Genomic DNA, 72,089 nt, shown 5'->3' with positions numbered 1-72,089 from the left:
GACGATGACCGGCAGTATGGGGACCATCTTGAGAATACGTGGAAAGCCAGAAGATCCAAGATGCCGTCCTGCAATAGCAGCTGGCGTTGAAGGAACTCCTATAGAACTTGAGACTCAACTTGTAAAGACCAGGCTCCCTCTGCGAGGCCAGTGGTTTAACAAATGGAGAGATCTATGCCAAGGAGTTGGTGGTGATGACACCGGAGGGAATAAAGTGGAGAATAAGGTGACCCCCCCTCTAAGGACCCCTATAAAGGTGGACTCTCTCTTCCTTATGCCCCCGGAAGAATCTATTGCCCCTTGTATGTGAACTGGCGATCCAGCTGTTCCTATGGACATTGCTACTGGGCTGACCCAAATTGAACTGATGCATTTGCACTTATTAATTAGCTTTTTAATGTAATTTATTCGATCCTATCCATATTTTTGTATTTTTGTATTTTATAGCTTATTAGCATATCTATATTTAGTATTTTACATTTTATAATTAACTTTTAACTAATTTATGGGTTTTTTTAATGATGGATGATTGGAGTGGGTGGTGTAAGTTTTATGATATGAATGAGTGGGCTGGGTGGGATGATATGGATGGGAATAATACAGATAGTATGAATGTGGAATTTAGCCTACCTGGTGGTAGAGAGACCAGAGGGATATCTATCTCCGGGGTGACAGAGGGCCAGAACATTCCGGTCATGCTGGGGGGATGTAGATATGGCAGGAGGCACGGGGCGAGCCGTTCTGCAGGAAAAAGAGATCGCTGCCTAAAAGCGATCCCTTGTTACAGCCCCGTGAGCTCAACCCGGGATCCTGGTGATGAGTGCAATCCAGGCCCTGGGCTCAAGCTGCTGCTGCTCAATGACAGATCAGTCGTAAACAAAGGTATCCTCATCTGGGATCTGATCCTGGATGAGGAGACCGATCTGGCATGTGTGACTGAAACCTGTCTGGGCCCAGAGGGAGGAGTTCCTCTCTCGGAAATATGCCCAGCTGGTTTTCAGATATGGCATCAGCCTCGACCCCAGGGAAGGGGGGGAGGCTATTGTAGCCAGGGAGAACCTTCGCCTGCGTAGACTCGCTGCCCCTGAGATTGCAGGTTGTGAGTCACTCTTTGTGAAGTTGGACTTAGGGGTTCAGGTGGGCTTGTTACTCACATACCAGCTTCCCAGCTGCGTGTTAACAGCCCTGCTTGTGCTGCTCGAGGAGGTGGCCGGGTTGGCGGTGGAGATCCCAGGACTAATCATCCTGGGGGACTTCAACCTGACTCTAGGATTTTAATGGATTTAAAATTTTCAATGGATTTAATGGATTTAAGCCCCTTTTGAAAACCCGTGAAATAGCGAATCCGTGAAAGATGAACCATGAAGTAGCGAGGGATTACTGTAGTTTAATTAAAGATTATGTTTTCTTCTGTAACCTTTATTGGATATATCCATGGTTAGCCTACCGGGGGTCGAAAAGCTTAATAAATTGTGTATCGGTTGGTGTCGCACATTAGCAGTTGTAACACATATTTTGAACAACAGGCAGCCACAGCAGAGGGCTGAGAGAGCCACATATGGCTCCAGAGCCACGGGTTGCTGACCCCTAGTGTAGAGACAGAATCACACTTAGTAGATTTGCCTCCTCTGTTCAAAAGTGTTCAAGATGTCTTCTTTTGCCAGATTGGTGTGCGGAAATACAAAGAGTACCAAGAAAAACAGATGGAGCAAATGAAGGCTAAGTGTCAGGAGGAGCTGGCGGAATTGAATGATAGCATAACAGATGTAAGTCAATCCTGTCATCAACTTCTCTTTTGGTCTGCTAGTATCTATTCTGTGACTGATGGATGCTTTTTCTCCTTTCTGTATCTTAGTTGGAAGTAGAATTGGCATACATGGTAGAGGGAAACAAGCAAATGGAAAGAAGAATCAAACAAATAGAAGAAACTGTTTCTTTTTTCTATTTTTAAGTCATGAATCATCCATAACAACAAAGGCTAGCCGGATTTGCGTATGCGTCGAGAGAGATAGACGCCTCTACAGGGAACTCCCTAATGTGAATTAGAAAAGTGAAAGTTAACCCCTGACAACCCTCTCTGGTTTGGTGAAAAGTGGATTGAGAGGAAGAGAATCAAACGGAGTTTTTGAAAACGTGTTTGGATCATTTCAAAAAGAGAAGCAAGCTACTGTTTTAAACGTGAGTAGGGGGAAAAAAATAGAGAACAAAGGAAAAATGGCGACTACTCCGGATTTGGGGGGGGAAATGGATTCACTTCTAATGGCATTTGCAAATATGGGGCAACAGCTCAAAGAAATGCAAACAGCTATAGCTGCCGTGAGTGCAGGAGTTACAGACTTAAAAGAGCAATCGAAATCACAAGATGTGAGAATTGTGAAACTGGAGGAGGGGAAAGTTCGCCATGAGTCATGCATAAATAATTTAGAAGACTGAGAAAGGAGATCTAATCTGTGCTTAAGAGGCTTTAAGCAAGATTTTGCTGAGAGTAAACGTCTTATCTAAGCGATCCATCAATGGCTTTGTGAAAATAAAATCAAAAGTGACCTAAATGAATTTGAGAGCGCGCACTGGGTATTTGGCCCTCGGAATCCAGGCAATCAACTGGGGTTTGATTTGGATTTAAATCTGCAGGCACTGTCAGGGAAGGAGAAAACTACAGCAGAAGGAGGAAGAGAAAACGAAGACCTGATTCGAGACCTGTTTACAGCTCAGCCAATTCGCACAGCAGATCAAGAAAAAGATGAAAAAATTGCAGCCTTACAAAAGGAGCTGGCATTACTCCAGGAAAAAGGGGGGGGGAATCCAGAACTACGGGTCAAAAGAGAAAATAAGAATTGAACTGTTAACATGGTATTATTGTTCTCAACTCACTTGCTTCTTTGCGTATTCTATTCTAACTAACAAGAGATAAAGAGGGAAGGAGGGGGGATTTCCTTTACTGTCTTTAAAAGGGAATTGTGGGGGGGTTCCCCAGTGGAATTCAAATCCAGGGGTGCCTCTTGGATAAAGGAAAATTTCATTGCCTCCCCCTCGGGGGGGCGCAGGGGAAGGTGCACTAGGGTGGGGGTTCAAGATAATTAACAAAGACTTTGCCACTAGGCTCTGTTTTGCAGAAGGGGGAAACACATTCAAAAGTATGTATAATTGGTGAAAGGATTTTAATGTCATTAAATGTGAATGGAATGACGTTGCAGAAAAAAACGTTATAGAATTGTGAAATTGGCCAGGGATAATAGAGTTGATTTTTTGTTTTTATCAGAAACTCATAAAGGAAGGAAAAGATCAGATAAATTAGTTAACAATAGTGACTGGAAAAGGATTTATGAATCTAGAGGGAACACAAAAAGTAGAGGTGTTGCAATTCTAATAAACCAAAGGGTCCCATTCGAATTAATTCATATTAAAAGTGATAAAGATGGTAGAATGTTATTCATTAAGGGGAAAATAAATAATAAGGTAATAACCTTAGCATACAAAGCATACCAGATGGGTATGCGGAAATACAAAGAGTACCAAGAAAAACAGATGGAGCAGATGAAGGCTAAGTGTCAGGCGGAGCTGGCGGAATTGAATGATAGGATAACAGACGTAGGTCAATCCTGTCATCAACTTCTCTTTTGGTCTGCTTGTATCTATTCTATGACTCATGGATGCTTTTTCTCCTTTCTGTATCTTAGTTGGAAGTAGAATTGGCATATATGGTAGAAGAAAACAAGCAAATGAAAAGAAGAATCAAACAAATAGAAGAAAATGTTTCTATTTTTTTCTTAAATCATAAATCATCCACAACAACAGAGGCTAGCCTATCTACATCGGCTTCACCATCATCGTCATCATCGACAAAAGTGTCATCTACATTTGTAATTTGGCCACATGGAAAAGAAAAACTGGACAATTTCCTCACACATCTCAATAGCCTACACCCCAAAATACAATTCACTATGGAAACAGACACCTTCCTGGATGTCCTAATCTATAAAAAACCCAATGGCACCCTAGGACACACCATCTACCAAAAGAAAACACACACCAATCGTTATTTAAATGCACACTCCCACCACCACCCTGCACAGATCACCTCAGTAGCCAAAACCCTAATCACCAGAACCAAATGCCTAGCTGACCATGACCACTTAAAAACTGAATTGAACAAAATCAAAGATGCATTAATTTCTAATGGATTCGAAAGAAAAACAATTACAAACCTAATCAAAAAAGAGACATCCCCCAAAAATCAAGACAAAGATCAGGATAATGGTATCACCCTCCTCCCTTATATTAAAGGCACCACAGACAAAATTAATAAATTAATAAATTCTCCACAAACATAATATCAAAACTTCATTTGTCACTAACCAGAAAATATCCAACATCATAAGAAACCCAAAAGACAAAATCTAACTCGAAAACCAAGGAATCTATGAAATACCATGCAAAACATGTGCAGCCACATACATTAGACAAACTAATCGAAGAATAAACGCACGCATTGCAGAACATAAAAATGCAGTCAAAAAAGAAGAAAAAACTTCCTCCCTTTTCCAGCACATTAAAAAAACAGGACATGAAATTGTCTTTGAAAATATTAAATTACTTTCCAAAACAGAACACGTATATAAAAGAATAATCATGGAAGCCATAAAGATAGAAAAACACTCCCTCTGTATGAATAAACATGATGACACGTCCCACCTACCAGAAATTTGGAAACCAGCCCTAAACACAAAAACATATCATAATCATCACCATGTCAATCCCTCAACTAAATGTGATTCCACCAACCAATCAAATCATTAAAACATAGCCACCCAATCTATTTGCTACATTCAAACCAAATCTCCACCCCGACCACTATTTATAAAGAGCAAATGGCAGTTGCAAACAAACTATATTTACAGCAGCATGAAGCTTACAACTTCAGCCTGATGATGGTGAATGTGATTTCACCGAAACGTCGCATAGACATACAAAATATTACACGGGGCAAAACCCGAACTCAGAACAATCTACATACATGTACCCATTAAAATCTACAAAAACACACACACACACACATATATGTGTGTGTGTGTGCGTGTGTGTGTGTCACATGTTTTTTTTTGCTGAATTTGAAAATTATATGTATGTATGTATGTATATGTCACATGGTTTTTTTGCTGAATTTGAAAATTAAGGGAGACTAGGATAGATCTATTTCGGCCTTATTTTGGCCTCATCAGCAAGCCATACCCACTGGGACTTGAACCTGCAACCTTTGCCTTGTAAGGCAGAGAATTATCCTCTAGGCTACAGTATCCAATCCCTTCAGTATACCATATATACTAGAGCAGTGTTTTTCAACCAGTGTGCCGTGGCACACTAGTGTGCCGCGAGACAAGGTCAGGTGTGCCGCGAAGAAGGAAGCTCAGGTTCCGGTCTCGCAACTTTTTGCTGAGAGAGTGAGAGTGAGAAAGAGAGAAAGAGAGAGAAAGAAAGCAAGAGAGAGAGAAAGAGAGAGAGAGAGAGAGAAAGAAAGCAAGAGAGAAAGAAAAGAGAGAAAGAGAGAGAAAGCAAGAGTGAGAGATAAAGAAGGCAAGAGAGAGAGAGAGAAAGAAAGAAAGAGAGAGAAAGAGAGAAAAGGAGAGGAAGGGAGAGAGAGAAATGAGCAAAAAGGGGAGGAAAAAAGAAATGAGAAAATGATCGAGACAGAGAATAAGAGGAAAGAGAGAGAAACAAAAGAGAGAGCGGTGACTCTTGATTTAAAGCATATGATAAAAAGCACCCAAAGAATAAGAGAGAAAAAACCCCAGCCCTCACCTGTTTTTGGAAATGGTTCAAGAGTGTGTATACACACACACACACACACACACACAAGGGTGGGGAGGAGACAGGGATGGGAAAAGAGAGGAGAGTGTCTTAGGGTGTCATTTTGTGTCATTTTGGTTGGTGGTGTGCCCCAGGATTTTGTAAATGTAAAAAATGTGCCGCGGCTCAAAAAAGGTTGAAAATCACTGTACTAGAGTATAAGTCGACCTGATTATAACCCGAGGCACCTATTTTTGCCACAAAACCTGGGAAAACTTATTGACTCGAATATAAGTCCAGGGTGGAAAATACAGTGGCTACTGGTAACTTATAAAAATGGAACATTCTTCTATTGTAGCTTCTTAAAATTGTTTTTGTAGGAGAATAAAAAAATATCTAGTTTAATGAAAAAAAGGACCAGGGGAGACATGATAGCATTCTTCCAATATCTCAGAGTTTGCCACAAAGAAGAACGAGTCAACCTATTCTCCAAAGCACCTGAGGTCAGAACAAGAAGCAATGGGTGGAAACTAAACAAGGAGAGAAGCAACTTAGAACTAAGGAGAGAATTCCTGACAGTTGGAACAATGAATCTGTGGAACAGCCTGCCACCAGAAGTTGTGAATGCTCCAACACTGGAAGTTTTTAAGAAGATGTTGGATACCCATTTGTCTGAAGTAGTGTAGGATTTCCTGCCTAGGCAAGGGGTTAAACTAGAAGACCTCCAAGGTCCCTTCCAACCCTGTTGTTATTATATTATGTAACTTTTTTCCTTCCAAAATGTTTTTTATTTCTTGCATCTTTTTTCCTCCCCTTCCAAAATCTTTCTTTTTTTAAAATTCCAAAAACCTCTTAAAATATCTTTAGGAATGTTATCTTAATCTTAAAACCTGTTATCTTAATCTTCATTACAATATCATTATAATTTTCTTAATAATTGGGATTTCATATATTCTTTCAAAACAATTGCTTAAATCAAACGTCTATATGATAAATATTCAGATTTTCCATTTAAAACGTATTTCATAAGTTAAAATCATTATTACTATCTCAATAGATCAGTAAATAACAATTGTAAAATCTTTCTTCTTAGTTATATTTATCTTGCATAAGGAGTAACCATACTCTTAAAAAAAGGTAAATCTATTCATATTAATTATGTAGAACAAATGATTAATGACAAAATTCATACTATTATATTATCCTAACCTTTGTATTGTTTTAAACAAGTCAGCATTAACAATCCTCTTGGGTAGGATAAGTATAGTTGGAAGAAAAAGTTTAATTACACAGAGTTATCCCCACTTTAAGCAACAATTTCTTACAAAATAACCTATCCTGTTAATCAAATTCAAATGGGTAACTTACATTTTACTTGTACATTTTATTTACTTGTAAAACATTGTTGCTGGCTTGATCAGAAGAGAAAGCCATGGTTCCTTCCTTCTGAAAGTCTCTTCAACCCTCCCGCCCCTTCCCCCAGTGCTTCCTGTAGAGGAGGAGCTGTGATTGGTACAGCCTGCTGCCAATCAGATAGCTCTTTCAGTGCCTCCTTTCTGTGTAGAGAAGGAGCTGTGATTGATTCAGCCTGCTGCCAATCAGGCAGCTGAGGGGTAGCAAGAGCAGAAAGAAAAAAAACCCTCCTGTTGCCAGCCATGAAGTTTCTTTCCTCCCTGCCTTTCACATCAGAACTGTGGAGCTTTGGGACAGTTTTCAGGTCAGTGAAAGTCAGTGACTCTAGTATAAGTCGAGGTTGGATTTTTCAGCACATTTTTGTGCTGAAAATATCGACTTATACTTGAGTATATGTGGCATATATATGTATGTGTGCGTGTGTGTCACATGTTTTTTGCTGAATATAGTTGTCGGCTATGAATAAATTAACGGCTTTGAAATGGACCTGGGTTGGGCCTAGAGGCAAAAAGGAGCTGTGACGGTCTTTCAATACACCAGGGTGATCCGATATTAAAACACACACACACACACGCATATATATATATATATATATATATATATATATATATATATATGTGTGTGTGTGTGTTTTCGTAAATTTTCACGGGTATATGTATGTAGATTGTTCTGAGTTCGGGTTTTGCCCTGTGTAATATTTTGCATGTCTATGCGACGTTTCGGCGAAATCACATTCACCATCATCAGGCTGAAGTTCCAATCTTTGTGTTGTTGTAAATGGAATGTTAGCAACTGTCATTTCTTCCTAGTATATAGTGTGGGGGTGGAGATTTGTTTTGAATGTAGCAAATAGATTGGGTGATTATGTTTCAGTGATCTGATTGGTTGGTGTAATCATAATTATTAGAAGGAATGACATGGAGATTTTTATGAAGTGTTTTGTTTAAGGCTGATTTCCAAATATAAAATTCTAAAATCATAATTATTAGAAGGATTGACATGCTGATTATTATGAAGTGTTTTTTTTGTTTAAGGCTGGTTTCCAAATTTCTGGTAGGCGGGACGTGTCATCTCTTTTATTTATGCAAAGGGGTCTCCTCTCAATTTCTATAGCTTCTAGAGAAATTCTTCTATATAAATTCTCTGTTTTGTGGAGTAATTTAGTTTTTTCAAAGTCAATTTCGTGCCCTGTTTTTTTAATGTGCTGGACAAGGGAGGAGGTCTTTTCTTCTTTTTTGACTGCATTCACATGTTCTGCTATGCGTTGGCTCACTCTTCTGTTAGTTTGTCCAATGTATGTGGCTGCACATGTTTTGCAAGGGATTTCATAGATTCCTTGGTATTCCAATTGGATTTTATCTTTGGGGCTCCTTAGGATATTAGATATTTTTTGGTTAGTGCAAAATGAAGTTTTGATGTTATGTTTGTGCAGAATTTTACTAATTTTATCCGTGGTGCCTTTGATGTAAGGAAGGATGGTGGTGCCATTGTCCTGTTTTTGATCTTGTTTTTTGGGGGGTGTCTCTTTTTTGATTAGGTTTGTTATTGTTTTCTCTTTGAATCCATTAGAAATTAATACATCTTTGAGTTTGTTCAATTCAGTTTTTAAGTGCTCATGGTCAGCTAAGCGTTTGGTTCTGGTGATGAGAGTTTTGGCCACTGAGGTGATTTGTGCGGGGTGGTGGTGTGAGTGTGCATTTAGATAACGGTTGGTATGGGTTTTCTTTTGGTAGATAGTATGTCCTAGGCTGCCATTGGGTTTTTTATAGACCAGTACATCTAGAAAGGGAAGTTGATCATTGATTTTTGTTTCCATGGTAAACTGTATTTTGGGGTGTAGGCTGTTGAGATGTGTGAGGAAATTGTCTAGTTTTTCTTTACCATGTGGCCAAATTACAAAGGTATCATCAACATATCTCAGCCAAAGTTTGGGTTTGTATTTGGCTTGCTCTAATGCATTATTTTCGAAATATTCCATATAGAGGTTGGCTATGACAGGTGATAGAGGTGATCCCATGGGGGCTCCCTCTATCTGTTTATATCTTTGTTCATTATAGATGAAGTATGTATTGGTCAGGCAGTGGTTGGTAAGGTCTAGGATATATTTGGGGGGTTTGTGTTTGTCCTGGATAGCTGTCAAGGCTTCTTTAATAGGTATTTGTGTGAACAGGGACACGACATCAAAACTTACAAGTAGGTCATCGGGTTGTAGGTTTTGTTTTTTAATTATTTGTATAAAGTGGAATGAATTTTGAACATATGAGGTAATAGTTTCTGTATATGGTTGAAGGTATTTGGCTAAAAATTTGGCAAGGTTTTGTAGAGGGGAGCCTATAGAACTGACTATTGGCCTGAGAGGTATTCCTTCCTTGTGTATTTTTGGAAGGCCATAGAGTTTTGGACATATGGAAGATTTTTCTCTGGGGATGATTTTTTGCTGGATTTCTTCGCTGATGGGAGAGGCCTTGATTTTAGATTTGGTGGTTTTTTCTAGGTAGGTGGTAGGATCTGTGCTTAGGAGTTTGTAGGCCAGGTTTTGTAGTAGAGTTGTCATTTTTTCTTTGTAGTCTGCTGTGTTCATCACTATAGTGGAGTTTCCTTTATCGGCTGGGAGGATTATTATTTCCTGGTTTTTCTTCAGATTGATAAGTGCATCTCTTTCTTCCTGTTGTATGTTGCTTTTAGGAGGTTTACTAGAGCAGAGAATATTAGTGACTTTAAGTCTGATTTTGTTAGCAGTATCTGGGTTGATTTTATTTAAAGTTGTTTCAATTCCACATATGATGTTTTCAGTTGGTATGCATTTTGGAGTTATTGCAAAATTAAATCCTTTTGAAAGAATATTGGTTTCTGTAGTGGTGAGTATCCTGTCTGATATGTTATGTACTGTTTTGGTCATAAGTTGTGACCACTACTCAGGATATCACGCCTAATCTACAACCATTAACTAATCAGCATACTTCAGCTACATCAATGACCCCAGATGTTACCCCACTGACTCACCAGGAAGTTTCTACACAACAGGCAATTGCTGAGCCATCAAACCACACCCAGCCACCAGTATTTATAGAAGGAAGGCAGCTCAGGTCTCGCAGTGTTCGCCTTAGAAGAAAGAAAGAAACACCAGCTTGAAGATGACGAGTGAGACCTTGTCGAAACGTCGCCAGAAATTTCCAAATCCTACACGGGAAGAAACCTGAATATACCAAGACTGTCATATATATATATATATACACACATATATGTAGATTGTTCTGAGTTTGGGTTGGCTTGGCATGTGTGATTAATTTTTATGATAAGGGTTTTAATCTGTTTTTTTTAAATATTGGATTTGTACATTGTGTATTGTGTTGTGAGCCACCCCAGGTTTTCGGAGAGGGGTGGCATACAAATCTAATAAATTATCATTATTATCATTATCATCATTGTCATTATCAATTTGGGGCTAATTACTGGCCAGCTGCCGTACGAGACAGAACAGATGGGACAAGAAACAATGGATGAAAACTAATAAACGAGAGGACCAGCTTAGAACTCAGGAGAAATTTATTGATAGAGCAATAACCAGTGGAATGGCTTGTCTTCACAAGTTGTGAGTATTTCATCAGTGGAGGTTTTTAAGAAGTGATTGGACACACCAGTCAACATATCGAGCTGCCCAAAGTCCTCGGAGAGGGGGTGGCAAAAAAACCCAATTAATAAATAAATATCACCCTCCAGCAATCTGGGTCCTCATTTTACCAACCTTGGAAGGATGGAAAGCTGAGTCAACCTTGAACAAGTCAGGATCAAACTCTAGGTTGAGGGCTGAGTTAGCCTGCAATACTGCATTCAAACCTCTGTGACACCATGGATATTCAAATTCTGAATATTCCAGTTTTCTTAAGATTCTGTGAGCCAAAAGTCACCATCATTAGACTTCCATCTGCAGCTTTATACTTTTAGTTTCCTTATAATTTTAGTCCCATTTTCACCCACCTGCACACAGACAATGAAGTCAGTGAAGCATTCACAAGGCGGTTGAGAAGAACCAGTCAATAAAACCCTTAAAGAGATGTAATGGTGCAAGGCTACACCTAAAAGATTAGTGGAGGTCAAATAGTATTGGGTAGAACTGAGCTAATTTTATTAGTCCAGCCCTCTAAAACCATCCCAATTTCTCATGCGGCTTTATGGCAAATTTAATTGCCCACCCCTGATCTACTATATAGTGTACGTATACACACCCACGCACAGCTCTTCTAAAATTATACACATTCAACCTCATTTATTGCGATAGGAAAACATAACAAAGGCTACCATCAGTAACACACTATGCCGCCAGGGACTCAAGATTCTGGAGTGCCAGACGTGTCCCTCTGCTTAAGCCAGTACATGTCTAGGCCCATCTGAAGTTTGCAAGAGAGCATTTGGATGTTCCAGAAGAGTATTGGGAGAATGCCATATGGTCAGATGAAACCAAAGTAGAACTGTTTGGTTGAAACACAACTCGTCGTGTTTGGAGGAGAAAGAATGCTGAGTTACATCCAAAGAACACCGTTTTGGGGCTGTTTCTCTGCAAAGGGATCAGAACGACTGATCCATGTACATGAAATAATGAATGGGGCCATATATCGTGAGATTTTGAGTGCAAACCTCCTTCCATCAGCAAGGACACTGAAGCTGAAACGTGGCTGAGTCTTTCAGCATGACAATGATCCCAAGCACACCGCCAGGGCAACAAAGGAGTGGCTTTGTAAGAAGCATGTCAAGGTCCTGGAGTGGCCTAGCCAGTCTCCAGATCTCAACCCTATAGAAAACCTTTGGAAGGAGTTGAAAGTCTGTGTTGTCCAGTGATAAGCCCAAAACACCACTGCTCTAGAGGAGATTTGCATGGAGGAATTGGCCAACATACCAGCAACAGTGTGTGGCAACCTTGTGAAGACATTTGACCTCTGTCATTGCCAACAAAGAATATATAAGAAAGTATTGAGATGAACTTTTGTTATTGACGAAATACTTATTTTCCACCACAATTTGAATTTGGAAATAAATTTGTTAAAAATCAGACAATGTGGTTTTCTGGATGTGTTTTCTCATGTTGTCTCTCAGGGTTGAGGTCTACTTATGATGTCAATTACAGGGCTCTCTCATCTTTTTCAGTGGGAGAACTTGCACAACTGGTGTCTGACTAAATACTTATTTTCCCCACTGTAGATAAAGCACTGAGTAGCATTAAATCAGCTAATCAGTTTACTTTGCTTTTCCCTCATGAGGTCACCCTCATAATCCTCATGACAGGTGCATGAGGTCAGAAAGGGGAAGTAAACCTTTGCGTGGGCTGAGTGAAAGGGATTCACCTGAGATTTTTTTCACTGCTTGGGTGCTTTATGTAGTTAATGGTTGGTCAAGTTGTGTTTTCTTATTTAATATTATTGATGCTGGTTAGGTTTGCTCTCTTTTATAAAATTTATTTGTTTAGTTACTTATTTGTTTACTTCATATATATATATATATATATATATATATATATATATATATATATACACACACACACACACATTTGTTTAATAGTTTAACAGTAGTTTAGTTTAGGTAAGGTTTATTTTATTTACATCATGGCTTTTTACATCTTTTATCTAGGAAAAGCCATATTTGCGGTAAGAGATCTTCAGTTTTATTTGTTTACTTGTTAGCTTGCATGCCTGACTCTAGGATTTTAATGGATTTAAAATTCTCAATGGATTTAATGGATTTAAGCCCCCTTTGAAAACCCGTGAAATAGCGAATCCGTGAAAGATGAACCATGAAGTAGCGAGGGATTACTGTAGTTTAAATTAAATATTCTGTTTTCTTCTGTAACCTTTATTGGATTTATCCATGGTTAGCCTACCAGGGGTCGAAAAGCTTAATAAATTGTGCATCGGTGGGTGTCGCACATCAGCAGTTGTGACACATATTTTGAGCAACAGGGAGCTACAGCAGAGGGCTGAGAGAGCCACTTATGGCTCCAGAGCAACGGTTTGCTGACCCCTGGTCTAGAGACAGAATCACACTTAGTAGATTTGCCTCCTCTGTTCAAAAGTGTTCAAAATGTCTTCTTTTGCCAGATGGGTATGCGGAAATACAAAGAGTACCAAGAAAAACAGATGGAGCAGATGAAGGCTGAGTTTCAGGAGGAGCTGGCGGAATTGAATGATAGCATAACAGACGTAAGTCAATCCTGTCATAAACTTCTCTTTTGGTCTGCTTGTACCTATTCAGTGACTGATGGATGCTTTTTCTCCTTTCTGTATCTTAGTTGGAAGTAGAATTGCCATATATGGTAGAAGAAAACAAGCAAATGAAAAGAAGAATCAAACAAATAGAAGAAACTCTTTCTATTTTTTATTTTTAAATAATAAATCGTTCATAGCAACAGAGGATAGCCTATCTACATCGGCTTCCCCATCACCGTCGTCATCGACAAAAGTGTCATCTACATTTGTAATTTGGCCACATGGAAAAGAAAAACTGGACAATTTCCTCACACATCTCAATAGCCTACACCCCAAAATACAATTCACTATGGAAACAGACGCAATGATCAACTTCCCTTCCTAGATGTCATAATCTATAAAAAACCCAATGGCACCCTAGGACACACCATCTACCAAAAACACACACACACCAATCGTTATTTAACTGCACACTCCCACCACCACCCTGCACAGATCACCTCAGTAGCCAAAACCCTCATCACCAGAACCAAACGCCTAGCTGACCATGACCACTTAAAAACCGAATTGAACAAACTCAAAGATGTATTAATTTCTAATGGATTCGAAAGAAAAACAATTACAAACCTAATCAAAAAAGAGTCATCCCCCAAAAATCAAGACAAAGATCAGGATAATGGTATCACCCTCCTCCCTTATATTAAAGGCACCACAGACAAAATTAGTAAAATTCTCCACAAACATAATATCAAAACTTCATTTGTCACGAAACCAGAAAATATCCTAAGAAACCCAAAAGACAAAATCCAACTCGAAAACCAAGGACAAACTAATTGAAGAATAAACGCACGCATTGCAGAACATAAAAATGCAGTCAAAAAAGAAGGAAAAACTTCCTCCCTTTTCCAGCACATTAAAAAAACAGGACATGAAATTGACTTCGAAAAAACTAAATTACTTTCCAAAACAGAACACGTATATAAAAGAATAATCATGGAAGCCATAGAGATAGAAAAACACCCCCTCTGTATGAATAAACATGATGACACGTCCCACCTACCAGAAATTTGGAAACCAGCCCTAAACACAAAAACATATCATAATCATCACCATGTCAATCCCTCAACTTAATGTGATTCCACCAACCAATCAAATCATTAAAACATAGCCACCCAATCTATTTGCTACATTCAAACCAAATCTCCACCCCCACCACTATTTATAAGGAGCAAATGGCAGTTGCAAACAAACTATATTTACAGCAGCACGAAGCTTACAACTTCAGCCTGAAGATGGTGAATGTGATTTCACCGAAACGTCGCATAGACATGCAAAATATTACACAAGGCAAAACCCGAACTCAGAACAATCTACATACATATACCCGTGAAAATCTACAAAAACATGTATGTGTGTATGTATGTATGTATGTATGTATATGTCACATGTTTTTTTTGCTGAATTTGAAAATTAAGGGAGACTAGGATAGATCTATTTCGGCCTTATTTTGGCCTCATCAGCTACCATACCCACTGGGACTTGAACCTGCAACCTTTGCCTTGTAAGGCAGAGAATTATCCTCTAGGCTACAGTATCCAATCCCTTCAGTATACCATATATACTAGAGTATAAGTCGACCCGATTATAAGACGAGGCACCTACTTTTGCCATAAAAACTGGGAAAACGTATTGACTCAAATATAAGTCCAGGGTGGAAAATACAGTGGCTACTGGTAACTTATAAAAATGGAACATTCTTCTATTGTAGCTTCTTAAAATTGTTTTTGTAGGAGAATAAAAAAAACATATGAAGAACGGTTGCAGGAACTGGGTATGTCTAGTTTAATGAAAAAAAGGACCAGGGGAGACATGATAGCATTCTTCCAATATCTCAGAGTTTGCCACAAAGGAGAAAGAGTCAACCTATTCTCCAAAGCACCTGAGGGCAGAACAAAAAGCAATGGGTGGAAACTAAACAAGGAGAGAAGCAACTTAGAACTAAGGAGAAAATTCCTGACAGTTGGAACAATGAATCTGTGGAACAGCCTGCCACCAAAAGTTGTGAATGCTCCAACACTGGAAGTTTTTAAGAAGATGTTGGATACCCATTTGTCTGAAGTAGTGTAGGGTTTCCTGCCTAGGCAAGGGGTTGGACTAGAAGACCTCTAAGGTCCCTTCCAACCCTGTTGTTATTATTATATTATGTAACTTTTTTCCTTCCAAAATGTTTTTTATTTCTTGCATCTTTCTTCCTCCCCTTCCAAAATCTTTCTTTCTTTTTTTTATTCCAAAAACCTCTTAAAATATCTTTAGGAATGTTATCTTAATCTTAAATCCTGTTATCTTAATCTTCATTACAATATCATTATAATTGTCTTAATAATTGGGATTTCATATATTCTTTCAAAACAATTGCTTAAATCAAACTTCCATATGATAAATATTCAGATTTTCCATTTAAAACGTATTTCATAAGTTAAAATCATTATTACTATCTCAATAGATCAGTAAATAACAATTGGGGATTACTCAATCATTAATTGTAAAATCTTTCTTCTACATGATATTTATCTTGCATAAGGAGTAACCATACTCTTAAAAAAAGGTAAATCTATTCATATTAATTATGTAGAACAAATGATTAATGACAAAATTCATACTATTATATTATCCTAACCTTTGTATTGTTTTAAACAAGTCAGCATTAACAATCCTCTTGGATATAAGTATAGTTGGAAGAAAAAGTTTAATTACACAGAGTTATCCCCACTTTAAGCAACATTTTCTTACAAAATAACCTATCCTGTTAATCAAATTTAAATTGGTAACTTACATTTTACTTGTACATTTTATTTACTTGTAAAATATTGTTGCTGGCTTCATCAGAAGAGAAAACCATGGTAACTGCCTTCTGAAAGTCTCTTCAACCCTCCCGCCCCTTCCCTCAGTGTTTCCTGTAGAGGAGGAGCTGTGATTGGTACAGCCTGCTGCCAATCAGATAGCTCTCTCAGTGCCTCTTTTCTGTGTAGGGAAGGAGCTGTGATTGGTTCAGCCTGCTGCCAATCAGGCAGCTGAGGGGTAGCAAGAGCAGAAAGCAAAAAAACCCTCCTGTTGCCAGCCATGAGGTTTCTTTCCTCCCTGCCTTTCACATCAGAACTGTGGAGCTTTGGGACAGTTTTCAGGTCAGTGAAAGTCAGTGAGTCTAGTATAAGTCGAGGTTGGATTTTTCAGCACATTTTTTGTGCTGAAAATATCGACTTATACTCGAATATATACGGTATTTATATATGTGTGTGTGTGTGTGTGTGTGTGTGTGTGTGTCACATGTTTTTTGCTGGCTATGAATAAATTAAGTGCCTTGAAATGGCCCTGGGTTGGGCCTAGAGGCAAAAAGGAGCTGTGACGGTCCTTCAATACACCAGGGTGATCCGACATAAAAACCCCCAAAAAACATTTTATATTTATATATATATTTGCAGCAGCACGAAGCTTACAACTTCAGCCTGATGATGGTGAATGTGATTTCACCGAAACGTCGGATAGACATGCAAAATATTACATGGGGCAAAACCCGAACTCAGAACAATCTACATATATATGTGTGTGTGTGTGTGTGTGTGTGTGTGTTTTGTTTTGTTTTATGTCAGATCACCCTGGTGTATTGAAGGACCGTCACAGCTCCTATTTGCCTTTTTATATACGTGGCATGGGTAAATTTACAACAAAACATTTCATACAAGGATTTGCAGAACTCAGATCTCTTCTAAGCTTTCTACTCCAGGATTTAATAATGAAATAGTGGGACAAGATGAAAGGACACAAGGAAATCAATGTTCATCTGTATATTCAAGACATATTAGACAAGGTCTCTCCTTCTTGTAAAATGGAGGAATTGTTTTTCTTTCAGGTATAATCTTCTGAGCACCAAACAAACTTGTTGACATTCTATTCTATGCGTCAATAGCAAAGTCCAACATTCTTCCAATGTTATCAGCAAAATTACACTGTCCGCTTGGAACAAAACCTTCCCACTGAACATCTGTGGAGTTCTGGGAAAGAAAGAATTATTTAAAGTAGGTCATGGCACCAATAATTCAAAATGATTTTTCATGCATATTTCCAACAGGCTAACTAAATACAGTATTCTAAACTAAATGGTGTAGTATTTTATTGTTTAATAAAATACCAGTGTAGCAGAATACTTTTTAAAAGCATGTACAGTTTTTAAAACCATGTACACTTTTTACAAACTTCAAACTTGACAGCTTCGAGACTTGTGGACTTCCAACTCCCAGAATTCCTCCTTTGGTCATGCTAGCTCAGGAATGGGAGTTGAAATCCACAAGCCTTAAATTTGTCAACTTTGAAGACCCCTGCACTAATTACCCCTAACCACCGTTCCCCGTAAGCTGCGCCCATGAGCAGGCGCGCACCCCCAAATATCCCCGCGCGCACCCTTTTCCATGGGTGCGCGCTCCCCATCCCTCTGCCAGCCCGTGGGGGGGAGGCGGGGAGGCGCCGGCAGTAAAAGGAAAGGGAGCCGCGGCCGCCTCTGCCTCCCCACTGAGCCTCCGGCCCCCTCGCACCCCTGGCCTCTCGGCCCTGTCCCCCGCCCGCCCGATCTGCCCCCCCCCTCCTCCTCCGCCTCCTGCGCTCCCAGCCAGGGGGCTGCAAGAGAGAGTTTTCTCCGCGTGCTTCGGGACTGCCTGCCCCACCCCTCTCGCAGCCCCTTCACTGGGAGCGTTTTCCTCCCGAGCTTTCAGCGAGGGGGCTGCAGTAGAGGCAGGGCAGGCATTCCCGAAGAACTCGGAGAAAGCGCTCTCGCAGCCTCCTCGCTGAAAGAAAGAGAGGGAGAAGGAGAGAGAAATCATTTTATGCATGGTTTGTCTCAGATGTATGAATGTTTTTATATTAAGGGTTTTAAACTGTTTTTTAACTATTGGATTTGTACTGTGTTTCATTGTTGTGAGCTGCCCTGAGTCTCTGGAGAGGGGCGGCATACAAATCTAATAAATAATAATAAGAAATAATAATAATAAGAAACACTGATTGACCATCAATTTCACATGCTGTTGTGCAAATGGAATAGTTGTGCAAATGAAATATTCAAAGAGAATATTTCATTCATTCAGATCTTGGATATGTTATTTGAGTGTTCCCTTTATTTTTTTGAGCGGTATATTTGTTTGAGCTTATACTTGATGAAGAAAAGTGAATGGTAATTACCATAGATTATATTGATTATTGTAAGAAAAGTCAAAATTATGTCCATAAGCCAGTTTGTTGCAGCACAGCCCAATTTGCTCATCTTAGTGATTTTGTCTGCAGCAGCGAAGATGGTCTGTCAAGTATCCTATTCCAAACTGTTTACATTTTATAGGTCAAAAAAAGAGGTAGCTCTTTCAATGAGTCAACAGTGAGACCACATTTGGAATACTGTGTTCAGTTCTGGAGACCTCACCTACAAAAAGATATTGATAAAATTGAACGGGTTCAAAGACAGGCTCCAAAAATGGTAGAAGGTCTTAAGCATAAAGTCTATCAGGAAAGACTTAATGAACTCAATCTGTATCGTCTGGAGGACAGAACGGAAAGGGGGGACATGATCGAAACATTTAAATATGTTAAAGGGTTAAATAAGGTTCAGGAGAGAAGAGGTTTTAATAGGAAAGTGAACAGAAGAACAAGGGGGCACAATCTGAGGTTAGTTGGGGGAAAGTTCAGAAGCAGCGTGAGAAAATATTATTTTGCTGAAAGAGTAGTAGATGCTTGGAACAAACTTCCAGCAGACGTGGTTGGTAAATTCACAGTAACTGAATTTAAACATGCCTGGGATAAACATATATCCATCACCAAAATCTCACAAGATTTTGCACATGCGCCCAAAGCAAAAATACACTGGGACACACATGCACACACGCAGGGGAACAGAAGCTGTGTGTGCAGAGCAACATTCGCTACGGGTGCGCCCTCCTCAGCCATACCAGTAGCAACCCACTACTGGATTGATCCTTGTGAAGCACATTAGAATAATAATTTTTAAAAGCATGACAGTACAAAACCATTCTCACAGTAGTCACAAGCATAGTGTTACCTGCTTGTCTAACTAACAGCAATGTGGAAAATATTCTGCCTGTGAAATTGAGGACTTTGCCATCAATGACGTTTATCTCTGTACTTAACCCTTAGTAGAATATTCCTAATAGTTTGTCCCACTATATCAGTGTTGGCGAAGCTTTTTTTTTCTCGGGTGCCAAAAGAGGGTGCATGCGCACTATCACGCAGTGTATGAGTGCCCACATTCCTAAATTCAATGCCTGGGGAGGGCGAAAACAGCTTCCCCCATTCCCCTCTGGAGGCCGGAAATGACCTGTTTCCCAACTTCTGGTGGGCCCAGTTGATAAAATGTAAATATGCAAAAGGATATCCAAATATTCACTCCTCCACTCAAAATAGAATACCCTACGAGACTAGACTTTCAATCCTGGTCCTAGAAAGCCTAGAACTAAGACGCCTTAAACAAGATCTAAGTATTGCCCACAAGATCATATGCTGCAACGTCCTGCCTGTTGGCGACTACTTCAGCTTCAACCACAACAACACAAGAGCACACAACAGATTTAAACTTAATATTAACTGCTCCAAACTTGACTGTAAAAAATATGACTTCAATAACCGAGTTGTCGAAGGGTGGAACTCATTACCGGACTCCATAGTGTCATCCCCAAACCCCCAACACTTTACCCTTGGATTACCCATGGTTGACCTATCCAGATTCCTAAGAGGTCAGTAAGGGGCAAGTACAAGTGCACTAGAGTGCCTTCCGTCCCCTGTCCTATTGCTCTCCTATATCTCCTATACCTTTCTTCTATTCCTATATCTCTTCTTCTACTCTTTCATTGATATGTTCTATTACTATTCCTTCTTTTCTATTATTTCTTAGATATATTTTACTATGAGTATCTCCTCTATAACCTTCATCATGTATTTTACTATGTGTATATAGATATATACCCACTAAAACCCTCATTGTGTATTGGACAAAATAAATAAATAAAAATAAAATAAAATAAGTTCAGAATTTATTTATTTATTTTATTTATTTATTTGTCAAACAAGTACATATTAACATAACATAAGTAGAACGTAGTAATAGAAAGGATAATAAGACCCTGGGACAGGGACATTAGGCACAAAAATGCACTTATGCACGCTCCTTACAGACCTCTTAGAAAAGGGGAGAGGCCAATTGTAGATAATGTAAGGTTGAAGATTTTGGGGTTGGGGGAAGCAACAACAGAGTCAGGTAATGAGTTCCAGGCGGTGACCACTCTATTGCTGAAATTCTGCAGTCAAGTTTGGAGCGATTTACATTCAGTTTATATCTATTCCGTGCTCTTGTGTTGTTGTTGTTAAAGGTGAAGTAGTCACTGACACGGAGTACATTATGATGTATGATTTTATGAACAACAGTTAAATCAGTTCGGAGACGACGTAGTTGTCTCTGAACTGATTTACATGAACTGTGTTGATTGGGTGTTTTGTTTAAGCGGAAAATTTGCAACAATATCAAACTGAGCCTGTGGCTGGGGGAAGATCATATAAATAGAGACGCCCACGCTTTCTCTCAGATTTAGACGCCTCGCGGTTACTTGTTTTCTAGCGTATAGCATTCTAGCGAAAGAGCAATAAACTGCTAATAGAACAAGTTTGCAATCCAAGCATTTATTACACCAGTAGGCTCATGTTTCGCCCTCCCCAGGCTCCAAAGGCTTCCCTGGAACCGGGGGAGGGTAAAAACACCCTCCCCACCTCCCTGGAGGCTCTTTGGAAACTAAAAATGCCCTCCCAGAGCCTTGGTGTGAGCCAAAAATCAGGTGGCCGGCACACACATGCACGTTGGACCTGAGCTAGGGCAATGGCTCGTATGTCAGCAGATATGGCTCCGCATACCAACTGTAGCATCCGTGCCATAGGTTCACCATCACTGCTCTATATGGATAACACTCTGAACAGCTGCTATGGGTTGCATCTTCTACCCATCTGTTGGTACAGTAGAGATTTAATTTAATTTAATTTATTAGATTTGTATGTCACCCCTCTCCAAAGACTCAGAGCAGATACAGTTGATACAGTGCTTATGATACAGTATTTATATCAAAGGACAAAGTCAGAAGGACATTTATAGACATGTGCAGTTTGAAAATACATATTGGTTCATCTGATAAAAGGTAGCATGAATGCCACACGTTTTTGTTCAAGGTTTCCTTTAAGTACATTTTGTCCAAAATAGTGCAGTGACTCCCGCTTGGACTAGATGTACTGCAAGGTCCCTTCCAGCTCTTACAATAATCTAATCTAAAGTGAAATCCCAATTGTTGACACACTGTGTTGTCATTGCTCTGCCTCCTCTTTTTTTGAAGCAGGCTTCCAAAGTTGCACTTTAAACTTTGTTCATTCTGTGTCTTTATCAAAGGGCCACGGTTAGGCAGACAAAATTCAGCCAACTACGCCTAGGGAACCAAAATGGGAATTCGCAAATGGATAACATGCTTTTTCTTATTTGTATTTATGGCTCACTCCGTAGACCTGACAGGTAGGAAGTTTTGCTCACATAATATTAACACTTACTTTTCAAAAACAGAAACAAGAGCACAAGGAAAGGATATACTAACCTCTTATTACGCTATACCTTTAAGAGTTAATTCCCCAATAATGTTTGTTATTGCACAGGAGGGAAAAATACATTAGATGAAGGAAAGTTTATATTAGTACTAACATCCTGAAATGACTCATGCCATTTATCCCTTAATAATAAACTAAGAATGCAATCCAATGCTTGAGGCTTAGAAACAGTCTTATTGGATGCCATAAGACATACTGCCTAGTTAAAGGTAAACTGAGACAGAAGTTTTAAAACTAAATTAGTTGCATTTTGGATTTTGCGAGAAAGAAGTGGGCCATATGGGAAGGAAACAGAATATTTTGCTCTTCTCTGTCTTATTTTCTCCATTGCTATTCTACCAGTTCCACGGAGGTGTGCTTGGAAAACAAAGCCTGTAGATTTATTTTCATATGAAATATTAAAACAAAAAATGGCTTCTCGTATCTAGAGACATATTTCTGAACAAAATGAGAGCCTTCCCATCCCTATTCAGTTTTATTTGTTATTCAATATATAGGTGAAGTTCAAAGTTGTTGCCATACCATTTTAATCCAGCATTAAACATTTTCATTTTGCCATTATTGAAGGAGAGTTTTGTGCAGAATGACCATATTAAATTTTGCAGAAGCAAACCACGCGATAAATAATCCTCCCATGTACCATCTCCCACTTTGATGGTATTAGTTTCAGCCAAGCGGTTATTTTCCAAGGAATGATATTTTCGGACTATTACAGTTTTATTTATTTATTTATTTATTTAGTTAGTTAGTTAGTTAGTTTAGTTAGTTAGTTAGTTAGTTAGTTAGTTAGTTAGTTAGTTAGTTAGTTAGTTAGTTAGTCCAATACACAATGAGGGTTTTAGTGGGTATAAATACACGATGAAGGTTATAGAGGAGATACTCATTGTAAAATATATCTAAGAAATAATAGAAAAGAAGGTATAGTAATAGAACATATCAATGAAAGAATAGAAGAAGAGATATAGGAATAGAAGAAAGGTATAGGAGATTTAGGAGAGCAATAGGACAGGGGACGGAAGGCACTCTAGTGCACTTGTACTCGCCCCTTACTGACCTCTTAGGAATCTGGATAGGTCAACTGTATATGATCTTGTGGGCAATACTTAGATCTTGTTTAAGGCGTCTTAGTTCTAAATTTTCTAGGGCCAGGATTGAAAGTCTAGTCTCGTAGGGTATTCTATTTCGAGTGGAGGAGTGAAGGGCTCTTCTGGTGAAGTATCTTTGGACATTTTCAAGGGTGTTAATGTCTGAGGTGTGATATGGGTTCCAAACAGATGAGCTGTATTCGAGAATGGGTCTGGCAAAAGTTTTGTAAGCTCTGGTAAGTAGTGTGAGATTGTCAGAGCAGAAGCTACCTAGGATTAGGTTTATATTAGGTTTGTGGGGCGCAAAGATATGGGGCTGTTTTAAATCCTTTCCACACTTGAGCAGATGGGCTGCGATGGAGAAGGATTAGGTTTCTGATTTTTCCCTTGTCCTTCTCTTAAGTGTTCCTGAAAACAGAAGATGCAAATCAAGTCCTGGCAAGACCCAGGCGTGCTGCTTTTATGTTGTTTGAGGAAATTTTCCGAGGGAATATAGAGAGAGAATGCTTCGAGGAAAGGTGTACCTATGAGGAAGCAAGAGAGGCTTTTGAAAACACAGAGAAAACTGTATGTATTTTCAAAATAACATTTCCATACAAACAAGTTAATTCCTTTATGAGCCAAGTCCCCTTGATGGCATTTCAATGGAAATGTGTCCACAGTAATATCTGCAGAAAATTCATTCTGGAATCCTTTTAAACCTTTTTTTCTTCAGGTGTTGAAAGAGCATGTGCGAGTGCCCACAGCCATAATTCAATGCATGGGGAGGGTGAAAAGAGTTTCCCCCACCCCCTGGAGGCCCTCTGGAGGCCAGAAATGGCCTGTTTCCTAATTTCTGGTGGGCCCAGCAGGCTTGTGTTTCACACTCCCCAGGCTCCAAAGACTTCCCTGGAGCCGGAGGAGGGTAAAAATGCCCTCTTCCATTCCCCCAGAGGCTCTCTCAAAGCCAAAAACACCCTCCCAGAGTCTCGGTGCAAGCCAAAAAATCAGCTGGCTGGCACACACATGCATGTTGGAGCTAAGCTAGGACAACGGCTCGCGTGCCAGCAGATATGGCTCCGTGTGCCACCTGTGGCACCCGTGCCATAGATTCATCATCACTATTCTAAACCATTTCTATACAAGTGCAAAATGCTTCACCAGGGTGTTATGTTTGCATTCCACATAACTCAGCCTGACACCTGTTGGCCACTTTAGGTTAATGCAGGCATGCCTTCTCCACTTTAAGGTTTTAATTTTTTATATTTAAATATTTTCCCATGTTTTATAAATACAGTGATACCTTGTCTTACAAACTTAATTGGTTCCAGGACGAGGTTCTTAAGGTGAAAAGTTTGTAAGACGAAACAATGTTTCCCATAGGAATCAATGGAAAAGCGATTAATGCGTGCAAGCCCAAAATTCACCCCTTTTTGCCAGCCGAAGCGCCCGGTTTTGCACTGCTGGGATTTCCCTGAGGCTCCCCTCCATGGGAAACCCCACCTCCGGACTTCTGTGTTTTTGCGATGCTGCAAGGGAATCCCAGCATCACAAAAACGAGCGCTTCGCTGGCAACGGAAGTCCGGAGGTAGGGGTTTCTCAGTGAATGCAGCATCAGTGAAATCGCAGCATCGCAAAAACACCGAAGTCCTTGAAACCCCACCTCCGGACCTCTGTGTTTTGGCGATGCTGCGATTTCATTTAGGCTCCCCTCGCTGGGAAACCCCACCTCTGGACTTCCATTGCCAGTGAAATACCCATTTTTGCACTGCTGGGATTCCCCTGCAGCTTCACAAAAACAAGGAAGTCCGGAGGTGGGGTTTCCCATGGAGGGAATCCTCAGGGGAATCCCAGAAGCGCAAAACGGGTGCTTCGCTGCCAAGGATGTTTGGAGGCGGGGCATCCCAGCGGCAGCAGTGGGTTTGTAAGGTGAAAATAGTTTGTAAGAAGAGGCAAAAAAAAATTAAACCCCAGGTTTGTATCTCAAAAAGTTTGTATGACGAGGCGTTTATAAGACGAGGTATCACTGTAATTCAAAGTGGTGAACATATCTAGCACTCCTTCCTCCTCCTATTTTTTCCTTAACAATTGGGTGAGAGAGCATGACTGACCCAAGGCATCCCAGCCAGCTTCTCTTGCCTAAGGCAGGACTAGAACTCACAGTCTCCCAGTTTCTAACCCCCAAACCAAACTGAACCAAATGTTTAGTGAAAGAAAGGAAACAAAACTGGAGCAATCCATCAATCCCTGATCATAATACACAGCACGATTTGCCAGTACTGTTCCTATGAGTGTTGTGACTGGTCCATGTCCAGCTCAGCTGATCACGGATTTCGAGGATCGAGAGATGGATCCGTATTGGTATCCTAGGCCAGTGTTCTTGACACCCAAGTCTGATAGTGAGTGATGCAGGGTTAGAGACTGAGGACCCACCAGAGACTGTAGCACACCCTGTTGTGGTATTGAATGAGTCAGAGGAGGAAGATGAAATAGAGGAGGGGCCCATGTTAGACGCAAGAGTGAGAAGAACTATATCCAGACAGGAGTATCTGAGAAAGAAGGGATCTTTGCATTAATAGCTCTATGGAACACTTGGCCATGCCTTGTTACTATATAAGTGACAGCAGTGGGCATGGCGAACAACGTTCCTAAAATCATGGCCGTGTGTGAGCTGGAGTTAAAAGTGCCTTCCTGCTTCTAGATCGCTCTAATTCATGCAATCTGCATTGTCTGAAGGGCTACAGTGAAATGTAAGTCCGTTTGAATGACAGAATCACTTCAAAGGAAAATCCTAATGAGTTTTGGCTTCCGTCCCAGACCTGTCCTTATCTCAGAAACATTAAGTTGGGTAGACTGCCAGAATGGACTAATTTAGACTTAGATCTATTAACCATTATTTACCTGAATGTTTTTTTAAGCAATATTCTTTTATATATCATCCTTTGAGTGTGTGTGGTTTTTAATTTGATCAGTTACCCGTCTAGACAGAACAGAAAGCAGCATATTTTATATTGTTTTTGGTCAACTCAGGGAGTGATGAATGGTACTTTAAATTGGCTGTGGGGAAGAGCCCCAAACTGGGAGACAGTACAGTTAGTGTTCAGCAGAGCAGAGAAAATGTACAAGGGCAATACAGTGTTCCCTCGATTTTCACGGGGGATGCGTTCCGAGACCGCCCGCGAAAGTTGAATTTCTGCGAAGTACAGATGCGGAAGTAAATACACCATTTTTGGCTATGGACAATATCACAAGCCTTCCCATAACACTTTAAACTCCTAAATTACCATTTCCCATTCCCTTAACAACCATTTACTCACCATTATTACTGGTACTCACCATTGAATAGTGATCCTGATATTTATAAACATAATTATTTATTAACAATAATTATGGTTTTTGTTATTTTGGATTTGTTACGATTTGTTTAGGCCTTGTTGTGAGCCGCCCCGAGTCCGCGGAGAGGGGCGGCATACAAATCTAAATAATAAATAAATAAATAAATATTTATTTGCAAAAATTATTAGTTTCGCAATGACGTATGACGTCATCGGATGGAAAAAACGTGGTATATGAAAAAAGCGGTGCAGTATTTTTTAATTAATATTTTTTTAAAAACCGTGGTATAGGCTATTCACAAAGTTCGAACCCGCAAAAATCGAGGGAACACTGTAATATGTTTTGATTTGCTGTAGCCTATCTCTGCAAACAAAAAAAAAGGGGGGCATAATCACATCTTTGTCTATTAGATGTGATTATGCCCCCTCCCTTTTTTTGCACACCAGAGAGCTGAAAGGTATTGACCAAATGGTCAATCTCTTTACACTCCAATATCAAGCAGCTGTCTTATGTCCCTTACAATTAGTCATTTTTATATGTCTGCAATTGCACAAGAAAACAATTACATTTCTTTTTTCCAGGATAAATTTTGGAGTGACTACTTTGGTGAGTACCTAAGAAGAAATTTAGAAATACTGTACTTTGTAACTGAAGAATTCTGAATGTTTATGTTATCGTTTAAATCACCAGCTGTGCTGGTATAATTTACTATTCTAAACAGGACACCCAAGAGAAGATGCTGCCATTAATGCAAAGTTTGCTTCTTTATTCTTGGCTAGGAAGGAAGGAAGGAAGGAATTCTAGTCAGCACTATTTATCTAGACTCATTGCTTTAAAAATGAAAGAGTTTTCAAACAGTTCCAGGCTGGTCTTGCAGCAGTAATAAACAAACATAGAAATGTTATAATTTAGTATTTTCTTTTCCAAACAATAAATGGATCTGCTCATCCTGCACTCAGTTTATTATGTTTATTTTTACGACAAATAAACATTTTTGTTTCTTGTTTATTTTATTTTTTTTCCAGAAAAATGCATCAAATCTTTCTTTAGAAAAACACTAACCTTTTTCAGAGGCCTTCATAACAGAATAATCTCAAATCAGCTGAGAAGCATTTCAAAATAATCTTATTTATGCATAGTTTTTTTTTAAATTACCTTGAATTTCCTTCACAAAGGAAATTCAGGCTGATTTTATTGATGGCAAAACAAGGGAGCTGACTAAAAGCACACATTTATTAAAATTTAGTCATAATTTTAAAAAATTATCTAGTTGCGGTTGGGAGTAATCCACATGTTGCCAAGGTGAAACTATCTCTGAACAAAGCAGAGGATCAAATTCTGGCCTGCAAGCTAAAGACAATCTCAGCCCTGTTTTTGTAGGCAATAGTTTTGTTTTGTTTTGTTTTATTTATTTATTTTGTCAAGCATGTATAATAGAATAGAATAGAATAGAATTTTATTGGCCAAGTATGATTGGACACACAAGGAATTTGTCTTGGTGCATATGCTCTCAGCATACATAAAATAAAATATACATTTGTCAAGAATCATGTGGTACGACACTTAATGATTGTCATAGGGATCAAATAAGCAATGAAGAAGCAATATTAATAAAAATCTTAGGATATAAGCAACAAGTTACAGTCATACAGTCAACATGGGAGGAAATGGGTGATAGGAATGATGAGAAAAACTAGTAGAATAGAAGTGCAGATTTAGTAGAAAGTCTGACAGTGTTGAGGGAATTATTTGTTTAGTAGAGTGATGGCGTTCGGAAAAAGGTAACAGATATAATTATAAACATGATTATGAGTACAGGAAATGGATATGAATAAATGGGGACAGTGGGACGGGGATGGTAGGCATGTTGGTGCTCTTATGCACATCCTTTACAGACCTCTAAGGCAATGATGGTGAACCTATGGCACGGGTGCTACAGGTGGCACGCGGAGTCATATCTGCTGGCACGCAAGCCATTACCCTAGCTCAGCTCCAACGCGCATGTATATGCCAGCCAACTGATTTTAGGCTTACCTGGAGACTCTAGGAGGTCATTTTCAGCTTCTGTAGAGTCTCCAGGGGAGAGGGGGAGGGCATTTTTGCCTCTGGAACTTAGGGAGGGTGAAAAAGGGGCCTACTGGGCCTAACAGAATTTGGGAAATGAGTTGTTTCAGGCCTCCATAGGGCCTCCAAGAGGGTGGAGGAGGCCATTTTTGCTGTCCCCAGGCATTGAATTATGGGTGTGGGCACACACGCATACACACACACTTTTGGTACCCGAGGGAAAAAAAGGTTCGCCATCACTGCTCTAAGGAATGGGGTGAGGTCAACAGTAGACAGTCCAGAGTTAAAGTTATGGGGGTTTGGGGAGGAACCTGCAGATTCAAGTAGTACATTCCAGGCATTGACCACTCTGTTGCTTGAAGTCGTATTTTCTACAATCAAGTTTGGAGCGGTTTAACCTTAAGTTTGTATTTATTGTGTGCTCATGTATTGTTGTGGTTGAAGTTGAAGTAGCATTTGCTGGCTGGGGAATTCTGGGAGTTGAAGTCCAGATCTCTTCAAGTTGCCAAGGTTGGGAAGCACTGATCTAGAGAATTCCCGAGTGGTGAACAGCACACAGCAGAGAAGAAATGGTTTCAAAAATTTAAACTGAGCCTAGGAAATGCTTTAGGAAAAATTTCTTAGTAGCTTACAGATAAACATATGAAGAGGAACAAAATTTAAGTTGCCTTGCTAGAAAGCTCTGAATGCAGGTGTGGTTTTTTTTCCCCAGGTGGTATCCGGTGCTCTTCCAGCCCCTGCCTTCATAATGGTGTATGCAGGGACACTATTCGTGACTACACGTGTGACTGTAGAGATGACTTCGAAGGAATAAACTGCGCTTTTGGTAAAAACCAGTTTTTGTTCATCAAACAGAACATGTGCCAATAAGAAATTAATAATGGTTCGAAGAGAAGGCCAGCGTTAGAGCTGGGGCTTTCATGGTTTGCGGCCTGTGGTTTGAGCCCATAGGTGGTGTAAATTTCCCTAAAGTTTTATCCATATGTTTTGGATGTAATTGTTAGTGCCAATACGTATCAGTGGTTTAAGGGTTTGTTTTCTTTGTAATTTAAAGTTTGTGTCAATCGATGTTTACAGTTTGTCGTTTCAATTTCATGTTATGATTTGTGATGTAGGTTGCTAGTTTTTCAAGTTGTTTTTGTTGGATATTTTTCTTGATGAATAATTTTTAAGTAATTTCTTTTTTTTAACCATGCTTTGTAGAAATCTGTCTCATCCTTGTTTCGCAGTTCCATTGTTAGCTTGGACATTTCTGCACATTTTAATCAAAAGTGATAGAACGGTTGGGTTTTTTCCTTGTTTCCAGAATTGTGCATATAAAATCCTTGCGGCTGTAATAATGTGAATTATAATATATCTGTTTTCTTTACTAAAGTTTTGTCTTATGATTCCTAATAAAAATAGTTCGTGTTTTGCATGGATGCTCTGAGAAGTAATTTGGCCTTCTCTTCTTACCACTCTCCTTTTGCTCCAATTTCCTATCCCCCTTCCCCTTATATCTCTCTCCCTTCTTCCCCAACCCCCTACCTTTCCTCTTTTCTCCCTCCCCACCAACGTGTACTATATAAGTAAATTATAAATGTTATATATAAATGTATATTATATATATCCCTTTTGCTTTTCTGTACCCTGTTTTTAATGTATATATTCAATAAATTTATTAATAATTAAAAGAAAGAAAAAGAAATTAATAATGGTTCAACAATTATTGAATTAGAAAACAGCAAACTATATTACTTATGGTTCATTATAATAAACCATAAGTAATATAGTTTGCTGTTTTCTAATACTAGAAATTATTACATTGAATTACTATAAATAATTTATAAGCAATATACAGTCACAATGGACATTCTTTTCTCTTTAAATCCTTCTGCAAGCAGAGATATTTGTCTTGTCTTTGTGCTTGCTGCCACATTGTTTTGGTGGCAACATAGAAACATAGAAGACTGACGGCAGAAAAAGACCTCATGGTCCATCTAGTCTGCCCTTATACTATTTCCTGTATTTTATCTTACAATGGCTATATGTTTATCCCAGGCATGTTTAAATTCAGTTACTGTGGATTTACCAACCATGTCTGCTGGAAGTTTGTTCCAAGGATCTACTACTCTTTCAGTAAAATAATATTTTCTCATGTTGCTTTTGATCTTTCCCCCAACTAACTTCAGATTGTGTCCCCTTGTTCTTGTGTTCACTTTCCTATTAAAAACACTTCCCTCCTGAACCTTATTTAACCCTTTAACATATTTAAATGTTTCGATCATGTCCCCCCTTTTCCTTCTGTCCTCCAGACTGTACAGATTGAGTTCATTAAGTCTTTCCTGATACGTTTTATGCTTAAGACCTTCCACCATTCTTGTAGCCCATCTTTGGACCCGTTCAATTTTGTCAATATCTTTTTGTAGGTGAGGTCTCCAGAACTGAACACAGTATTCCAAATGTGGTCTCACTGGCGCTCTATATAAGGGGATCACAATCTCCCTCTTCCTGCTTGTTATACCTCTAGCTATGCAGCCAAGCATCCTACTTGCTTTTCCTACCACCCAACCACACTGCTCACCCATTTTGCATTATTTTACATTTGGAAACATTAAACTGCAGTTTCCATTGCTTTGACCATTTATCTAGTAAAGCTAAATCATTTACCATATTACAGACCCCTCCAGGAATATCAACCCTATTGCACACTATTGCAACAAGGACAAGAATGCTGACGATGGGATATTATGTGTTTGGTTGTCTGGAATAATAAGCTTGGGATAAAAAAATCCAAATAAAATAACATAAATAGGACTTTCTCTTCTTTTCTGCAAATCTGTTGCTATGGTTGAAGAACTCTCACTTCTCTTTTGTTTTTGCTTTGGCTGTTTTTCCCTTTTTGGACTACAATACCGACCTTTTCCTTCCAATATTGTCTCTCTGAAGACAAACCACACAATAAGACTCATAAGGTTTTCCATGAGTATTGTGCACATGCATTTGCAAAATGAAAAGTACAATTGGTCTTTAATTGGTCATCTATTTTTATGAGGGCAGTAAAAGTTGAAAGGGAAAATGATTACTCACAGCCCATCTAATGGTATCACTATCTTGCCACATTTCATAGAAAACTACATTGTTGTGTTTTTTATTCGTACTGGAAATGAACTGAAACATAGAAAATTGACAGCAGAAAAAGACCTCATGGTCCATCTAGTCTGCCCTTATACTATTTCCTGTATTTTATCTTAAGATGGATATATGTTTATCCCAGGCATGTTTAAATTCACCAACTACGTCTGCTGGATGTTTCTTCCAGGTATCTACTAATCTTTCAGTAAAATAATATTTTCTCACGTTCCTTCTGATCTTTCCCCCAACTAACCTCAGATTGTGAAATGTTTTGGCTGGAGATACAAAATCATTTTGCCATGAATACTCAGAACCAGATACAATCTAGTCATTTTAGTCCATTGTGGGGCTTTTTCCACTCTTAGTTTCTCAAATCTACTATCAAAATTTAAAGCTGACTCAATACATGTGATTCATACTGTGTTCCAAATAACAATGGAACTTTATACAACGATTTCATTGAAGCTTTTCTATGACTAAATCTGGGTGCCACTTATCATTCTCCAAAACACAGCTGCAGCTTTTGATTAAAAAAAAATTTACCAATAACTTATGACAATTATAAAAAAATCTGTACATTTCACAGAAATAAGAGTCTGGCAAATGGTATTCTCAGAAATAAATGGAGGGTGGGGGATAGCCACTAAAAAAGAACAAATATTAGCGAAACAAAGTCCTTGCTGCTTTTTTGCAGAATAATTTGATTTCTTACTTCCCATTTCATGAGTACCTTGTAAAAATGACATTTTATTTTCTATAGCTAAAAATGAGTGCCGCCATGAAATCTACACAGGGTGTCAGCAATTCTGCTATCCAGAATTCAATTATTACCGCTGTTCATGTGCCCAAGGCTATAAACTGGGGGAAGACGGTAAATCATGCATTGCAGAAGGTATGTAGACTTTTTTTTTTTTTTAAAGAGATCTTGGAAGGTAACCTAGGAATCAGTATTGTATGCATATTGAATGAATGAACTGAAATTATCTCTGGTTTCTTTGTCAGTATCTGAGGTTACATTAAGGACTGGGAAAAGATGACGTATTTGCAATAATCCCTTCACTGCAAAATGTAGCTCATTCTAAACATAACAGGAAATGTAAATACAGTTCACTGCCATTCCATTTAGAGGAGGCTGGATCTCCAGTAAAAAGGAATACAGTGTTCCCTCGATTTTTGCGGGTTCGAACTTTGCGGAACGTCTATACCACGGTTTTTCAAAAATATTAATTAAAAAATACTTTACTCTTTTTTCCCCCTATACCAGTTTTTCCTGCTCGATGACGTCATATGTCATTGTCAAACTTTCATCTGCCTTTAAAAAACATTTTTTTAAATAAACTTTAAATCATTTCCCCCGCGGTTTCCACAATTTATGTATGGTACATTTGTATATATGATTGGTTTTAAATTAAGGGTTTTTAGTTTTTAGTATTGGATTGTCGCACGTTGTTTTTATTACTGTTGTTAGCCGCCCTGAGTCTACGGAGAGGGGCGGCATACAAATCCAATAAAATGAAATGAAATGTAATGGTGAGTAATAATCTAAATGGTTGCTAAGGGAATGGGAAATTGTAAATTTAGGAGTTTAAAGTGTTAAGGGAAGGCTTGGGATACTGTTCATAGCCAAAAATAGTGTATTTACTTCCGCATCTCTACTTCGCGGAAATTCAACTTTCGCGGGCGGTCTCGGAACGCATCTCCCGCGAAAATCGAGGGAACACTGTAATGAACAGTTTTGATCCTGCTTCAGCTTTGCTCTACATCTACAGGGAAAAAAATAAACCATCAGAAAACAAGAGCACACAACAGAATAACAGAGTTGGAAGGGATCTTGGAGGTCTTCAGGTCCAACCCCTTGCTCAAGCAGGAAACCCTATACGCTTTTCAGACAAATGATTGCCTAAACTGTTGTTAAAAACCTCCACCTTGAAGCACTCACAACTTCTGAAGATGAAGTGTTCCACTGATTAATTGTTCTGTTAGAAAATTTATCCTTATTTCTAGGTTGTTTCTCTCCTTGATTAGTTTCCATCCATTGCTTCTTGTCCTGTCTTGGGGTGCTTTGAAAAATAGCTTGACTCCTTGGTTTGTGGAATTTCATTAGATATTGTGTCACCCCTACTCCTTCTCTTAATTAAAGTGGACATACCCAATTTCTACAGCTGTTCTTCAGGTTTTAGCTTTCAGGTTTTAGCTTTCAGTCCCCTAATCCAGTGTTTCCCAACCTTGGCAACTTGAAGATATCTGGACTTCAACTCCCAGGAGTTGAAGTCCAGATATCTTCAAGTTGCCAAGGTTGGGAAACACTGCCCTAACCGTCTTTGCTGCTCATCTCTGCCCTCTTTCTAGATTTATTTAAAATGTTATCTATTTCTACATTTTAAAGCAATAAAGCTCCAGATAGTTGCCGCTTCCCCTTAGCTGAATACCAAAGTTTTGTGGTGGTGGGGGGAATAATCTAATTCCAAAGATGTTACTCAATACAGAATGCAAATGGTAGCGAAATAGTTAAAGGGTGATTGCTTTCATCAACCAAAGACCTAATTTGTTGCTTTAAAAAAAACATTTGTTTTAATAAAATTTAACAAAAAATAGTTGTCTTTTGAAATTGACCCATTAACAATGACATTGTTTTCTCTTCTTGCAATATATTGCCAGACGAATGTGCCTGTGGAAGATTTCAGGAACCTCTTTCATGTTCAGTCATTCCAGCTGACGGAGAATTCCCTTGGCAGGTACCCAAAAGGATGGAGGAGCTCCTGATTTGGTCTGGCTGTTGAGACTCAAAAACAAACTTGTAATGCTTACAGGTGGTCTAATCCAAATCCAAATCATGATTGTAGATCAGAAAAGTAAAATTTAAAATAGAAATTACAAAACAAACAAAATCAAATTTATCTATCTATCTATCATCTATCTATCATCTATCTATCTATCTATCTATCATCTATCTATCTATCATCTATCTATCATCTATCTATCTATCTATCTATCTATCATCTATCTATCATCTATCTATCATCTATCTATCATCTATCTATCTATCATCTATCTATCATCTATCTATCATCTATCTATCATCTATCTATCATCTATCTATCATCTATCTATCTATCATCTATCTATCTATCATCTATCTATCATCTATCTATCTATCATCTATCTATCATCTATCTATCATCTATCTATCATCTATCTATCTATCTATCATCTATCTATCTATCATCTATCTATCTATCATCTATCTATCATCTGTCTATCTATCTATCATCTATCTATCATCTATCTATCTATCATCTATCTATCTATCATCTATCTATCTATCTGTCATCTATCTATCATCTATCTATCATCTATCTATCTATCTATCTATCTATCTATCTATCTATCTATCTATCTATCTATCTATCTATCTATCTATCTATTTGACTTCTATGCCGCCCAGTCCCGAAGGACTAAGGGCACCTTACAATAATATTATAAATAGAAATACAAATAGATACAAAACAATAAAAAGAAGTCAAATATAATCTAAAACTATAAAACCCTGTATTAAAAAAGAAACCCATTAATTATAAAGCAGTCATAATCCCATACATACATACCATTCATACAGCATGGCCTTGTCAGTTGTTAATTCATGGCCCCCCAGGCCTGCCAGCAAAGCCAGGTCTTCGTGGCCTTACAGGCCAGTAGGGTGGGAGCAGTACAGATATCAGGGATAGTTGGTTCCATATTACTTTAGGGCAGGCTCTTACCCACAGACCAGATACGTCACATGCTGGCCACGCCCATTTTAGCAATGGGGGAAGTCCCAATACATCATGTGACGATACCATGACATGAATTTGACACCCCTGGTTTAGGGGGGGTCAACTGATATGTCTTTACTGCCGCCCACCAATAGGTGGCAGCTCTCCTTATTTCATCTTACAGTAAGATAATAATTTAGTACAGTACAAAACAACTGTTTGGCATGGAAATTGTTTGAGGACTGGTACTCAGCGGTGGGCTACGAGCCAGAATGCTAAATTGCATTCACCGCCGTGGCTCATAAGTTGTTGCAGGACCAGCGCAATTTGGCTGCTGTACCTGTGGAGGTAGCAAAATTGCGCACGGAGCCGTAGGTACGCCCATGTTTCGGCATGTGTGGAAGCAAAAAAACCTTGCCGAAACACGGGCACATCTGTGGCTCCATGCGCAATTTTACTACCTCCACAGGTGGAGCAGCAAAACCGCACTGGTCCCGCTAGAACCTATGAGCCACGGTGGTGAGCGCAATTTAGTGTTCCGGCTCGTAGCCTTCGGCTGCTGGTACTATATATAGTATCTCACACCTGTCTATAATAATCGCAGTAAAGCAGGTGGATATACCCAACAATTTTCCCCCCTCCAAAATCACATGGACATATTTCATGTATAAGTGTTCTATTTTACCTTGTGTGTAGCTCTAAAGCAGTGGTTCTCAAGCTTTTTAAGGCCACGACCCCTTAATACAGTTCCTCATGTTGTGGTGACCCCCAACCATAAGTCTAGTGCCAATTCTCCCAACAGAGCTTTGAGCTGATTGGCAGAAAGTTCAGAGAGACACCCCCCCTGTAAACACCTGATTGGTCGGATTGTAAAAATATGTTCCAAGATGCCAGAATAGAATAGAATAGAAATTTGTCTTTTCCCAGGGTCTCAGGCGACCCACATGAAATGGTCATTCGCTGGCTGGGGAATTCTGGGAGTTGAAGTCCAAATATCTTCAAGTTGCCAAAGTTGGGAAACACTGACTTAGTTAATATTCAAAGTAATAACAGATCCCTAAAAGGTAATGTGATCCAGTTCCTGAATTTTGGCAGTCAGGTTCACCTGTAGTCATGCAATAGTATTTCGTGTACTTAGCCAGCCCACATTTATGGCCATTTGCAGTGTCCCACTGTCATGATGATTGGTTTTACCAGAAAAAGGTGTTTGCTTCCAGATTTTGCAAAATAAATACAAATAACGGGCTTGCTTAATGACCACAGTACAGTATTTGTTTAATGACTGCACTCACTTAAGGACCATGGTGATTTGCTTAACTGCCCCAAAAGGGTCATAAAATTAAATCAGCCACATGATGACTACTTTACAATCACTACTTATGGCCATAATGGGCAGGTTACCTGAAAGGAGCAAGGGAAATGCTGGTTTGCTTTGTTTTTAAGGTGTTGCTGTTAAATTCAGAGGGAAAATGGATCTGTGGAGGTGTTCTCCTGAAAACTAATTTTGTGTTGACTACAGCTGAATGTGCGTTGCTGTCTCCCGTTAGTGTTATGATTGGTAAGTAACTTAATAACTGTTACTTTTGGTATTGGGCATTTTGAAGAAACAGAAACTCAAATACATCCAGTAAAAGTATTAGTAGATTCAGAATGTTTACCTGCAAACTTGTGATGTTACTTTATGTTATGTATGTACAGCATGGATGGATGGATGGATAGACAGACACTATCACCTTGATGGCTAACACTCAGCCAACTTTGTCATCATTAATGAATTAATTTGGATGGGAGACTTCATTAAAAAATGCCGGAGAGTTATGATAAAGGGACCACATATGATGTTGGGACATATGATGGGACATATGACATATGACGATGATGATGTTCGTTCATCGTGTTCGAAATGGACCTTGGCATCTAATGGTTTGCGGGCTGTATGCGATGTGTCCGCAGGTGGCTGGTAAGGCCTATACAGGGACAGATATGTGTGGGCAAAATTGTTGCATTTCTAGCTCTGGCTTTGCACTATAGCCCCCCACTTGCCCAACCACAAGTGTGACAAATATTACTGACCTAAATATGCCACTATGTGAAATTGGGGCCACCTCTTCTCTTTTCACTTGGGGAAAAGGAATCCTCAATCTGAGTGTTGTATTGGCAGTTCTGTGTTAGCAAAAACTTCAGAAGAGAAGGATTTAGGGGTAGTGATTTCTGACAGTCTCAAAATGGGTGAGCAGTGTGGTCGGGCGGTAGGAAAAGCAAGTAGGATGCTTGGCTGCATAGCTAGAGGTATAACAAGCAGGAAGAGGGAGATTGTGATCCCGCTATATAGAGTGCCGGTGAGACCACATTTGGAATACTGTGTTCAGTTCTGGAGACCTCACCTAGAAAAAGATATTGACAAAATTGAACGGGTCCAAAGACGGGCTACAAGAATGGTGGAAGGTCTTAAGCATAAAATTTATCAGGAAAGACTTAATGAACTCAGTCTGTATAGTCTGCAGGACACAAGGGTTAAATAAGGTTCAGGAGGGAAGTGTTTTAATAGGAAAGTGAATACAAGAACAAGGGGACATAATCTGAAGTTAGTTGGGGGAAAGATCAAAAGCAACATGAGAAAATATTATTTTACTGAAAGAGTAGTAGATCCTTGGAACAAACTTCCAGTAGACATGGTTGGTAAATCTACAGTAACTGAATTTAAACATGCCTGGGATAAACATATATCCATCCTAAGATAAAATACAGAAAATAGTATAAGGTCAGACTAGATGGACCATGAAGTCTTTTTCTGCCGTCAGTCTTCTATGTTTTTCATGCTATATAAAATTAGTGGTTTCACACCACTTATTGGTATAACCAGCTTCGAATATGTACATTATTAATTCTTATTTCAACCCTGGTTACCGTACTTTTCGGTCTATAAGACACACCTTTTCTTCCCTAAGAGGCTGAAAATTCAGGTCCATCTTATACTCTGAATGCAGCTTTTTTCAGTGCTTTCCCCCACCAGCCCTAACTTGGTGTTAACAATCTTCCCAGCTCTTACAGCTTGTAAGCGCTTTCATTGTTACTGTCTGCTAAGAATGTTTTCCAAGTTTTAAGTCTTTGCAGAGTTTTTTTCATTACTCTAACTTGCTCCAAGTAAATTTCTTTTCAGTCCTAACCAGGTGTTAATGTTCCCAGCTCTTACAGCTTGCAAACTTTCATTGTTACTGTCTGCTAAGAATGTTTTCCAAGCCCTGTCTTTGCAGGGTTTTTTTTTTATTGCTCTAACTTGCTCTAAATGTTTCTTTCCAGCCTTAACCAGGTGCTAATGATGTTCCCAGCTCTTACCGGCTTGCAAGCTCTTTCATTTTTATTCTTTGTGAAGAATGTTTTCCAAATCCTAAGTCTTTGCAGGTTTTTTTTCATTGGTCTATTTGCTCAGAATTTTTCTTTCCAGCCCTAACCAGGTTCTAACAATGTTCCCAGCTATTACTGGCTTGCAAGCTCTTTCATTGTTACTCTCTCCAAGTAAGTTTTTTTTAAAGCCCTAACCAGGGGATAAAATAATGTGCTGAAACTGACCAGATTAAGGATGCGACCCAGATGAATATCTGGTAAGCAGATTCTTTTCCCTAATTTCCTCCCCAAAAACTAAGGTGCGTCTTATACTCCGAAAAATATGGTAAATAGATCTAAAGCCAACATGTATTTCTTTTTTTCCCTCCTACACTATGTCGAGATGATTTTCTACACTTCTGAGCAAAGGAAATAATTTTTGTTATCTTTGTTTTACTGAACCCCATAGATCCCAAGAGATGCACAATCTATTAGCATTACTGCATTAATAACTTCAGTTGTTTATATTTAAATGTTTTCAAGACACCGTTCCTTCCTCCCTGTGTGTTCTGCCGGCGTGTTTGAACCGCCCGTAATTACAGGGTAATTAGTCCAGGAAGACACACACCACACGATAAAAGGAAAACCCAAAAGTTTTTATAAACAGAAAAACAGAAACAGCTCCCTTTTTAAATGTCAAAGAGATTTTCTGGTACACACAAGGCACAGGTTAAATGCAATCCAATTGCTTACCCAATAACTGGGAAATTGAGTCCAATTCTAAAGTCCAGAGAGTCCACACACAATCTTGAACAGCACAAAAACCACGATCTTGACGAAACAATGAATCAGATAAACTGCCATGAGGCTAAAACACCAGGTTGCACTTTTATCTGTAGCACTAATTACAGCAGCCCCACCCAACCACAGGTGGCCTCGTTTTCTCTTGTAATAATCCTTCAGTTGTTGTCTCTTATGCATCACTCTACGCATGCATGGATGTGTCATTAATTCTTGTTCAGAATCCAAGGATGATACAGATGATTGATCTCCTCCTGGGCTGTCTGCCAAACTCCCCTCTTCCCTGTCACTCACGCTTCCTTGGTCAGAGGAGGCTTTGTCGGCAGATTCCATCGGGAGCAAAACAGGCCTGCGGCATGTGGATGTTTCCCCCACATCCACCTGCACATTCCTTGGGGCAGGAGCTGGGCCAGAGCTAACCACAACACTGTGGTTATATTTTTCTCTATTCCTTAACATGAGCAACTTAACTGGCATGAGCAAGATGGCCTTTTTCGTTTGTTTAATGTAGACCCAGTCCAAAGAAAAGCTATTGTTTCCACGTGTTGTGAGCCGCCCCGAGTCTTCGGAGAGGGGCGGCATACAAATCTAAGTAATAAATAAATAAATAAATAAATAAAATAAAATATTGTAATGACCAATAAATACAATTTTATCTGTTCAGGAATCAACAAGCTGCATGGACTGAGTCAAATAATACCAGTGAAAGAGTCAAATATACATCTCCGCTACGACAACACCACTGGCGAGAACAACCTGGCTTTACTTGAGCTTAGCAGCCAAATTGACTGCGACAGAAACCATCTGCCCATATGCATTCCAGAAAGAGATTTTGCAGAGCATGTGTTGATTTCACAAATGGAAGGTAGTCTTAGTGGCTGGAGTGCAAACAGAAGTCACCTGACACCTTCCCTGCTACAGCGGCCCATTTCCTACCTCAGCGAGAATAATTGCAAGCAAATTCTCAACAGAAATTTGATAACAAGGGAATTCTGCGGCTACGGTGAAGCGCAAGCCAAGGAAATGCTTGCGGGAGGAAGTTTTATTGCTGTCCCCTATAAAGGGACATGGTTTCTCACCGGAGTTTTAGAACCATGGGCAACCAAATCAGTTAACTGGAAAGCATTTATATTTACCAAGACCTCAAGATATGTAATGTGGCTGAAGCGAATAATGGGATAATGAAATAGAAAAACATAAAAAAGAAAATGTGTATCCACCGTGTAACATACTCAGGTTTGAACCACTACTGTAAATATGATGGATGCCTATCTATGAAAATAAAACTTTTTTTTGCCTTCTATGAACAAAGCAATATTCATTTCATTTGCCTCTGTGGAAAAATTTCATATAACATCCAGAGATAGAATCAGTTATTTGTTCCCAGTATAAATCAGTTGTCAAAAAACTAATTTCACTGATTGTGAGCTCTGGAATTAAATCTGACTATATTTCCCCAGTATTGTGTACTTAATTTTATATTCTCTTCAGGAGAATAATTTCTGAGATTGTTGTTTTTAATATATAAACATGAAGAAATGCAAAGGAGAAAATCTTGCATCAACAAGAATTTTACAAATCACACCACTCTAAAGTAAATTCATTTTATGTGCCCTGCAGATAATTACTTAATAAGATGCTTAGTAGGAGCTCTAAATTACCTTATGGGTGCTGAAGTTATATTAACAACACAATAGCCAATCTCCCTGAGAGTACCCTAGATTTACAATTCAAAAAAATGTAAAACATCCCAAAATGGGTTTTGTTTTTACTATCATTTTTCATTTACTACATTTGAATAAACTTTGAAAGATGACCCATTAAGTCATTAGTTTTAACAAATTATAGCAATATTAAAATTAAAAACATTATAGAATAGAATAGAATTTTATTGGCCAAGTGTGATTGGACACACAGGGAATTTGTCTTGGTGCATATGAAAACAATAGCTAGAGGTATAACAAGCAGGAAGAGGGAGATTGGGATCCCCTTATATAGAGCGCTGGTGAGACCACATTTGGAATACTGTGTTCAGTTCTGGAGACCTCACCTACAAAAAGATATTGACAAAATTGAACGGGTCCAAAGACGGGCTACAAGAATGGTGGAAGGTCTTAAGCATAAAACGTATCAGGAAAGACATAATGAACTCAATCTGTATAGTCTGGAGCAGTGTTTCCCAACCTTTTTTGAGCCGCGGCACATTATTCATATTTTCAAAATCCTGGGGAACACTGAAGGGGGGCGGGGCGGGGGGGCGGGCTAAAGAAAAGTTTGGACAAAAAACCCCTCTCTCTTCCTCCCTTTCGCTCTATTTCTCCCTCTTTCTCTCTTTTCCTTCCTTCCCTTCTTTCTCTCTCTCCATCCCTTTCTTTCTTTCTTCCTCTCTTTTTTTCTCTCTTTCTCTCTCCCTCCTTCCCTTCCTCTATGTCTTTCTCTCTCCCTTGCTCTCTCTCTCTGTCTCTCTTGCTATCTCTTTCTTGCTTTTCTCTCTCTCTCTTGCTCTCTCTCTCTCTTTCACTGTCTTGCTATATGTCTCTTTCTTTCTCTTTGCCTCTCTTGCTATCTCTCTTTCTCTCTCTTTCTCTCTCTCTGTCTCTCTTTCTTTCTCTTTCTATCTCTCTCTGCCTCTCTTGCTAAGTCTCTCTTTTTCTGTTGCTATGTCTCTCTTTCTTTCTTTCTCTCTCTCTCTGCCTCTCTTGCTATGTCTCTCTTTCTCTCTCTCTTTCTCTATCTCTCTTTCTCTGCCTCTCTTTCTTGCTCTGTCTCTCTTTCTCTGCCTCTCTTGCTATGTCTCTCTTTCTTTCTCTCTCTCTCTCAGCTGACTGCAAGCGGGAGCCCTGACGGCGGCAGCTGGACGTGCTGTTGGACACCGTATATGCCAGGCCCGCAGCGCCAGCAGCACGTCCAACCGCCACGTCAGGGCTCCCGCTTGCAGTCAGCTGAGAGAGAGAGCTCCCTCTCGCCGCCGACATCTCCCTGCGACTGCCTGCGGCCGCTGCGGCCACCCCCCCCCCGCTCCCATCGCCAGTGCCCTCCCGCCGGGCCACAAAGGACACTTGCCGCAGGTCCAACCGCCACCGTCAGGGCTCCCGCTTGCAGTCAGCTGAGAGAGAGAGAGAGAGCTCCCTCTCGCCGCCGACATCTCCTCGCGACTGCCTGCGGCCGCTGCGGCCGCCCCCCCCGCTCCCAACGCCAGTGCCCTCCCGCGGGGCCACAAAGGACACTTGCCGTGGATGCCAGAGAAGCTCCAGCTGGGCGGGGCGCTGCCGGTACTTCCGTCCTGGGGCTCCCGCTCGCAGCTGTCCCCCGGCTCCTGCTCGATGCCGCGGTTTTCGGCGCTCTCCTGCTGGGCTCCAAAGAAGGAAGGCGGGAAAAAGGCTTTTTCCCGCCTTCCTTCTTTGGAGCCCAGCAGGAGAGCGCCGAAAACCGCGGCATCGAGCAGGAGCCGGGGGACAGCTGCGAGCGGGAGCCCCAGGACAGAAGTACCGGCAGCGCCCCGCCCAGCCGGAGCTTGGCGGCACACCTGGCCATGTCTCGCGGCACACCGGTGTGCCGCGGCACACCGGTTGGGAAACGCTGGTCTGGAGGACAGAAGGAAAAGGGGGGACATGATTGAAACATTTAAATATGTTAAAGGGTTAAATAAGGTTCAGGAGGGAAGTGTTTTTAATAGGAAAGTGAACACAAGAACAAGGGGACACAATCTGAAGTTAGTTGGGGGAAAGATCGAAAGCAACATGAGAAAATATTTTACTGAAAAAGTAGTAGATCCTTGGAACAAACTTCCAGCAGACGTGGTTGGTAAATCCACAGTAACTGAATTTAAACGTGCCTGGGATAAACATATATCCATTGTAAGTTAAAATACAGGTTGGTAAATCAAGAGTAACTGAATTTAAACATGCCTGGGATAAACATATATCCATTGTAAGATAAAATACAGGAAATAGTGTAAGGGCAGACTAGATGGACCATGAGGTCTTTTTCTGCCGTCAGTCTTCTATGTTTCTATGTTTCTATATATGGAAATAATTATGGTCACGCTATGAACACAGAGTTCCCCAGACATTATCAACAGAATATAATGCTGTTTATTCAATTTGGAATTTTTTATCAAGAAAAATCCACACATAAAAGATCCTGATGGATCAATGCAGAGTTCATTCTGTACCTATTCTGAAAAATGCCTTCCAGAAGGAGGCTCTGAAGACTACGGAGAGGGGGATCATAATCATTTCCTTTGAGTGGAAGAAAGTAGTGGAGCCATTCTTCTGTGCTGCAGCAATCTCTTCAACACGCCCCTTTTGGTCCTAAATGCAAGAACTGTTCCCGCCTTTTGAAGAGGGATCCTCCAATCATAATCTCCGCAAAGGAGCAACACGCCTCCACCTCAGTTCAGCTGACAGTAGAAAGTGGAGGGAAAGGATTTTGCTTGCTGACAACGAGCTTCTGATGCTGATGTGATATATAGCCCTTAATGTGACCCTGGTTTGGGGAGAAAAACCCACAAGCATCAACCAGCCTGGCAAATTTAGAATAATTTACATATATGTATCTCTATCTCTTGGATTTCAATATTGATTTAACTACAGTGGTACCTCTACCTAAGAACGTCTCTACTTACGAACTTTTCTAGATAAGAACCGGGTGTTCAAGATTTTTTTGCCTCTTCTCAAAGAACCATTTTCCACTTATAAACCTGAGCCCCTGAAACTGTAACCGGAAAAGGCGGGGAGAAGCCTCTGTGGGGCCTCTCTAGGAATCTCCTGGGAGGAAACAGGGCCGGAAAAGGCAGGGAGAAGCCTCTGTGGGGCCTCTCTAGGAATCTCGTGGGAGGAAACAGGGCCGGAAAAGGCGGGGAGAAGCCTCTGTGGGGCCTCTCTAGGAATCTCCTGGGAGGAAACAGGGCCAGAAAAGGCAGTGAGAATCCTCCATGGAGCCTCTCTAGGAATCTCCTGGGAGGAAACAGGGCTGGAAAAGACAGTGAGAAGCCTCTGTGGGGTTTCTTTAGAAATCTCCTGGGAGGAAACAGGTCCGGAAAAGGCGGGGAGAAGCCTCTATGGGGCCTCTCTAGGAATCTTCTGGGAGGAAACAGGGCCGGAAAAGGCGGGGAGACGTCTCCACGGGGCCTTTCTAGGAATCTCCTGGGAGGAAAAAGGGCCTCCACCCTCCCTGTGATTTCCCCAATCGCATGCATTATTTGCTTTTACATTGATTCCTATGAGAAAAATTGCTTCTTCTTACAAACTTTTCTACTTAAGAACCTGCTCACGGAACAAATTAAACCCTCCGTGGGGCCTCTTTAGAAATCTCCTGGGAGGAAACAGGGCTGGAAAGGGCAGGGAGAAGCGTCTGTGGGGCCTCTCTAGGAATCTCCTGGGAGGAAACAGGGCTGGAAAGGGCAGGGAGAAGCGTCTGTGGGGCCTCTCTAGGAATCTCCTGGGAGGAAACAGGGCCAGAAAAGGCAGGGAGACGTCTCCGTGGAGCCTCTCTAGGAATCTCCTGGGAGGAAACAGGGCCCCCACCCTCTCTGTGATTTCTTTCAGCTGCGAGAGCAATCATGGGCTTCCCTAGGTATGCCCATGTTACACCAACACTCCGCAGTCTGCACTGGTTGCCGATCAATTTCCGGTCACAATTCAAAGTGTTGGTTATGACCTATAAAGCCCTTCATGGCATCGGACCAGAATATCTCCGGGACCGCCTTCTGACGCACGAATCCCATCGACTAAACAATGTCGTCTGGTGGGTTCCAGGGGAAGAGCCTTCTCTGTGGTGGCCCGACTCTCTGGAACCAGCTCCCCCTGGAGATTAGAACTGTCTCCACCCTCCTTGCCTTCCGTAAACTCCTTAAAACTCACCTCTGCCGTCAGACATGGGGGAATTGAGGCATCCCCCCCCCCCCGGGCCTATACAATTTATGTATGGTATGTCTGTGTGTATGTCTGGTTTAATAATGGAGTTTTTAAATGTTTTTTAAATTTATTAGATTTGTTGTGAATTGTTCTATTGTATGTTGTGAGCCGCCCCGAGTCTACGGAGAGGGGCGGCATACAAATCTAATGAATGAATGAATGAATGAATGAATGAATAAATAAATAAATAAACAAACAAACAAACAAATAAATTGCTGCTGATATAATGGATGTCTATTTTCCCTGAATCTGCTGCCTTACAGATATACCAAAAGCACAAATTTTTGAATTCTCTGCCATCTTGGCCACTGATTAAGCTGGCTGGGAATTTTGGGATCTTTATCTCAGTGAAGCCCAAAGGCACATGGCCTGAAAACGGCTGATGTACTCTCACCCTAACACAGAACCTGGGGCAGCTGGCAAAGTTCTTCTGGCTATAAGCTAGTTATTAACACGCCGTTAATACAATGCTGGAGAAATATGTAATGGAGAAAATAACTCGTCTAATTCCATTTTCCATTGAGTAACCATTTGTCCTTTTATGCTTAGGAATATACAGGGTACATTCACTATATATAAAAGTAGGATTCAGAGACATTAATGTTATAGTACAGTAAGCCTACAAGAACAGCATATGTTGTTTTTATCCATGCCATGTTATAAATGCCAACACTTACCATGTAAATAAGATTGGCTAAAATGCACTGGACTTCATCAATATCAACGTCAGTGACTTTCATGTATTTCAGGGCAACCAAAAAGGCATCGAGAGCTAGCTGGTGAGTTTTAAGTAATAAATATCTGAAGGAAAGGGGGAAAAAACCATCACAGTTATTATTAATGATAGTAATTCCAAACTAGTCTATGACTCAACTTCCATATCTATGCCCTCTCTGCCTACTCATACTAGTTTTTTCTCATCATGCCTATCACTCATTTCCTCCCATTTATGACTGTATGACTGTCACTTGTTGCTTGTATCCTTAAGATTTTTATTAATATTGATTGTTTCGTATTTGCTGATTTGACCCCTATGACAATCATGTGCCTTTTCTTTTATGTAGACTGAAAGAATATGCACCAAGACAAATTCTTCAAGTGTCCAATCATACTTGGCCAATAAAGAATTCTATTATCTATAATTCTGTCCTATTATCTATTTCTGAGAATGGAAACATCTACATATTTTACTTTTCTGAGAAAAGATTCTGCCACATAGTCTGGTGGACACAGCCAAATTTTATTATGATTAAGACTTGGAATTAAAGGTGAGTATTGGAACCTAGCAGGTAAATTCAGACATCATATTTATGACGGTTGCAGTGTTGAGGTCATGTGACCAACTTTTGTGACCTTCTGACAAGCAAAGTCAATGGGAAGCCAGGTTCACCTTAACAACTATGTTACTAATTTAACATCGGTGGACAGAAATCTGACTTTTCTCTATTATAACATCATACTGACGCCTTAGACATGTCAAGCAATATAAATATAGATGAAACTCTTACACTTTCTTGAAGAGATTTCTGTAGGTGATGATTTTCAGCTTCTCAAGAATAAGGAAGATACCGCAGCGAATGAAAAACGTCTCATGTTTTGCCAGAGCTTCGTTTAATAAAAGAAGGTTCCCTTCACTAAAGGAATTTAAAAAATAAAGATTTTGAACATTCCAAAAAATTCACAGTGATTGTATTTACATATAACTTGGGATGCATAATCATATACCGAGTTATGACAAGTAGCTTCATAGGAAGTCCTCTATTTATTTGACTTTTCCAGTATCTTGGCAATTCCCCCATTGCCAAGAGGAAGAGTAGACAAAAATTCTGTTTCGCTTTAAGCTTATATCTCAATTAAGTAACTATCATTATTGATAAACAGTCAGTCAATTACTTCTTCTCACTCATTAAATGTGGGGGTATCAAACATAGAAACATAGAAACATAGAAGTCTGACGGCAGAAAAAGACCTCCTGGTCCATCTAGTCTGCCCTTATACTATTTTCTGTATTTTATCTTAGGATGGATATATGTTTATCCCAGGCATGTTTAAATTCAGTTACTGTGGATTTATCTACCACGTCTGCTGGAAGTTTGTTCCAAGGATCTACTACTCTTTCAGTAAAATAATATTTTCTCATGTTGCTTTTGATCTTTCCCCCAACTAACTTCAGATTGTGTCCCCTTGTTCTTGTGTTCACTTTCCTATTAAAAACACTTCCCTCCTGGACCTTATTTAACCCTTTAATATATTTAAATGTTTCGATCATGTCCCCCCTTTTCCTTCTGTCCTCCAGACTATACAGATTGAGTTCATGAAGTCTTTCCTGATACGTTTTATGCTTAAGACCTTCCACCATTCTTGTAGCCCGTCTTTGGACCCGTTCAATTTTGTCAATATCTTTTTGTAGGTGAGGTCTCCAGAACTGAACACAGTATTCCAAATGTGGTCTCACCAGCATTCTATATAGCGGGATCATAATCTCCCTCTTCCTGCTTGTTATACCTCTAGCTATGCAGCCAAGCATCCTACTTGCTTTCCCTACCGCCTGACTGCACTGTTCACCCATTTTGAGACTGTCAGAAATCACTACCCCTAAATCCTTTTCTTCTGAAGTATTTGCTAACACAGAACTGCCAATACAATACTCAGATTGAGGATTCCTTTTCCCCAAGTGCATTATTTTACATTTGGAAACATTAAACTGCAGTTTCCATTGCTTTGACCATTTATCTAGTAAAGCTAAATAATTTACCATATTACAGATGCCTCCAGGAATATCAACCCTATTGCACACTTTAGAGTCATCGGCAAATAGGCAAACCTTCCCTACCAAACCTTCTCCTATGTCACTCACAAACATATTAAAAAGAATAGGACCCAGAACAGACCCTTGTGGCACACCGCTTGTAACCTGACTCTGCTCAGAATACTCGCCATTAACAATAACTCTCTGATGTCTACGCTTCAGCCAGCTCCAAATTCATTGAACTATCCAGGGATTAAGTCCAATCTTCACTAGTTTATCTATCAGCTCTTTATGTGGAACCGTATCAAAAGCTTTGCTGAAGTCCAGATAGGCAATATCCACGGCACCACCTTCATCCAACATCTTTGTGATGAGATTAGTCTGACATGATTTGCCTTCAGTAAAGCCATGCTGATTTGGGTCCAATAAGTTATTGTTTTTTAAGTGCTGATTTATCCACTTTTTGAGTAGAGTCTCCATCATTTTAACTACCACTGATGTCAAACTAACTGGCCTGTAGTTACCAGCTTCTTCTCTACTGCCCTTCTTGTGGATAGGCACAACACTGGCCATTCTCCAATCCTCAGGAACTTCTCCTGTTAACAAGGATTGGTTAAACAAATCAGTCAGGGGAGTAGCAATGACAGATCTGAGTTCTTTAAGAACTCTGGGGTGGATGCCATCTGGACCCATTGCCTTATTTATCTTTAATCATTCAAGTTCTTCTAAGACATCGGCTTCTAAGATCACTGGAGCTGAATCCGTACAGCTGGAAGCAATGCTATATCCCTCTATAGTATTAGTGGCTCATGCCCAGGCCATGCCCACCTCGGTTCAAACTAGCGGCTCAGACACAAGCCACGCCCACCCCGGTTCAGCAAAGGCAAAAAACCATTGCAATACATCACATGACATGATCGAGTTTGATACCCTTGCTATAAAAGCAACAAAACTCATTCATAGCCTAACGAAAGCATCATTACTTCACACTAAGGTTCCCCTCACACATATATGCTAGTCCAGTGATGGTGAATATTTTTTCCTTAGGGTGCTGAAAGCACGTACACACACACTATCACGACTGCGCGAGTGCCCACACTCATGATTCAATGTCTGGGGAGGGCGAAATTTGCCTCTCCCCGGAGGCCAGAAACAGCCTGTTTCCCAACTTCTGGTGGGCCCGCTAGGTCCAGTTTTCACCCTTTCCAGGCTCCAGAGGCTTCCCTGGAGCCTGGGGAGGGCAAAAACACCCTCCCACACACCCCCGGAGGCCCTCTGGAAGCCAAGAATGCCCTCCCAGAGCCTCTATGCGCGCTGAAAATCAGATGGCCAGAGCGCACATCCGTGTTGGAGCTGAGCTAGAGCAACGGCTTGGGTGCTGGCAGATATGCCTCCGCGTACCACCTGTGGCACCCATGCCACAGGTTCGCCATCACTGTGCTAGTCACTCCCAACTCTAGGGGGCGGTGCTCATCTCCATTTCAAAGCTGAAGAGCCAGTGCTGTCTGAATACATCTCTGTGGTCATGTGGCTGGCATGACTAAATGTCAAAGGCACACGGAACACTGTTACCTTCCCATTAAAGGAAAGACCAGTATGATTACTGTGTCTAAATTTGTTGGCAGTGGACAGCATGAAGCCAAATAAATTAAGGCGTCACTTAAACACATTATACCCAATCACAATGATAATCTGCCTGAGTTTTTTCAGAGAAAACGTGCCGAATATTGCAAACAATCGTCCTGGCGGACAGTTGGGTGTGCATGAAATGTTTATTTCTTCCTAGGGGTGGGCGTAACAGAAAATAATTGAGAGGCACTGCACTAAACCGATATTTAGAGACACCAATATTGAGCAAATAGATTGGCAACATTTTGAATTCTAGGATCTGCAATGGCAGGGCATTAGTACAAAGCACGCAGAATTAAAGCTCAAATGTGATGATGGCTGGGATGTTCCATTTATTTCCTGAGGAGAGGAGAATGTTGGTTTAATCTGCATTACAACTGTCATTATTTCATTATACTAATTTGAAATTAGGGACTAAGAAGAGCACTTTTTAACATAATAGCAAAACAACATTCAACAGTTCATGTTATCTACATTGTAAGACAAATACCGTGTTTCCCTGAAAATAAGACCCTGTCTTATATTTTTTAAACCCTGAAATAAGTGCTTGGCCTTATTGCCATGCACTCAAAAGCCCGACTGGGCTTATTATTAGGAGATGTCTTATTTTGGGGGGAAACAGGGTACAGTAGAACCCCGACTTACGAGATTAATTGGTGCCGGAAGGAGGCTCGTAAGTCGGAAAGCTCGTATGACGAAACATTGTTTCCCATAGGAAACAATGTAAAGTCAATTAATCCGTGCAACAACAAAAAAACCCGCTGCCGCCCGGCTGTCACCTTTTAAAACAGCCCGGGGGCTGTTTTAAAAGGTGACAGCCGGGCAGGGTGGGGGGCTTCCCAGCAGCCAGCTTCCAAGCAAAGGGGGGAAAGGAGCGGATGGGGGAAAGGGGGCAAACCCCACCATCGGTGTGATTGCGACTCCCCTCCCGTGGCTGCTGTTGAGGTGGCAGCGGCGTCCGCTTCCGGCGCACGGCTCTCTCTCCATTCTTCTCTTTCCCCCTCTCGGGCTCCGAATGCGGCAGCGGGAAGAGGAAACGAGGCAGTCCCGGATCGCTTGCTTCCCCGGCCAGCAAGCCGGCTGCCTGGGAAAGCGCTTTTTTCCTCCATTTTTCTGCACTCTTTCCTGCCCCATTCTCCCCTCTGGATCTCCATGGGTTTCCTCCGTTTTTCTGCACTCTTTCCTGCCCCATCCTCCCCTCTGGATCTCCATGGGTTTCCTCCGTTTTTCTGCACTCTTTCCTGCCCCATCCTCCCCTCTGGATCTCCATGGGTTTCCTCCGTTTTTCTGCACTCTTTCCTGCCCCATCCTCCCCTCTGGATCTCCATGGGTTTCCTCCGTTTTTCTGCAGTCTTTCCTGCCCCATCCTCCCCTCTGGATCTCCATGGGTTTCCTCCGTTTTTCTGCACTCTTTCCTGCCCCATCCTCCCCTCTGGATCTCCATGGGTTTCCTCCGTTTTTCTGCACTCTTTCCTGCCCCATCCTCCCCTCTGGATCTCCATGGGTTTCCTCCGTTTTTCTGCACTCTTTCCTGCCCCATCCTCCCCTCTGGATCTCCATGGGTTTCCTCCGTTTTTCTGCACTCTTTCCTGCCCCATCCTCCCCTTTGGATCTCCATGGGTTTCCTCCGTTTTTCTGCACTCTTTCCTGCCCCATCCTCCGCTCTGGATCTCCATGGGTTTCCTCTGTTTTTCTGCACTCTTTCCTGCCCCATCCTCCCCTCTGGATCTCCATGGGTTTCCTCTTCCTTTATCTCCTCTCTCTCTCTCCCTCTCTCTTTCTCTCCCCCCTCTCTCTTTCTCTCTCTCTCCCCCTCTTTCCATCTCTTCTTCTCACTTTCTCTCTCTTGCTATCTCTTTCTCTCCCCCCCTTTCTCTCACTCACCCCCAAGCAGAAGCCAAGGACCCCCAGAGTGGGGCGGCAGGGGAGGCGAACGCCTCTCCGCTTACCAAGTGCCGGGATACAAGGCGAGAGGAGCCGGGCGCTGGATTGCCTTCCTTCCTTCCAGCGTCTTCGGAAGTTGCCGAAAGCGTCAGGGGGGCGCGGCTCCTCTCGGCTCGTATCCCGGATGTGAGCTCGGGAGACGAACAAAAATGTCGCTCCCCTCCCAGCTCTTATCTCGAGCTGCTCGCAAGTAGAGCAGCTCGTATGTCGGGGTTCCACTGTAGTTTGCAGTCTTACTACACTAACAGGATTATAAGCATGCAGGATTATAAACTTACCTCACAGCTTTTGTAACTTCTGCAAACTGCATGAGGTCATACTTTTTTAAAAGCTCTATCATTGGCATATGGCCCTGAAAATCCAAGCATAATGTTAAACTCAATGCCAAAAATTAGAAACACCAATAATCAGTTTTTTCCTACAGCTATAAATAGTCATGAGCTGTTCTGCCAATTATCACCATAGCCAATCTCCTAGCACAAAAGAGATGGTTTCTGGCTGCCTACTATCTAAATAATACCCAACATATGAAAGCAGGATCCTAATAAGATCCCGAACAGGGTCAAATTAGACCAAAGTCATATCTCTAAAGTGCCCTGCAGCACATTTATATTACATATTATTCCTAGTCATAATGCCATTTTTAACAGAAAGACTGATTTCGCTCCGAGTTCTCACAGACGGGCAGCATACAAATCTAATAAATTATTATTAATTATTAATATTATAATTTGAAAGACCAATTCTGAATCTAGAAGAAATAATCTATTGACATCAGTCACTTTCCATTGGATCTGGAGTTGGCGTCTTGCATAGAATTGCTTTTTCTCCTCTTCCTGTGTTCTGAAGTTTGAGCTACAGTTCCTGTCTCATGGAGAAGTTTGCATTTTATTCTTAAGGGCTTGCAACAGAAGTGCCAACTAAGCATTCAGGAAATTCATTAATGATTCTGGCTCTCTGGAATTTAGGTTGTCATTCTCAAACCGCATCTGACAGCAGATGGGACCAGATTACTTATGGGACCGCCTCCTGCTGCATGAATCCCAGCAATTGGTTCAGTCCCACAGAGTTGGCCTTCTCCAGGTCCCAACAACAAGGTCACTTGGCAGGACCCAGGGAAAGAGCCTTCTCTGTGGGAGCCCCGGCCCTCTGGAATCAACTCCCCCCAGAGATTCGTGTTGCCCCCACCCTCCCCGCCTTCCATAAAGGTCTAAGGACTCATTTATGCTGCCAAGCTTGGGGTCATTAGATTCTAGCCCCTGGCCAATTAATGTATAGTGGGCTTATTTGAATGGACATGTGTATGTGCTAATAGGCTTTTTTAGTTTTTTTAAATGTAATTCTTAATTTTAATTAATCATATCTCTATGTATACTGTTTTTATAGGTTGTAAGCCACCCCGAGTCTTCCGAGGGGGATGGCATATAAATTTAATTTAAAAAAACAATAATAATAATATTATATCCTTAATCCAGTTTCACATTTTCCTTGACTATTTGGAGCTACAAAACACTAAAAGCTGCATAACAAATATATAGCTAACAATTTTATATGCCTAATGGGTCCCATATCTTACATGCCTTCTTCCATACACTATACCTATGATGGGCAACTCCATAAATCTCTGGCCAAGAAAAGGCTCATTCCTCAATTCTTTACTAAGTACCAGAACATACTTTAAGACCAGAGATTCCAATGTGGCACACTGCTGATACCTGACTTGATATCCATCAAAACCATATATCATCATTTTTACATTAACATTCATTTTAATTTAAACAAGGTAGGAAGGAATGTGTGACATCTGGAATTCTTTTCAACACCTTTACCAGAAGTAGCCTTAGAAAGCATTGGTACTTTTGTCTGGGTAATGAATGAACAAGTGGCAACTGTATTTCTGATCTATCCTTAAATTGCATTTGTGTCTGTGTATATATGAGTTGTATATACTCAACTCTGGATTGCACAATCACGAAGAGGAGTGGAGTCAGTAGCATTCAGAGCCATGTCCTACAGGTTTTCCCACATGGTTGGTTTTTTTCCCCTTATAGTTCCAAGGCAGCTCTGGACTATTTCTAAACATTTTCTTTCTTCTGACTTCCAAATCTGTCCCATTCTGTGTCATTTTTATAGAGTCATTCTTTGGCCAAACAAACAGACAACAGAAGCAGTCCTGAACTGTTTATATAATTTCTTTCGAACAGTTCCATGGGTTGGCAAGAATAAAAATAGGAACCCCAGCATGCTACAAAGCAAAGTGCCAACTTCTTCCATTACACTGAATGAACTCCAAACAGAGCGCTAGTCTTTCTTTTAAAAAATGGACAGTTCCCAGTCCAAGCTTTGAAAAAACGTGTTCACCTGCCCAGAAAAAAGGACTAAACTTTGAACAGAAGATAGAATGGTTGAAAGGGGGCAGGTCAACAGCTAATTTGAGAATATCCAGGACACATTCTCATAATTCCAAATTCTCACACTATTCGTCAAAGTTCGGAATCTCTCCTGGAAGAAGACTGATAGGTTCAAATGCCACTCACCAGCAACATTTTCACCGGCAGCAAATAAATCAATATCATCCTTTTGTTTTTCTGACTAGACCGGTGACAGTGCTCAAAGGCAAAAGACAGATACTCTTCAGCTGCAAGAAGACAAAGAAGAGGAACACCATAACTTATCAGCATCGACCAAGAGCAAGTACAGTTCGTTCCGTGTCCAGGTTCTTAAGTAGAAAAGTTTGTAAGAAAAAGCAATTAGTCCCATAGGAATCAATGTAAAAGCAAATAATGCGTGCGATTGGGGAAACCATAGGGAGGGTGGAGGCCCTGTTTCCTGCCAGGAGATTCCTAGAGAGGCCCCATGGAGGCTTCTCCCCGCCTTTGCTGGCCCTGTTTCCTCCCAGGAGATTCCTAGAGAGGCCCCACAGAGGCTTCTCCCCACCTTTTCCGGCCCTGTTTCTTCCCAGGAGATTCCTAGAGAGGCCCCACAGAGGCTTCTCCCTGCCTTTCCCAGCCCTGTTTCCTCCCAGGAGATTCCTAGAGAGGCCCCACTGAGGCTTCTCCTTGCCTTTTCTGGTTACAGTTTCAGAAGCTCGGGTTTGTAAGTGGAAAATGGTTCTTGAGAAGAAGCAAAAAAATCTTGAACACCCGGTTTTTATCTAGAAAAGTTCAAAAGTAGAGGCGTTTGTAGGTAGAGGTACCACTGTACTGGGTTTTTAAAAGGTAAAAAAAATCAAGAGAATCCACATTTTGGACCTTTTAAACAATAATAGGAAATAATGTTTCCTCCACATAGTTTAATAAAATTAGTAATTTATCTATTTCAATAATTTGTGCTAACAATGAATTGCAGTGAGTTTATCCACAATAATTTTTTTTTGTAGTAATCTTTCCAAATGTGGCTCCACAGCCAGACCTCTGGAAGATTGCATGTAGCCTGTTACAGTGTAATATCTAGCTCTTCAACATGTATGTCTTTTACGCCATTGTCAAAACAAAAATAAAATCGGGCGAGATTTCAGTATACGTTATGTACATTAAAAGCAATGTATCTCTGTGTTGGCCATTTTAAGAGGGAGGACTTCCATTCCCAGAATTCCCCAGCCAGTATGCATTAGAGCAGTGATAGCAAATTTTAAGGTACATGTGCCACAGGTGGCATGCAGAGGGCACACAAGATATTTATTTATTTATTGGATTTATATGCCACTCCTCTCCAAGGACTCGGGGCAGCTTACAACATAAGCCTCCCTATATCAGCATCAACGTTCATGTGCACTGGCCAGGTGATTTTCAGCCTTATTTTCTGCCGTTTTTGCTCTCCTCAAAACAGCCAATGGGCCAATCAGAAGTTCAATCCGGATTGATATGGAGCTCTGTTATCAACTGCACAGGCCTTTTCTTAAAGGCTTCTGCAGCCGATAACAGAGCTCTGGATCGATTCAGAGCTCTGCTATCAGCTACACAGGCATTCAGGAAAGCCTTCCCAGCTGCACAAGAAATGAGCCAAAGTGTGCGAGGCCTGCTTGTAACCATCTGAAGATAAGTAGTAGGGCAGTTCCACTTCCTTTTATTTCCAAACTTCCAAATGGCCCATTTTTTCCCATCCCCGGGCTTTAGGAGGCTTTCCTGGACCCTGAGGAGAGTGAAAAACAACCCAACTAGCCTGCTGGAAGTTTGGAGGCTTCAATGAGGCCTGTGCACATACGCAGGAACGCAGCATGAGGGGTTGTGTGTATACCTATAAAGCCCTCCATGGCATCGGACCAGAATATCTCCGGGACCGCCTTCTGCCACACGAATCACAGCGACCAGTTAGGTCCCACAGAGTTGGCCTTCTCCACGTCCCGTTGACTAAACAATGTCATTTGGCGGGACCCAGGGGAAAAGCCTTCTTTGTGGCTGCCCCGGCCCTCTGGAACCAACTCCCCCCAGAGATCAGAATTGCCCCCACCCTCCTTGCCTTTCGTAAACTTCTCAAAACCCACCTCTGCTGTCAGGCATGGGGGAATTGAAATATCTTCCCCAGGCCTATATAATTTATGTATGGTGTGTTGTGTGCATGTTTTTTAAATTATGGGTTTTTAACTTCATATTATTAGATTTGTATTGTACATTGTTTCTATCACTGCTGTGAGCTGCCCTGAGTCTACGGAGAGGGGCGGCATACAAATTAATTAATGACAAACCTTTTTCGGCTCTTAATGCAATGCCCTGTGTATGTATGTATGTATGTAATTAATTAATTAAATACATACATATATACATACCTACATACCTACATACCTACATACATACATACACAGGGCATTGCATTAAGAGCCGAAAAAGGTTTGTCATCACTGCATTCGAGAGAAAAATCATAATGATTATTCTCAATAGTGGGTTGTACAAATGCTCAAGTTTAATAGAATGGTTCTCTCAAATCATGTGTTCTCCTGAATTTGGCTACAAATTTTCTGAAGAGCAACAAATGTCAACCTCCCAATCTTTGTCAGAAATGTAAGCATTTTGAAAACAAGACAAAATAGAAAGGAATGTTTAGGTTTTAATCAACCTAATTTACAAGTTTGGCTTTAACCTGAAACAGATTACTTCATTTTCCCCACACTCTACTTTTAACTCTGGAAATAAGAAACAAAATGACATCAATTTTTAAATCACAAGGCACACTTCAAAACATAAGAATATAAAACAATTTTACACTTCTGAATTTGATGTTAAGACTGCCTTACAGGATAATCATAGAAAGAACCTCGCATAGCAATAACATATTGCCCCAACAGGAAGGATGGAAAATTGAGTCAACCTTGAGCTGGTGAGATCTGAACGGTCGAACTGCAACTAAGTCAGCTGAAATAGCATGTAGTGCTGTGCTCTAACCATTGCACCACCTCGGCATATGCTCCTATTTCCTATAGACATTTATCTCTCAAATTAGAAAATAATTGTGGCCAATAGCCACAGTAGCATCAGTAGCATCAACCAAAGCTAGTATTAATTCAACACATATGACTAGTGAAAACAGCAGCGTAGAAACTCTAGTTAGATACAAATGGGTGGAAGGAATATCAAAATGGGAAAGGAAGTATAAAAACCAGGAAAACCCACATATTTAACCTTCTAAATAATAAAAATGATGTTCTCTCCACACAGCTTAATGAAATTTGCAATTTAATTTCAATTAGGTTGTACTAACAATGAATTTATCCTCGGTCAGACATCTTAACCTGCAGTACAGTGTTCCCTTGATTTTCGCGGGTTTGAACTTCGTGAATAGCCTATACCACGGTTTTTCAAAAAATATTAATTAAAAAATACTTTGCGGGTTTTTTTCTATACCACGGTTTTTCCCGCCTGATGACGTCATACGTCATCGCTAAACTTATTTACTTTGCAAATAAATAACAAAAAAATAATTATTGTTAATAAATAATTATGTTTATAAATATCAGGATCACTAAGTGTCTTATTCAATGGTGAGTACCAGTAATAATGGTGAGTAAATGGTTGTTAAGGGAATGGGAAATGGTAATTTAGGGGTTTAAAGTGTTAAGAGAAGGCTTGTGACACTGTCCATAGCCAAAAATGGTGTATTTACTTCCGCATCTCTACTTTGCGGAAATTCGACTTTCGCGGGCAATCTCGGAACGCATTCCCCCACGAAAACCGAGGGAACACTGTATTCTTATGATACTGGGATCAGATATATCAAACCAACTTTTTAAATGTATTAATATGCAAATGTTCTTAGCAAAAACATCTATTATATTAATATGATAAATACCTTGTTTAAAATCACTATCAAACATGGCCTTCCTTCCAACATAGTACCTGTAGGTAACTCTTTGTGCCATGCTATATTCATCTTTAAGGTTTGAACTATCAATTGCTCTTATCAATGGTTTACATAGGTGAAGTTTATTGATCTGGAACGAGCAAAATTGTTAGCAGAGGGGAAGTTAACATGTGTGACAACAATCTTGAGTTAAAAAGAAAAGAATAATGATAACATTTTGAAGTTTCTGTCATACCTTAAAATATATTTTAAATAGTTGATTCACGAGAAACAACATGCCCCACTTTTTTGAATCATCAATGCTGGCTCGACTGTAACAAATATTATAAAAACGATCAAAATCAATTTTTATCCTTAAACACGTCTATTAAGACTTTGAGCCACATTCCTAAACAAATGTTTTTGCATACCAAAATCATAACCAAAGTCTGTACTAACATCATAATCCTCTTTACACATATTCGGAAACATTCTACTGAGCTCATTAAATTTAAAGTGGCATATCAGAGGAGATGAGACGCATAAAAATGTAATAAGTAAAATCATAATAAATAAACAATATAAATATTACGAAGGCCAGTTTCAATTGTGACATTTATCAATGAACAAATATTTACATTAATTTTCAACCCTACAAATTCAAATCTTAAGACTGAGGAAACTTTGCCTTAAGAAAAATAACCTCTGCTTTAGGAAAATATGGTTAATAATTTGCTATAATAAAGTTCTCAAAGAATTTCAATTTCAACTTATGGCCAATTTTACAATTGTTTCTTAAGCCAGGGAAGATTCATATATAACAAGCCTACAGACCAGTTTACAAAGTATTAAAAAAATGCAATCTACATTTCCAAGCAATTTAACCTAGGACTAAGGATATACTTACGTGTCGCTTGCACATACACGAAAACAGCTCATAAGAAGTTCAGCTGCTTTTTCCAACATGTCACCAACTTTGCCTTTTCCTTTCTTTGATAGTTGTTGATCAGCCTATCGTGACACAACAAGATACAATCACACTTAAGCTTTCCAATCAATTAATTGGGACAGAATACATGCACATGCAGAATTTAGATATACTGTGTGCACAAGTGAGCAAATATCTTTGTGTATTGCTGAACATGTTTCAGGCCAAGCCCAGAGCACCTCCGATTGTTATCCAGTCCATCCCAAATCTCTTCCATTCCTTCGGCATCTATTAATTTTGGCCCAAGCAGCAATACTTACACTGTTGGCAAAAATTCGAAGATCAAGTGCCACGGAATACATAATAGGCAAAGCCCTAGCAAATGAAAATTCAACACAGGGTTAATCTTGCAAACAATGAAAAATAATCTGCTGCATACTTTTAAACATAGCAACACAACATCTTTTATATTTATTATTTTGACACGGACAACAAAATTTTAGGACTCTGAGCGGCATATAAATACAATGAGTTCCTTTCCCCAAATATGGAAAAAGCTCCCCAATATCCAAGCCCACATTTACCCAGGACAAATGAATCCTTGAGCAATTTCCTGGCTGTTTCAAATCTTTCCACTGGCTATTTTTAGTATTTATTGAGGATAGTAAAATGGCTGAAAATTATAGGAAAAGGCTAGCTTAATGCAAATAAAATCAAATGTTGATTTAGTTGTCTTTCTATCTTTCTTCGATCTCCATGCCATTTTCTATGTATGACAAACTGCTATTTTTGGTACACCAAGAGATCACTTTGCTTCTGTTTATCTTCAAAGTTGAGGAGCATTTGAGATATTAAAATGGGTTATCCCCTGTCTTTCTTTACCTACATGAAATGGGATATTTCTCATCAAGCCAGTTCATTTATACTTTGAGATATACTGTAGATTTATGTTAATCAGGTACTTACCAGTTTTCTTCTTTGTGTGCTTGAAAAGCTCTCAGGAAAGATGTAGGGAATATAAGGAAATTTGATGAAATGTGATTCATTTTTAAAAAATCATGGAATTTAGTGACCCAGCTCTACGAGTGAACCCACCGCTTAACACCAATATAAAAAGACAAAAATAATGTCAATGGTTTAATATGGACATTCACAGAATGTGGGTGACAGAAGCCACTTAATTTGATCAGAAGAGGCCACAACTATTACATCATGCTAATTACCAAATGTCAACATCCTCATTATCTAGAATTCAAACTCAGTGACTATAAAAGCCAGGCCTGAAGATTCTTTACATGGGGCGTAAAGCCCCATGTAAAGAATGTTTTCAGGATTTACATCCAATTACAGTATAGTTGACCATGTTTATAGTATACAGACCTTGAGTTTAAGTAGTAGATCAAACATTTACTTGGTCCTTAACCCAACATTGGTGATTTGTGCTGAAACCTTATCTCCAAATTCCACTGCAGATTTTCAAAAGAGCGAATGGTAAAGGATATTGTACTACAACTGTTTGGCATTTGTACGCTTCTACAAAGTCATGATTGGCAACTGCATAAGTACATCTATTTTAAAAAATGAAACATGAAACATAAATAATAACCAAAACTAAGCAGGCTTATATCCACTTTATTTCAATTTAACAAATCCTAACCACCTTTATCATTAGTAAATCCAATTGTACTTCTTGCTTCTTAGTGTATTTATTTTGCAATTTAAATATCAGATTTCTTAAATGGGACATGATCGAAACATTTAAATATGTTAAAGGGTTAAATAGGGTTCAGGAGGGAAGTGTTTGTAATAGGAAAGTGAACACAAGAACAAGGGGACACAATCTGAAGTTAGTTGGGGGAAAGATCAAAGGCAACATGAGAAAATATTATTTTACTGAAAGAGTAGTAGATCCTTGGAACAAACTTCCAGCAGACGTGGTTGGTAAATCCACAGTAACCGAATTTAAACATGCCTGGGATAAACATATATCCATTGTAAGATAAAATACAGGAAATAGTGTAAGGGCAGACTAGATGGACCATGTGGTCTTTTTCTGCTGTCAGTCTTCTATGTTTCTATGTTAACAAATTAATAATAGCTAATTTCATTTGCTAAAAAGGATACTTTTTCAGGTGCAATTGTATGCAAATATTAACTTTTAAATTCAATAACTGGGGTTTTTTTTTTAAAAAAACAACCTATTCTTTTACACCATTTCAGCCACTTCTACATTTTCAGAATAACTGCTGTTAATTTTTTTAGTGCAGAGTTCCATTTGTGACTACTTGGAATACTTGAATGGGGCATCTTATCTCACCCAATTTTACCTTAAATGAGCAGCAAACATCTCATCATAAGGTGGTTCCAGCACTTGTTGACATTTTTCTTCTGGAGATGAAAGCTAGTTATAAAATAAACCAGAATCAAAATGGAAAATTGTTGCCATAAAATAGTTTGACAAAAACCAGTTTTAGAAGTACAACTTAGATGCCTTTGGCTTTTTGTCTCATAGCAGCTTAAACAAATAATAAAAATAACTTTATAAGTATGCTGCCTGGTCAAATTCAATTTTTAAGACGTTTTGAAGATATTATTATTTTATTATTATTTTTTAGATTTGTATGCCGCCCCTCTCCGAAGACTCAGAGCGGCTCACAACAGACAATATCTCCGGGACCGCCTTCTGACGCACGAATCCCAGTGACCAGTTAGGTCCCATAGAGTTGGCCTTCTCCGGGTCCCGTCGACTAAACAATGTCGTCTCTGTGGCGGCCCCGACCCTCTGGAACCAGCTCCCCCCAGAGATTAGGATTGCCCCCACCTCTGCCGTCAGACATGGGGGAATTGAGACATCTCCCCCTGGCCCATATAATTTATGCATGGTATGTTTGTGTGTGTGTCTGGCTTTTTAAATAAGGGGTTTCTAGAGACTTTTTAATATTAGATTTATGATATACTGTATTGTTTTTTATTATTGTTGTGAGCTGCCCCAAGTCTGCGGAGAGGGGTGGCATACAAATCTAATAAATAAATAAAATAAATAAATAAATAAATATACAGAGTACAAATCCAATATTAAAAACAATATTTAAAACCTTTATAGTAAAAAAACAATCATACAACCCAAATAGACCATACATAGATCATAATAGCTGAGGGGTATATCAATTTCCCCATGTATACAGTGTCGTTGTTTTTTCAGTCAGAGATATAAAGTATGGGAGGGAGTAATCATTGGAATTAGATTCAAGCGTGACTAAGGTTCACATTTTATAAGAAGGATAAATTATATTTAAACTCAAAAAAGGAAATAAATGAGCTCAGAAGGAAATTTGGTTTCAAAAGTTTAACATGCAATGATCGTGTGAAACCAAATTCTTGAATGGGGCAACATTTAATCTAAAAGCTAGTTATTAAAAAGGATATACAGTACAGTATATTGATTTTAGAATTACAGAATTCTGGAGTTAGAATGAACCACAAAGATAATTTATTCAATTTCTTTGAAATGTATAGAAAAATGAGTTAAACCTTCAGAGGTGGACGTCCAGCTTTTTCTTAAAAGATGGCAAACCAGTTCTATAGGAAGACTGTTAAAAAGACTTTTTACACTGAGCAAGTTACTGTACCCCCTTGTCATTAAAAGCATATGTAACCATTGCAATACCTTTCAGGCATGAAAACCACAGCAAATCAACAGTTCAGAGATGTATTTTAAAGTATTTTCCATGGTTCTAATTATGGCTATCTAATAATTCTGTATATTTCTATTTAGAAATAAATAGCTCATGTTCCTTTATTGAGTTCAATAGGACTCAATTTACAGGATTGCAGTCCAAATGTGTTACCTGCAGTCTCGGATTTGCAACATGGGGATGTTTAAATGATGCTAATTCTGCACAAAACAATCCATCTCTGCCATCAATGGATTCCAGTACCTGTGAAAGAAAACAATGTAAATTTAGTATTAGGGACCAATAAGAAAATTGTATTAACTATTACTAGTTTTGCTTAAGACTATCATAATGTCCAGCAGAAGAGTGTAACATGTAACCTTCCAGTTATTGCTAAATAGCTTTTAGCACAGATAATTGGAAATGGAGTCCATGAACATCTGGAAATCACATGCTTTCCATACAATTTTTATACTATGGAGAAACCTCCCAGAATCACTGAAGGAATAGACCTGGGCCCTTGGTACATGTCTCATTTCTATGTAACTTAAAATAGCAAAAATAACAATGAAATAAGAAAAAGATATGACTAATTTAAGTGATATTTTTTTTCATTTGATTCTTTCTTTTTAAAAAAATGAATTAAAAATATCACACTCATATAAATGAAACTTTTAGGTTCAGAGAATTAAACCCACTGCCTGGATCAATACAATATGTAACATATATTTTGAAATTGATTATATTTGTGTAAGCTGTCCATTCAAGTGTTTCTAAGATGAGGATAAGACAATAGCAGAATACAGGTAGATGGCTATGAAATAACTGGAAACTCAAATCCCTTAGATCCTAGAGAGGCCCCACAGAAACCCTTAAATAAAAGAACATCATATTGCTATTATATAGAAAATTAAAGCACGCAATGTGAGTACTATTTTTGGTAGACACTGAATGGTAATTGTTTAAAATGCTTTTAATTGTCTGTTAAAGACAGTTAACCATAACAGAAAAGTAGACAAGGATCACTATTAACCCTTCATGAAATTTAGTCTATTAAAATGTTACTTTTAACAGATGATCTCATGCTATTAGTGAAAGCAAAATGCTTCTACTATTTCCATGCACGTTCAACAGAGCTTTATTAGATTTGGAAGAGTTCTAGCCAAATTAGAATAATTTTTCAAAATATACCAAAATGAATGACTAATAGATTTTTTTTTTTAAATTAACTTATGAATTACCTGCTGCAAATATTGGTTGATACTGATATGTGCCATTGAAAGAGTACTGCATAAAATTAAATTGATGCTTTAACCTGAAAAATAGTAGATATTAGTACAATAATAGTAACACAAACTTTAGCCAAAAAGGGCTCAAAAATCCCAGCTAGTCTCAAATATTTTAGCACATTGGCAAAAAAAAAATCCCTTATTGTATTGTTAAAATTTCACCGCTGCCACTACTTTTTCAAGAATAATTCCATCTTCCATCCCTTAAGACTATCCAATCGGAATCTTTAAGACTACATGTGATTTAAATGTATTTATTGGGATGCTTTCTCCCTATCTTCCATCCACAGAAGGCTGCACACCAGACCTTTCTCTGGGGGCAATTAATAATATAGTTGGAAGCAGACTTATTAACAACAGCTCCTTGCATTTAGATTCCTCATAATTTTAGCCAGTGCTTCCCAACCTTGGCAACTTGAAGATATTTGGACTTCAACTCCCAGAATTCCCCAGCCAGCATTTGCTGGCTGGGGAATTCTGGGAGTTGAAGTCCAAATATCTTCAAGTTGTCAAGTTTGGGAAACACTGGTATAGATATCAACTGTCAGGCTACAGAGTCTTCTTTAATAAAGCCATTTATTATGAAATATGTTTAGTATATTACAATTTTTTTAAAAAAAGCTTTCTATTTTATTTTATTTTCCATTTTATATTCATACAAATACCAATGCATATTCCTTGCATACATCTCAAAGACATGCATAATTACATAGTTATGTATTTCTTAAGTAATCTTTTTTAATATATTTATAGCAACAGCCCTATCTTATTAATCTGTTATCAGTCTATATTCGATTTTCTCTTTCTCACTCTCCACTCTCACCAGCAAGACAATTATAATAATTGTAGAGCAAAGCTGATTTTTTAAAAAAAATAGTTAATAAACTGAGAAAAGCTGTGTTTTCTCCACAACAAATCATTGGATTAATTCAGTTGTCCTTTTTTTAACCCGGTGATCTCTGCAGAAAAGCTAAACTTAAAAAGTTACAGGTTACAGGGGCAGCTCCTATCGGTGCTTGGAAGCAAAGCCGATGTGCAAATGATCAGAGTGGCACCAAGAACACGCTGCTCACGGTTGTTCAGGGCTGCGAGAGCTGATCACCAGACCCTCTGCACATGCACCAAAGCAATGAAAAAAAAAGACGGAACCTTCTGGAACATAAGGACTAACACACTTCTTGTAGCAGCAGAAGCTCCGCAGGAAAATACAGTACAGTACTGTATCTCGATTTCCGGAATCAACCAGCCACTATGCGCGGCACGCATGCGCACAACTTTCCTATTGGCTGCACTGTTTCTTCCCGCGCTGCCTACCAAGAGCCCGATTCCCGAACTACGTCACTGCTGAGTCGTCCTGCGGGCACGGTTTCAAACAGGCGGATCAAGCAGAGCAGGCCCGACTCCGGCTTAATGTCCCGCCTATTCCCAGGCCCACCAGTGGGAAGCGGCTCCTGGGTCCTAATCCAACTGAAAAAGAAGGGCGTATCGATGCAAATGAATGGGGTGGGGCTTAGAGTAAGTGAATGATCGAAGCTGTTAAGAAAATCCGGCGCCCACTAGAGGGCAGCAAAGGGGTGATTTATTTATTTGTCAAGTAGGTATTTGTAATACAGTATACTGTACATAGATATAACATTGTTTATATAAATAACATGGGTACTGATAAGAGGGAACACTAGGGCAGGGACGATAAGCACTCTGGTGTACGTATGCACGTCCCTTAGCTAAGGTTGGGAAGCACTGATCTAATCCAACCCTTGCTCAAACAGGAATCCTACACCACTTCAGCCAGATGGCAGTCCAATCACATCTTCAATATGTCCACTGAACAGAAAATAAAAAATAAACCTCTCTTTTTGCTTACCCAAGGGTCCTCAAACTTGGCAACTGTAAGACTTGTGGATTTCAAGTCCCGGTATAATATTCCATATTACCTATGCTATACTTCCCTTGAAATAAACACATATTAGTCTTTGAATGTTATCCAGGCAGACTGGAACATTTTCACCTAACTATACAACAGTCCTGTATAGTATTCTCTCATTTCAAACTTCACCATTTAGATCTGTTCATTTATTTGTGCCTTTCTGTGTCACTGACTTCCAAACGCAGCAGATAGTTTACAGAACCCTGCTGTTCTGTTCGGGTCGTATGCGACCCGAAGCCAAGTTTGAGTCCCTGTAAAAAATTTTCCCTGCATATCTGAAACTTGAAATTTCATGACTTTTCATCATTTCAGGGGTTCTCTCTATGAGAATTTTTTTGGGGGGGTGGGGGGCTTAGTTTTTGCTGAGCAAAAAAAGTTCCTAATGTTATGTTCGGGTCACATACGACCCGGACCGAAAACACTTCATTTGAAGTGCTTATGTTTGGTCAATTTGAAAACTTTTTTCACTTGGAAAGTAGTCTGAACATTTCTGCACACAATGATATGAAAATTGAAATGAAAAAATTAATCCTTATTGGTTTATTTTGCACATAAATGTGCCGCCCCCCCCGTTTTTGTGATTTTTTTTCAATTTATGGATAGTTTTGCTTGCAAAATCCATTCTATTTTACTGGAGTTGGTGTGGGATTGGTAGCTTGAACATTTCTGAATATAAGAAAAATATAAAGGAACTGAAAAAAATGATTCTTACTGGTTTTTTAACATCAGAAATAAGGCCTCCCCCCCCCCCTCGGCTGCTTGCAATCATTTTCACTTTTTATTTTTTTATGCTCCAAATCCGAAATATTCTTTAAAATCTTAGGCATTCATTTACTCAATTTAACAATGCTGGTCATCAAAAAATATTTTTGGGGTGGTGGCTAATTGTTTTCTGGGCAAAAAAAAATCATAACTTCAAATCTGTTTCTGTTCGTATATGACAGGACCAAAAATATTTTTTTTAGGTACTTGAATTTAATCTTTTTGAAAACTTTTTCAACTGGAAAACTAGTTTGAACATTTATGAACATAATGATATGAAAATTGAACTGGAAAAATTGAGACTTATATTTTTATTTTGATCAAAAAGCCCCTCCCCCCATCCTTTCTGAATTTCGTGTCAATTTATATTTTTTAAGGCTACAAATCCCTAAGGAATTTTCCCCCAAAAGGTTTGATATACTAAATTGAACATTTCTGAACATGAGAAAAATATAAATGAACTGAAAAAAATGGTTCTTATTGGTTTATTTTTGCCACAAAAGGGCCACACACCCCGGCCTTGCTGTGTGCCATTATTGTCACTGTTTATACATATTTGTCTATAAATATTTGGAATATCCTTTTGAAAATCAACCACATTGTAGCCAGATAACTAATTTTATGAAAGAAATCCATTTTACTAAAAAAAAGTATGTAAGTTTGAAATTAACAGCATAATTTTTATATAAATTGAAATAAATTTATATGCAAAATAAACCAATATGCATCAATTTTTCCAGTTCAATTTTCATATCATTATGTTCAGAAATATTCAAGCTACAAATCCCACACCAACTTTAGCAAAATAGAATGCATTCTGCTAGCAAAACTATCCATAAAGTAAAGACTATTTCACAAAAACGGGGGGAGGCACATTTATGTGCAAAATAAACCAATAAGGATTAATTTTTTCAGTTCAATTTTCATATCATTGTGTGCAGTAATGTTCAAGCTACCAATCCCACACCAACTTTAGTAAAATAGAATGCATTTTGCAAGCAAAACTATCCATAAATTGAAAAAAAATCACAAAAACGGGGGGGGCAGCACATTTATGTGCAAAATAAACCAATAAGGATTAATTTTTTCATTTCAATTTTCATATCATTGTGTGCAGAAATGTTCAGACTACTTTCCAAGTGAAAAAAGTTTTCAAATTGACCAAACATAAGCACTTCAAATGAAGTGTTTTCTGTCCGGGTCGTATGTGACCCGAACATATCACTAGGAACTTTTTTCGAACAGAACACAAGGGTTAAAAAAGCAATACTACCACCACCATCATTAATGAAATCTGGCATCCCGTAGCAACTTCCTTCTTTCCCTTTAACCGTTCCGTTTTTGCATTCTATGGTGCACTTTTTGTATTGTAAAACATTGCCCTACTGTGCATTTTTTGTGATTTTTTGACTCACAACTTTCACTACTATTATACTATCCATGTGAAGCTGAGTCATTTTAACTCTGAAAGCTTTCTTTATTTTTACAGGACTTAGTTTATACCAAGGGTAGTACATAGGTGTTTGTACATGTTACAATTGTGCTGGCATGCAAACAAACGTTACACCTGGGCTTGTTCCTGCAACGCAAACACTCCTGGCCTTGTGACTAGGCTCATTACTGCTTGCCATGCAGATTACAGACTGTGAGAGTTGGCAAAGTACAAGAATAAAGGGAAGGTGTTTGGCAATGAGCCTAGGTTATATCGAGCCATTTGGTAACTGAGGCTGTCTATTTGCTGAAATATGACGTTCTTGAACCTTTCTTCATTTTATTTATTTAATGTATTTGTCAATCTACCAGCTATTTAATGAGTATTTGAAAATAAGCAACATGAATAAAAATTATAATAGAATCAATTAACTTTAATTTTGCTTTAATTTCTAACATAAGCTTCTAACTAATTAGTTAATTAGCTAATTAGAAGCTTCTAATTATAACTTCTAACTAAGCTCAATACTTTAGGACACAAAATCTTGCAATAAAAACAGCTACTTTTATTACAAAGGCAGTTGGAATCTTTTCTTTAGCATACCTATTATTTGGTAGGAATTGTTTTTGTTGACAGCTCACTGAAAAATTGGAATTGATCAATGCTAAGGAAAAATTACCATTTTAGTATGAATAATTAACACTCAAATATCTATCGGCTACAGATTAGAAATTCTCTCTCTCAAGGGGATAACACATCTCTGTTTCTAGGTTTTCTGAATCTTTAATAAAGCATTGTGTTATTATAAGTTGCCTATAAGTTGCTCATTTCCTTTTCTCCCTTTTGATGTTAGACAAAAAGATGTACATAACAAACCCAGGGGTGTATACTTATGATCAATTATATAAATTTCCTGACATAGGAAGAATGATTACATGATGATATTTCTATACATATATTCTCTGTAGCGTATTCCAGTGTGATCAGCAGGTCTTAAGTAATTTTGAAGGTTGAAGTTTTTAAAGTTTTTGCCTCATTCTCTGATTATTGCTTCTTTAAAAATGTTGCTTAATATGAGCAATTGCACCCATTGCATCCATAGATGAAACCATATTTGTTTGTTTGTTTGTTTGTTTGTTTGTTTGTTTGTTTTGTCAAGTATGTATTGGTGGTATACAAAGATATAATGTTTATTACATGATAGAAATAAAAGAGAAACATTAGGAGAGGGGACCGAAGTCACTCTGGTGCACTTACGCATGCCCCTACTGATCTCTTAGGAAGAGGTTATATCTTGGTTATCATTGGAATACAGGTGTTCTGTCGGGCTCTCTGGTAGACTCCTCCCAAAAATTCACAGGTACAAATTTCAGACACACACACGTTTGAAAATTCAAATCAATGTTCTTTATAATGAAAATTCAATTAACCTAAGCCCTCTTTTGGTATAGCAAAGAGCACTGGTCCCCAAACAAACTGGTAATTGGTACAAGTCCCTTATCAGTTCTGAGATACTTAGCTTGCAGCTGTGAGGCAATTCACAGTCCTTCTTCTTTCACAAAGTGAAACACACTTTGCTCTGGTTTAGTTTCAAAGCGGGGAAAAATCAGCACACAAAAGGTCAAAGTCAGTAAAGCAGGCACGAAACACAACGATCAGATAATCCTCCACAATGGCCAAACCCACAGGCTGCTCTTTATAGCAGCCTCATTAATTACCACAGCCCCACCCAACCACAGGTGGCCTCATTTTCTTTGATAATAATCTCTCAGTTGTTGTTGCCTATGCATCGCTCTCCGCATGCGTGGCTGTATCATTAACTCTTGTTCTGAATCCAAGGAGGAGCTAGATAATTGATCTCCTTCTGAGCTGTCTGCCACACTCTCCTCCTCCCTGTCACTCGTGTCTTCTTGGTCAGAGGAGCCTTCATCAGCAGATTCCACTGGGGGAAAAACAGGCCTGCGGCATGTGGATGTCTCCCCCACATCCACAGTCCTTGGGTCAGGAGCTGGGCCAGAGCTAACCACAACACCAGGTAGTCCTTGATTTATGATCACAATTGAGCCCAAAAGTGAGACACTTTTTATGGAGTTCTGCCTCATTTTACAACCTTTCTTGTCACAGTTGTTAAATGAATCACTGCAGTTGATAAGTTAGTAGATGCTTGTTAAGTGAATCTGGCTTCCCCATTGACTTTGCTTGTCAGAAGGTTGCAACAGGTGATCACATGACCTTGAGTCACAGGAACAGTCATAAGTATAAAGCAGTTGCCCAGCATCTGAATTTTGATAACATGAGCATGGGAATGTGGCAAAGATTGTAAATGAAAATGTGTGTTAAGTTTTTCAATGATGTTGTAACTTTGAACAGTTACTACATGAATTGTTGTGAATTGAAGACTACCTGTACTGACTTCTGAAGTATCAAAACCAATTTCTATCTTCTTGCAACTACAATGAGCATGTTCATTTAATACTGTATTAAGTATAGATTCACAAAATGTAAGTTATTTGAATGGAAGAGAAGTTTAAAAATGAGACAAGTATGTTCAAAATGCTACTGCTTTTTAAATACACACATACACAACGCACAGCAATGAGCTATTTCCTGTTGGGATAAGAACGTTTACCACAGTACAGAAAATAAGTAAGAAGAGTAAGATGGTTAAAGCTGTGAGATAAAAGGAGAGGGAGGAAATATAGGTAAATATAATTTATACCAATTTATACAGAAGAATGTCATAAGGAGAAGTATAGCGAACAATTCTCCTTATGATATTCTTCTGTCAGGTACCTATACAATTTTCATACACAAACAGATTGCAGTTATTTTAACATTTCTTCACTCTGACTACATTTTTCAACATTCTTAGAGCAGTTATGTCTTCTTTTGCTATATGTGTTTTTTGGACACTAACACATACAGTATTCATTTAAATTCCATTCTTCAACATACAGTATCGTTATATTCCCTTGCAAATCTCTTAAAATAATCCTCTCAGCATTGCCTCACTTATTTCAGACCAAATCACTTCAGCATTTTTATTTTTAATCCGTTAACTCTATTAATTTAATAAGTGCATGATTGTAGCATAAAAAGTAGAGTCGATTAATTCTAGATCATTAGCTCTTCCTGTTCCATCTATTGTATATAGTATATGCAACTTAATGCACATTGGGAGCAACACAGTGACATTAAATTGTTGCAGGTTGGTGCTACCTTTACAAATCGGCTAGAATGAACCTTTCAAAATTGAATTGCAATCATTGCAGAATTTAATAAATGAAAGGAATGCTTGAAGATTACTGATGGGGTGGTTTTTTATATCTAATGATGAGTGTTTACATTTATTTATTTATTCGATTTTTATGCCGTCTTTCTCCTTAGACTCAGGGCGGCTTACAACATGTTAGCAATAGCACTTTTTTTTAACAGAGCCAGTACATTTCCCCCACAATCCGAGTCCTAAATGGGATTGTAGTTCTAATTCATGCAACGTCTAAAGATTTGAGTCATCATTTTATATGTCAAGTTCTAAAGGATTTTCTGTAGATTTCCTGTTGCACAAAGCCACTCCCCTCTCAGAAAAAGCTTTCTGTTTACAACCTAGTTTGAAATCTACTATTAGGAGATAATATAATAATACAATTGCCATGGTTCTGTATCTATGTAAAGTAGAGAGATCAAGTTTGCCTGGTAATTACATGGCAACAACTTAAATGATGCCAACAGCACGTCAGCTGTCAAATATAAACTTCAATGACATTACCAAGTATCATAGATAACTTAGTTACAAAGTAAGTTGGTAAGACTGTAGAGCTGCCTCACTGGATATCATTTATTTAAACGTATTTGTTTAAAAAAAATTTTTTTTAAATTCAGAGACCATTGGGGCAGGTTATTGCCTGCTCATTTGGCATTTCTCAACATTACTGTGTTTTCTAGGGATAAAGTAACTCCTACTAGCTCCAATAAATCTAATTAATGCAACTCCTATTATATTATTTGCCTTCAATTGAGACTGATCCCT

General features: G+C 39.4%; 2 protein-coding genes across 6 annotated transcripts; one reads left to right on the top strand and one right to left on the bottom strand.

Annotated features, from left to right (window-relative positions):
- The first annotated feature begins 21,846 nt into the window (after window positions 1-21,846).
- PROZ (protein Z, vitamin K dependent plasma glycoprotein) lies at window positions 21,847-40,845 on the top strand. Its single transcript, XM_070751142.1, has 8 exons — window positions 21,847-21,990; window positions 23,568-23,731; window positions 27,061-27,085; window positions 29,256-29,369; window positions 32,418-32,549; window positions 34,316-34,392; window positions 36,853-36,967; window positions 40,199-40,845. The coding sequence occupies exons 1-8, from the start codon at window positions 21,921-21,923 to the stop codon at window positions 40,714-40,716; spliced, it is 1,215 nt and encodes a 404-aa protein (XP_070607243.1). The 5' UTR covers window positions 21,847-21,920; the 3' UTR covers window positions 40,717-40,845.
- Window positions 40,846-43,610: 2,765 nt separating this feature from the next.
- Window positions 43,611-65,371, bottom strand: PCID2 (PCI domain containing 2). 5 transcript variants are annotated; one of them, XM_070751139.1, is made up of 15 exons: window positions 65,114-65,371; window positions 63,891-63,964; window positions 62,824-62,913; window positions 61,303-61,376; window positions 60,478-60,543; window positions 59,942-59,983; window positions 59,296-59,350; window positions 58,955-59,058; window positions 58,304-58,379; window positions 58,057-58,198; window positions 54,312-54,412; window positions 52,053-52,126; window positions 46,961-47,086; window positions 46,130-46,253; window positions 43,611-44,022 (listed from the first exon to the last, which is right to left on the bottom strand). In XM_070751139.1, the coding sequence occupies exons 2-15, from the start codon at window positions 63,924-63,926 to the stop codon at window positions 43,933-43,935; spliced, it is 1,200 nt and encodes a 399-aa protein (XP_070607240.1). In that variant the 5' UTR covers window positions 63,927-63,964; window positions 65,114-65,371; the 3' UTR covers window positions 43,611-43,932. The 5 variants fall into 5 exon arrangements, with proteins under 5 accessions (XP_070607240.1, XP_070607242.1, XP_070607238.1 ...); XM_070751141.1 differs by having other exon boundaries at window positions 65,253-65,316; XM_070751137.1 differs by having other exon boundaries at window positions 65,110-65,290.
- Window positions 65,372-72,089: the final 6,718 nt, after the last annotated feature.

Source organism: Erythrolamprus reginae, chromosome 4, assembly GCF_031021105.1.
Source record: "Erythrolamprus reginae isolate rEryReg1 chromosome 4, rEryReg1.hap1, whole genome shotgun sequence".
Lineage (NCBI taxonomy): Eukaryota > Metazoa > Chordata > Lepidosauria > Squamata > Dipsadidae > Erythrolamprus > Erythrolamprus reginae.
Note: the sequence above shows the minus strand (reverse complement) of the source record. Positions and strands in the feature narration are given on the sequence as shown.

Coding starts and splice junctions, on each gene's coding strand:
- PROZ (XM_070751142.1), top strand. CDS start 21,921: ATGGGAATTCGCAAATGGATAACATGCTTTTTCTTATTTGTATTTATG. Junction 29,370..32,417: donor AGGAATAAACTGCGCTTTTG/GTAAAAACCAGT, acceptor TATTTTCTATAG/CTAAAAATGAGTGCCGCCAT. Junction 36,968..40,198: donor TCCCGTTAGTGTTATGATTG/GTAAGTAACTTA, acceptor TTATCTGTTCAG/GAATCAACAAGCTGCATGGA.
- PCID2 (XM_070751139.1), bottom strand. CDS start 63,926: ATGGCACATATCAGTATCAACCAATATTTGCAGCAG. Junction 62,914..63,890: donor TCAACCAATATTTGCAGCAG/GTAATTCATAAG, acceptor TTTCTTTCACAG/GTACTGGAATCCATTGATGG. Junction 47,087..52,052: donor GAAGTTACAAAAGCTGTGAG/GTAAGTTTATAA, acceptor AAATTCCTTTAG/TGAAGGGAACCTTCTTTTAT.